At 45.3% G+C, this 72,089-nt stretch overlaps 1 protein-coding gene across 2 annotated transcripts; it reads left to right on the forward strand.

The window, feature by feature from the left end:
• Positions 1-9,954: 9,954 nt before the first annotated feature.
• DIPK2B (divergent protein kinase domain 2B) lies at positions 9,955-42,410 on the forward strand. Of its 2 annotated transcripts, XM_058658890.1 has the most exons (6): positions 10,167-10,290; positions 10,968-11,071; positions 16,061-16,325; positions 36,978-37,151; positions 39,577-39,865; positions 41,090-42,410. In XM_058658890.1, exons 2-6 carry the CDS (start codon positions 11,067-11,069, stop codon positions 41,428-41,430), a joined length of 1,074 nt encoding a protein of 357 aa, XP_058514873.1. In that variant the 5' UTR covers positions 10,167-10,290; positions 10,968-11,066; the 3' UTR covers positions 41,431-42,410. The 2 variants fall into 2 exon arrangements, with proteins under 2 accessions (XP_058514872.1, XP_058514873.1); XM_058658889.1 differs by lacking the exon at positions 10,968-11,071 and having other exon boundaries at positions 9,955-10,290.
• The last annotated feature ends 29,679 nt before the right edge of the window (positions 42,411-72,089 follow it).

A 72,089-nucleotide genomic window follows, 5' to 3' on the forward strand; every position in this document is an offset into this window, starting at 1 on the left:
TTAATAAAACAGAAAATGACTTCAATGGATGTCTAAGTGAAAAAAACAGGTACGATATAAAGGCATTGAAAATTTTAAAGTTAGTACTGAGAGCAGTTAACGTTTGCTTTCATTTTTCTTTCTGCAGCTTCCACAATTTCTCTTAAGATGGGGCATAGCTATTATTGCGGTTTTTAAAATAGTACAATTACAATTTGAGTCTTCCCTCTGTTTCCACCAGCTCAAGAAAAACATCAGGTGCCCAGCAATAAGCACACATGTGAGGGCAGAAAGGGGAGGACTCTGAAGCCAACTGAGTTTCAAAACGCCAGCTGTGGGACTGTTCAGGCCAAAGCTGTCGAAATAAGCAGTTATCTTGCTACTCAAGGGTTACGAGCAATGTGAGTGGCTCCCAGTGACTTGATGGCCATGTTTGTATTTAACACACCCACCTGGAATGCTCATGGATTCATGAGAGGTGTCAAGGGCTTCAGGAATCTTCCATAGGCTAACTGACTAAAGAGGAAGTTAAGTTTTTTGGGTGTTTGTTTGTTTGTTTGTTTGTTTTTGTGGGATGGAGAAAAAAAATGCAAAGAAGCCAGATCAGAAAGCAGAGGGAAAAAAAAAACCCACCAGCATGAGGGTGGTGGTGAGGTACACAACAGAGGGTTAGAGCCCAGAAGCCAGAGTACTAGCCACCTCTCCCAGCATGGGGCTGGACACCTGCAGTTGCGACAATACAAGGATCTTTACAATTACCTCGAGCTTGTCCAGTGGTCCCTGGCTCGGCTTGGCAGCGAGGAGAGGACACAGGCCAACTCCATGTGATTCATTCAGAAGTGTGCGTATTTTTTGGTGGGCCACCAAAACACGTGGAATACCTTGAGAGATCCCAATACCTCTTCTGTGCATCTGAGGATTCAAGTTAAGCTGGCAGAAACCTCCAGAACAATCTACAACCATCTCGAGAGGCAGTGTGGTAAAGGAGATGGTGACTGTTCGTGATTCGGAAGAACTGAGTTCAAGTCTCAGATATGGAACTCAAGTGGTTGGGCTCCTGTCACCTGTTTGGGAGACCTGAGTGCTGTTTTCAACTGCAGCCTCTCCTAGCCCAGCTCTTGTAGGCACTTGGAACCAACATTTGGGAGATTTCCCTCTGTCCCTCTGCTCACAAATAACTTGTGCAAAGTTGGTAGAAAGTGAACTTAAAAGATACGTTTATTTTGGTGGGGAAAAAATTGTTGAGAGATCTTTAAAAAAAAAAAATACATGGAGGACCTGGCATGGAAGCCTAGTGGCTGAAGTCCTCGCCTTGAATGCCCTGGGAACCCATATGGGCACCGGTTCTAATCCCGGCAGCCCTGCTTCCCATCCAGCTCCCTGCTTGTGGCCTGGGAAAGCAGTCGAGGACTGCCCAAAGCCTTGGGACCCTGCACCCATGTGGGAGACAAGAAGAGACTCCTGTCTCCTGGCTTCAGATCGGCACAGATCCTGCCGTTGCAGCCACTTGGGGAGTGAACCAGTGGAAGAAATATATTTCTATCTGTCTTTCATTTTCGTTGTAAATCTGCCTTTCCATTGAAAATAAATCTTTAAAAAAATCTGCAGAAATGCATATTATGAAAAAAAACTATGCATCTATTTCAATTTTTTCCCTCCAAAATAAACTCCTTTTTAAATGTCATTTTCTACAAATTCCTTGAAGTACTCTCATATTAGCTACAAAATTTCTGGAACACATTAAAAGAAAAAAAACAATTCAAACAACATGTTGAATGCTACAGGCTAAAGTGGGGCGGGGGAAGGGAGGCGGCGGGAAGAATAGAAGGAGTTTGGATTTGAAAAACAGAGACAGGATGTGGGGCATGCTGTGGCACAGTGGGTTAAACAACCACTTGCAACGCCCGCATTTCATATGGTCAGCAGTTTTGGTTCCTGGATGCTTCACTTGCAATTCAGCTCCCTGATAATGCTCCTGGAGAAGCAGTGAGAGAAGGGCTAAGTGTTTGGGCTCCTGAACCCACATGAGAGACCTGGGTGAAGCTCTCGTTTCCTGGCTTTGGCCTTTGTGGGCCTGGCCTTTGTGGGCTTTGGGGGAGTGAATCAGTGGATGGAAGATTTTGTGTGTGTATCTTTCTCTGTAATTCTGCCTTTCAAATCAATAAATAAAGCATTTTTAAAAGGAGAGGAATCTGAGTGTGACAGATGAATTATGACAACTGTATCATACTGCAATAAGATGTTAAAGAACAGGTAAAGTTTGGTATGGGTTATATGGTAACTCTTGTACTGCCTCGCAGATTTCATTTCATAAATTTAAAATGATTCTAAAATTAAGTTTTTTAACTTTATATCTCAATTTCCTCATCTATAAGATAATTATTATCATTATTGTCTGTGAAATCTTCTTTACAAGATTATCATAAAAATATGATAAAACAATAAATGTGCCCCAGCTGTAGGCAGCAGCCTAGGTTGCCTGGTACCTGGGCAAGTGTTACACAGCTGGGAGAAAAAGCTGCCAGTAGCTGGGGGCATTCTGAGACTGATTAATGGCAAATTTGTGTTAATTATGCCAGTGTACAGGCATAGTTGCTTATTTTTTTTTTTTTAAGATATATGGGATGGGTCTGGTAGGCCCCACCAGAAGACCACCCCAGGGCTCGTGCCTTCTCTGTGGATTGCCCAAAGAAGAGGTCTTGGGGATGTGTGAGAGTGGGGGAGCACTGAGGGAGTACTTCATGGGTGCAGAATGATTTCTGGGGTCTTCCACAGACCAGGTCACTGCACTTGCCGTAAATGAGGGGTGGTTTAGAGGAGGGAAACCAGAGGGCATGTCTGGATCAGATCAGGGCACCTGCCCACATGAAGACCTGGGGTTAGCCAGGCAGCAACATGCACTGCTTGCCAGCACACATGAAAGTTAGGGCTGGGGGGCCTGCCTGGGAGGGCTAGGCCATAGTACCTGCCTTTGAGTGGCAGGGCAGAGGATGGGCCATGCAAGGTTGAGTCATGACACCAATTGACAAGTGAGAGAACCGGGTCTGGGGGCAGATTCTACGGAGGGTATGTAGGCTCACCCATGTAGGTCTGCAATACCCACTGGTTTGCATGAGAGTTGGGGGTGGTGACAGGCTGAGCTAGACATGATCACAGGACTCAACAACACTCACAGGAACTGGAATTGGGAGTAGATTGGGTTGGCCCAGGCTGCAGTATCTACTGACACAACAGAGAATCAAGTCCAGGGGCAGGCCAGGCTATAGCACCCACCAGCATATGCAAAGGCCAGAATTGAAGGCAGCCTATGCCAAGCAGGGGCCTAGCACCTACTGGCACACATGAAATCCAGGTCTGGGACCGGGTCTTGTGGGAGATCTTGAAAAACTCCCCTACTAGGCTGCAGCTGCCACTTGGTGAGCATGAGGTCCAGGGCTGGGGGTGGGCCAAGCCAGCTAGGGCTGCATATGTGTGGATTGCGTGTTTGTGGGCTGGCTCAGGAAAGGGCTTGGCTATGCCAGACCAAGCCTTAACACTCACTGTCAGGAGCTAAGATGGGATATGGGCTACACTGGGACCACCAGTTCACATGAGATCCAAGTATGGGGGCAGGTTGGGCAGGGCTATGCCACAGCACTCACCAGTGAGAGTTGAAACTCAGGGAAGACCATACCAGGCTAAGTTGGAGCACAACCAACATATGCAAGATCTGGGCTGGGAATGGGCCTAGTGGGGGGAACTATGGGGACTTCCCTATTAGCCTCAGTTCCCACTTGTGAGCACAAGAGCCAGGACAGGGGGCAAACCTTGTTGAGCATGCCTGCAGTACTCCTTGGTATGTGTATGGGCTGAGTCTAGCAGTCAGCCGGACTGTACTAGGCCCCAGAATCTGACGACACTTGCAAGAACCAGAGGGGATACAGGATAAGCTGGGCTAATTTGCAGCACCCACCAATTCATGTGACATCCAGATCCTGGAGTGAGCCAGACAGGGCTGGAGTGGAACTGACCAGGCAACTGCAGCCACTGGTATATGCAATGGCTGGTGCAGGTTATAGACTGAAGCTGACCCTGCACTGACTGGCACACATAAGAGTCAAGTCTGAGGTCACCCCAGGCTAGGTTTCTTGGAGGACTCCCTGACTAGTGGCTGGACTCAAACCCAGGCCACCGGGAAAATCACAATCTGTGTGGTCTGACCTTGGAGTGCATATATTGGGACTGGGCCTCCTCAGTTGCTGATGTCTGTACAGTGGACAGCATGCCCTGATGTACACAAAGATCATGACAGCTAGGTTATCTAGGCCAGCAGAGAGTGTCTAGTGTTTTGTGAGAGAATGGAAAGCAGAACAGGTTGGACAACTCTATTGACCAAGCTTTGCAACATGTTCCTGGGTCTGTGGATGCATTAAAGTGGACTTGGTCAGCTAGCAGACCTTGGAAAGATTTTCTCAACCCTGGAGTAATGAAGCTGACAATATCTCAGAACTATAAAAACCACTGAAGTAATATTCTATGAACATTCTTCCTCACATAGGAATCTCTAAGATGACATCAAATGACCGTCCCCCATTCCAGGGTGCTGATGTAGTTTGGCAGCAAGAAGTTGCCTCCCTTGCCTTCTCTCTCCCCGACAGATACAAGAGAAAAAGAAAAACATTGGAAACATTTGTTCCACCCTCCTTCGGTACCTCAATCCTCCCCATCAGAATCAGCGGCCCACGTGGGCATAACATCCTTCTCAACTATGTAGACAACATTAAAAATTTTTAAAAATTAATTTTTATTAAAAAAATTAATGTGACAGTGCTCTATGAAACTATAGAAATCATCCCAATGTGAGCTATATGCCAATTCTGTTGTTGAATTGGTGGTGGTGATGCTAGTGGGAGTTAGAGTAACAGTTACAGTGCAGTATAGTTACAGTGTAACAAAAGTACAAGGCCGTGTCTCGTGTCAGTGGTTTGTGCTACAAAACATGCAGATTTGGCCTGCATGTCACATTCAGTTGGAATTGAGTTTTGTTTATTTTTTCATAATTAATTGATCCTCGGCCCTGGGACAGATTGTTCAGACACTGACGGCAGTTGTTCATGATGTATGCACGACCAGAGGAGTGGGATTTTTTTTCATTGTTTGTTTTGTCTCAAGCCTCCAGAGAAGTTTCTAATCTATACCACCTTGTGTTAAGTAAAACTTAAGGACCCACAGTTAATATACAATTGCAACGGCAATCAGATGCACTGATTCCCTCCCACATAGCACAAAATTTTCATCAACACAGCCAACAAGGCCCCTTTTACCATCTTCAGTCCTGAAGCTGACAATTTCTTTAATTAACTTAATTATAAAGTACTTCTTCATTTCAAAAATATGAGAAGAATTTTAAAATGTGTGACTCAACAACAAGAAAATGTGCAAAGCAGCCAAGAGTCAGAAACAGGTCTAGCAAGGACAACTCTTAGGTTCCCTGAAGCAGAACATGTTGGCAAGTAAGTGGTGGAGGCGGGGTGCAGGGGACACAGATGAAAGGCCCCACTGTAAAGACCTTGGCTAGCAGGCCAGAGGTGTGAAGTGGCAGGGAAGGTCAATGTGAAGGGTGGGTGGGATGGATTAACACGGGAAGAACATTTGGAAGACCACAACCCGGGGGTTGATTTGAAGGAATGGTACCCAGGGCCAGGACCATGCAATGAGAATGAAAGTGAAGGGATGAGTGTGGGATGTCAAAAGAAGCCAAATCTGCCTGACTTGGAAACCAACAAAACAAAGGAAATATGGGAGGAGTGAGAGTCCATGAAAACACAGAGCTTTTAAATAGGGATGACATGAAGAATATAGTACACTCAGCTCTCTGTATCCATGTGTTCCACATCCCTGGATTCAACCAACCATGGACCTAAAATATTTTTTCAACTGCGTCTGTATTGAATATGTACAGCTTTATATGTTTGCCATTAGTCACTAAAGAATAAAATGTAACTTTACATAGCACACACATTGTATTAAATGTAAGTAATCTAGGGATGATTTAAATCATATAGGAGGATATTGCGGGTTCTATGCACATACTACATGATTTATCCAAGGCACCTGTTGACTTTGGTATATGTGGCCATCCTAGTGCCGATCCTAGGGCATGGGTACTGAGGGGCAGCAATACAAGAACAGTGGTAAGGAAGTGGCATGACACCCCAAAAAGGTAATGGCACTTGGGTTCATCTAAAGTGAAGCAAGGCACGTGTCCAGGTCAAGCTTTAAAGGACTGGGGGCAAGTATGGTTGGACATGACATATAGAAAGAGCCCACTAGGTCTCTTTCCTGAGCACTTAGGGCCAGCTCCACCCAGTTGGGTAACGCCCACAGTATCTCCATAAAAACACAGAAGAGAAGGAGGTACCTCAAGAAAAAACCATGCTAGTCCTTGCTGTTCTGCTTCCAATCCAGCTCCCTGTTAAATGCACCTGAGAAAGCAGTGGAAAAGGGCCCGGGTTCTTGGGCCCCTGTACCCACGTTGGAGACACAGACAGAGTCCCTGGTTCCTGGCTTTGACCTGGCCCAGTCCAAACTTGTCATGGTCATTTGGGGATTGAAGCAGAAAATGAATGCTTCTCTGTCTGGTTCTCTATCTCTCTCTCTCTCTCTGTCACTCTTCCAAATAAATAAATGTTAAAAAAAAACCCACATGAGTAATATTAATATTTCACACCAATCCAGAATGGAAGACTTATAATGGAGCTTAAGTTACAAAATATAAACTCACATGTTTTACATATCTAAACTCACAGACTGATGATCTTACCTGCCATACTTGTTGTGCCATAAAATTAAAGGTGCCAAAAACCTTTAAAAAATCATTACATTATGAAAAGTAATAAGTCCCTTGGAACACCTGAGGCAAAAAGTAATTGAGGAAAATTGTGAGACTCTGAAAAACAATCCAAAATTTGGTCATGATTCAAAAACGGCCAGTAGTCTATATTAAAATGGTGGATATAAATCAATGTATGACTCTTACATGTGTACTTGATACCGTGTTTCTTGAACTCTTATCCTTAAAAAGCGTTTCTTTACACGAATAATGCTTCTGACATGGATGGCATTCTGAGTTACCTTTTAGAGCCACAAATCCACACCAGACACCAGGAAACCCTCAGAGGATTTATTGGAATAGAAGAGTTCAGCAGCCTCCTGGTAGAGGATGAAAATGATATCAAGGCAATTGAGAAAAAAACAAAGAGTTATTTCGTTTAAGTAAAAGGTTCTATTAATCAGGAAAGAGAAAGAGAGAGAGGAAGTCTGATAGACTGCTCCTTGATGGGAGACAGACTGGACCACTTCCACATGGCAGGTGGCTCACGTGAGGGAAATGGGCCGCCCAGAGTACAACACTGGACTTTCATACATGTCAGGTGTGGGGGTGGGGGAAGGCAGCAGTTCCTCAGTTCGCGCATGCTTGTGACTTGTCATCATGGTGGGTGTTGATCCACGCATTTGAAACACTTCTGGATGGGAATGTCTGCTTGACCTCAGCAAAGGTAGCATTGACACTAGGGATGCTTTCTTTTTTCTGTTGTTTGTGGCTAGAAGGAGGCAGAAGGAGAGAGAATGCAAGGATTCAGTCTGCTGCTTGGTGGTCCAAGGTTACCAGGTGTTCTGGCTTGTGACAAGTTTCCTTGCCATCTGATGTGCTCAGCTCCTGTAGGAGTCACTTCTGCTTGGCCCAGCATATTGGAAGTGAGAGAAAATGTTGCTTTTCCAGCATTTTTAAGACTTTATGCTGTCAAAATCTTACCCAGTTGTGAACAAAATGTTAAAGAATCAGGTATTTCTAAAATAAACTGTTTTAAACTACACAATAGTAAACAGTACTTGTAAATGACGGTGGGGGGAGAAATGTTTAATGGCAGTTTAGAAAACGTTAAACTCAGTTAAATATTTTCCATGCGTATTATCAATAGATTTACAACCATACGGCATGCTGATGGGCATCGCAGGCCAAAGCTTTACCTGCTAAGCCACAACACCTGCGCCTAGGCAGAGTTCTTCCATTTATTTAAAAGAAAAATCCAATTCAGAGGTCATTAGACTAGAATGACTTTGGCACTTTGCAACCCTACATGGACAAACCAAAGTCCAAATTAACCAGTGAATTAAAACTAGACACTGTTAACCATCAGAAAGTACTGACAAACCTCTAACCAGGGCCTTTCCCACCAATATAACCAATCAAAATTGTTCTTTTTGTCTTATTTCTGCAAACACTTGATGAAAGTTTACCCCCTTGATCTTCCCTGTGGTACACTAGCCCTTTGCAGTCTTGTCCTGCCCAGACTTAGGAGCTGTGGCATTTTCAAATAAACACTAGCATTCCAGCATCTAGGTTTTCCTCTTATCACACTTGACAACCAAAATCATGATCGATAACAGCAAAAATGGATCCAGTGGGCTTCATCAAATACCAAAATTTTACTCTGCACAAGAGTCTGCCAAGCAGATAAGACACTACTGGTATTGTGGCGCAGTAGCTGAAGCCATTTCAAGCCCTGGATGCTCTGCTTCCAGTCTAGCTTCCTGCTGATACACCTGGGAAAGTAACAGAACATGCCCAAGTGTAAGGGCTCCTGCCGCCCTTGTGGGAGACCAAGAGAAGAGTTTCTGGATCCAAGCTTCAACTTGGCTCATTCCTAGCTATTATGGACTTTTGGGAGTGAACCAGTAGATGGAGTCTCTCTTTCTCCAGGTCTGCCTTTCAAATAAACAAAAGTCTTTCTTTGAAAAGAAGAAAAGAAAATATTGACAAGCCACATAGCCGACAAAGGGCTGGGATATAGAACACATAAAGATCAACAACAACAACAAAATTGCCCCATATTTGGTAAAGGAAAGCATGACTAGCTAGGAAATATGTTCAGTCATCAGAAAACTGATGCATGTTGACCCCACTCTTTCCACCCATGTGTAGCCAAATTCGCCAAACTCTGAGGCTATGCCAACACCTCTCACCTCCTTTCCCCCTTTTGCCACCAGTTTCCACCTTCCTGTGCACTCTCTTACATTCTTCCACTGTGCCCAGCCCCTGGCACGAAGCCTGGCCACCCAGCTTCCCTAATTTGGTCTTTGTAGGTTCTCTCCATTCCCAAGTCAGCACTCCTATCCACTCCAGGCTGCAGCCTTCATCGCCACGGGCAACCCGAAAGCAGTGAAGGCTTTCCATGCTAGCCCAGCCACTGGGAGACAAGCCTGGGTGGTAGAGGGCAGCGGGGCCTGTGGGAGACGGGCCCAGACACAGCTGGATATAAGCAGCCGATTGTTTTAAATACTCTCCTCATCACAGCATGGGAAACATCAGGCTTTCCCCAGTGACTCTCAAATCACCAAGGGAAGGCACACAGAAAGTGAGATTTTGCGTTCCCTAGACAAAAAAGTGCCTTTTCAGTCAGTGTTCAACATGTCCCTTAATGCCAGTAAACTCACCTCTGGCTATTTCACAGCAAAATCTTGTTTGGAAAAAAAAAAAAAAGACAAGGAGGCAGGTCACTGCTAGTTAAGAAGTAGAATAAAGTATTCAGGAGGAAGAAAAACACAACTCGGGTGTGTGCATGTGTGTTCTGACTCACAGGGACAGATATGACCAGAATCAAAACAGTGGCGGGGGGCGGGGTGGGGGGCGGGTGGAGACTTTCAGAATCCTTTGAAAGTCCCAGGTGGAGGCCAGGTCGGACACACATCCTGCACAAACCCTTCCTGCCAGTAGGGATATCCTGTGTTTGTCAGAAGGACCACACAGGGAAGCCCTGACCATTGTCCTTCCCGAAATCTGCTCCCAGGCTGAGGCAGCCGCCCCAGGCAGAGGAAGAGTGGACGCTGAAAACAGCGTTATCAGCATCCTCCACGGGTTTCCTCACCTCCTCCGCAGCCTCATTAGCCCTGAGCTCTCCAGCATCCTCCACCAGAAACCTGAGAGGGGTCAGTGCCCTGAAGCCAGCCCCCTGTGACAGCTTCCTCTGTGGGCCAAGCCCTGAGTGGGGCGGCCAGGGAGGCAAGCTGCTGCAACCGCAGCTGTGGAGAGCCCGGCATGGAACCCGGGCGGGGGCCTGAGGCTGCTGCCCTCCACCTGAGCCTGCCGGCCCTGCTGCTATGCGCTTTGGCCCTGAGGTGCACCTTGTCCTCGCCAGCTTCTCCCCCGCCTTCTCTGGTGCCCCAAGTCAGAAGCAGCTACAATTTCGGAAGGGCTTTCCTCGGTCTTGATAAATGCAATGCCTGCATCGGGACATCTATTTGCAAGAAGTTCTTTAAAGAAGAAATAAGGTCAGAATCTTGATCCAATCATTCTGAGGGGCCACATTCTATTCCCTCCTGTGAAGCTGTTCAGGAGTTGGTTGAGGATGAATCAGGGAATGATTTACAGGAATGGGAGTTGCCACAAAGCTATTTTGCTTATAGCAATAAATGGCTTGGCATTTGGGTGGGTTAATAGAAGGGCACGTTGCAAAGTCAAACTCCAGCTTTGGCCCTGACTGCTAAATCTGAAAGTTCCTTTTTGCATTGAAAGCTTCAGGTTTTCTTCTGTTCTGTGAATGGGGTAGCCTGGGACCGTTGAATGTATCAAGTTCATTTGTCATAGGATGAAAGAAAATTTATAGAAAGCCTACAATTGACCAACGTTTGAAACAGTCCCAGGAGTTAGTGGTTTGCAACCATGATTGAGATGGGGAAGCCAGATTAACTGAGTTGCTCACTAATGAGTGGCAGATCTGGGGTTCAAACCAGGACATCTTGCTCCTAAGTTTCTGAGCCAGTTCTCTGCTGGGAGATGTGGCTTTGATCAGAGGAAACCAGAGTTTAGTACACTACAATGCATAATGTACTCTCACCAGACAGGAGCCACACTCTGAAATTCAAGCATACAGTGAGCTCTTATTAAAGCTCTTGGCCTAGTAGATGCTGTTATGACAACTGCTCTAACTGTGGCCATTGTCCTCCAGGACATCAAGAGAGATCTGTGTTGTAAACAACGGATGAGAGCTGTGCCCCAGCTGGAGAATGAAGGATAAGTGGAAAGATGGCAGAGGGTGGAAGGATGTATGAGGTGGGATCCTTGAATTCCATACCAACAAATGATGACCTTAGTATAGGGGGACATAACATCTTCAGTACTTGTTTCAGACTCTTGTTTGTGTACCCCTTTTCCTCTCTGACCCCCAGAACTCACTTCATGCTTACTGGTGTTGATAAAACAAAAGGCACTAATCACTGATTCATAATTCCATTATGCATTAACCAAAGATGTACTTGATTATTCCACCGAATGAACGAGCCAAACTAGCAAATCAAAGCCACCAATCAAAATTGCTCAGCTTCCTTTGTGAGAACACAGAAATTTGAGGGAGATCATGTGGACTTCTCCTACTAAGATGTTTACGGAGGCATAAAAATCAGAAGAGCTGCAACTGATAGCTCAGGTCACGGTGGGGTAGTTAAGCTGGGGAGGGGAAGGTGAGACCATGTGTTTGAAGAAGGGCTCATGGAAACCAGCAGGCAGCACAGACGGGTTCCTGGTGGGGGCTGTGAAACCCGTTATCCGGAACAAAGCAGGGTAGGAAGGATGCTAGTCAGTGCAGTTATAGTCATTTTATTGACAGACTCAGTGTGAGCAGAAATGAAGATGGAGATATTGAACATCAGTTCAAGGATTCCCAACCAGGAAAAGAGATGAGGAGCACCTTAAGACACAGGAGAAGTGGTGTTGATTCCCCAGAGAAAGGAAGCAGTGAGACTAGGGATATATTGCAAGGGCTGTTAAGAGAGAAGGAGAGATCTACGCTTCAGCTGAGGAAGAGAGTTAGGTTCAACTCCTCCTGGAGCACCCACTTGCAACAGCGTTTTCTCATCAGGCAGGTACTACAAAATTTCACGAAACATTTCGCCAAACAGGTTTGTGTTCCATTAGCGTTCAGGATTTTGCTTCACCTCCCTCAAAATTCATTTGCCATGCATGTCTGAAAAAGATAAAGGAAGGTAGGCAGACACAAGCAGGAAAACAGCAGACAGGGCAGGTTCAAGTTCACAGCATTCCAAGCCACAAGGCTCAGCCTCAGCACGAAGAGACAGAAGAGGGGCTGTGAAAGGGTCGGAGGTCGTGGAATTGATAGTCCTCAACAGTCCTTGTCTCTATGAGAGAAATCAGCTCTTTTCATAATACAGAAGTACTAGTGCTTACTTTACACTTTTTCAGGAAATACTGATTCAGGAAGGAGAAAATTAAAATCACCTACAATTTCCCCACCAAGAGATCACCATCACCCTCTAGTAAAAATGGTTTTGCATATCCTTGCCATCTCTTTTCCAAAAATTTTTCTATCAAACGTGTACTCTTATGTGTACTCTTTTGAGAACTTTTGTTTAATGATATATTGGCAACACCTGCCTACATGATTAAATAGTCTTTGCATTTTGCTCCTTAATGGCTTCATGGTGTTCAATTGCATCAATCAACCAGATTTTATTTAACTAATCCATCATTATAAGACAGCTGGAGCTTTCTTGCACATTTGTGTGGCTAGATGTTGCACTCACTGGTAATTAATTCTTTGTATGAAATGAATCCCTAGAAGTGGAATTTCTGAGTCCAAAAATTTTCATGTGTGTGTATGTGTATCTATATATATAAACACTAAATCTCAAATGGCAACTTCACTTTTTATACATTCACAAATATTTACTATTATTATTTTCACTTGTATTTTTACTCAGTTGAACCTTTTTTTTTTAGATTATTAGCCATTTGTGCTTTTTCTTTGCTGAATTGCCTTCAAGTTTACATCCTTTCCCTTTCTTTCTAGTGATGTTTTTGTGTTCCCCTTTTCTTGTTGATCTCCATACATTTCTCCACTCTTAAAGATTATCATTGTGGGAGAAAGTCCACAGACAACTCTCAGCTATTGGCCAAATTGGTCTAACCAGGCGAGGATGAACATCCCACCCCAGACCTGCACTAGGGATTAGGCCATGCTTGAATCCATTCAGCAGCAGACAACATATGCACTTCCCAGGCTGGCTGGGTACACTGAAGACGTACAATTGGTAGATGAACATCACTTCTCCGTTTTTGTCTTATCTTGTCCTTGCTGGGAATGCTAAAGAGGAATCGCATACTTTCTGAACCTCACCACTGGCCTTTGAAAATTGCAACGTTTGTTGTATCAACTTCTCATCCATTCCATGTTGATTTTTTTCCTGAAGGAAAAATGGAAGGGAAGCTAGGGAAATTAGTAAGCTTGATTGACATACCCTTTCTACTCAAAATGTAGCTACATGTGAAATCCAGAGTGGTCATACCAAACTGGCAAGGTCTGCCAGGATCTGGCTGATCGGTATTAGGTGTGTGTAAGGACTCAGGTGTGTGAAAGGGGACTCAGGAGAAGTCTCTCTGATCTGTATCATCCCTAGAGGTCCCTGGGCTCTTACAAAGGCTGATGATTTAGCTCACATTCCTTACTTTATTCCCAGGATCTTAAACAATGCTCAGACACTTCCCAATGGGCAGTTCAAAACAAGTGAATCATTAAGCTTGCTTTTGCCTTCCCCTTTCCCGTGCTTCCTGTCTGTCTTACCTCAAAAGATGATAGAAATTATGGCTTTAACTCATGCTCTCACACTAATGGAAGGCTTGGGAGCAGCATGGCTCAGGAGTTTATGGCAAATACATCCATCTACACAGTATTCTGTACAAACCCTGGTTCACACACATTCATCCACGCATCATGCTTTCATTCATTTTTCCATCCAAATGTAACTGTATGCATTCTGTGCCATTCAGGACTACATGTCTCTCTCTACTACTCAGTTAACACCCTACCCTCCCTCCCTCTATCCAACTATAAAGCATTGAGTATAAACTCATATCTAGCCCTCTACCTGACACTGGAGTTACAAAGTTGGAAGAGGTCCAAGTACTCTTGAAAGGGCTTATTAAGAAGGCAAAGAAGTAAATCAGTGGTTGAACTAGAGTGTATGGGACATGCAAAATATCTTGCTTATGAGGTCACAGGATCATGTGGGGAGGAACATACCTCAGCTGGGGGATGAGGGAATGATGAGAAGAGGAGGCACCTGTATGGGTTTTAAAGAATCTGGTAAGGATTACTAGGTAGGTAACAAGGAGGAATAATAGCCAGCATTGTGGCATAATGGGTTAATCCACTGCTTGCAATGCCAGTATCCTACATCATAGTGCTGTTTTGAGTCTGAGCTCCACCACTTCTGATCCAGCTAGAGAGAGAGAGAGAGAGAGAGAGAGATAGAAGACAATGAGCTTCTGGCATGGGACAGGAAGTCTCTCCCATGCCATCCCACCAACCAGGAGAGTGGGAGGCCTAAGATATGTTGTCCTCTACCATTCAAGGCTGTAATTTCTCAGAAAAGTCACATTCACATTCTACCTTCAATTTCCTCATCCCAAGCAAGATGGAGCAGGAGCTACAGATAAAAAAAAATCCTTAAGGACCCTGCCAACCTTAACTCCTAATAATGTCATCCATCTGTTGCCATGAGCTGATTCATCATATGGATGATAGAGGAACACAGCAGTGGCAAAAGGTGAAGACTGTAAACTGTGGCGCCTTGAATGCCACTTCCTCCAAATCCTGTAGTGCGATTTTGGCCAAACAATGCAACTGCTGTGTCTCGATTTCCTCATCTGTCCTCACATAGTTCATAACAGTATCAGCTGCATAGACTTGTTTGAAAGAATTAAATGAACACACATAAAATGCTTAGAAAGTGACTGACACATGCATTTCATATACATGTGTTACCTATAAGAACCAGTTGACAATAAGTCCTGAATTCCAGGCCCTTTGGGCTGTTGGACATCCATGAACAAGAGCTGGGAAGCCTCAAGTTCGAGAACAGTCCTCATTCCCTTGACCTCTTTGTCCTTGAACATCTTTGTGTGGCTTTCTTTGCCATCCAAACAGTAGGAAAAGCTTGTCTCTTGGAATAAAATTTTGTCATGAAAGTGAGAAGCCAAAATACTCCAGGGCTGGAGGCTAATCAAAATGTTAATCCTTAGAAAATTCGTTATCATGGGGTCGCCCCATAATGCCTCATAAGAAGCATTTAAACATTCTCATTTAAATGAAATACATAACATATCTTCTATCACCTGATTTTCATTGGCAGCATGACACTCAATTATCAATAATAGTGAAGGTAAACTTTTCCTGGGTAACTTTTCATACAAAATCAAAAGGAAATCTAACATTCTTCCCTAATGGAAATGTCAGCACACAGCTGGAGGAACAACTGTGGAGAAAAGGGTCAGTGTGGAGTCTAGGAAATCAGTAGATGATAATAGGCCACTGCCTCCCTCCCTGAGGGGGATTAAGGACCCAACAGGCCATTATGTGGAATTACAGACCCCCTGGAGCCCACACAGCTTTGAATTGGGTCACCATTTAGCAGCTGCATTTACCTGAGATTTGCTTGACTGATGACTGAAGTCTTTGAACAAACAAGCCAATTTGATGAGGTTCCCTGTTGTTCAGTATGGAGTGACAGTGGTCTCCCCAGCACAAACCCAACAGTCTCTCTCTTCAAGAACCCAGGCTGGGTCTGGGTTCCAAGGACTAGCCATTTGTCAGAGGGTAGGTGGCTTTGGGAAGCGGCAGAGTAAAGGGGGACAGATAAGGGGATTTGCTGACAAAATGCAACATTTGTACATCTGCTTGGCAATGAGTGGTCTGACCTTGGGTGAGATACCTAAGCCTCAGTTTACATACCTGAGAAGTATGGGTGGGATATTGGGAAAAGCAGAAACTGTTGTCTTTACATGGACTGTGATTTAGAAATCCCAGCTACTCTTTCCATGTCTAAAGATAATGAACTCTGTTGGACCCATACTGTCTTCCCCTTTCTTGTCATCACATACATGAGGATACCTCCTTAAATTTTAGAGTGCCCCCAATTCAAAGAGGAGAAATGGTTCACCAAGCTATTTCGCCCCCAACAGCCCCTCTTCCCTGACCCTGGGCCTCCAGCCCCCAGGCCCATCCTACAAGAGCTGTTCTTCCACCAGGTTCAACGACTCGCTGGCTTCCCCCCTCGGGCTGCCTCCCGACCACTCACCTTCTTACCCAGCCAACTACTCAGATGACTCCAAAAGCTGGCGCGCTGTGGAGATCTTCCGGCTGCTCAGCACATACCAACACGAGATTTCGGACAGCAGAATTTGTGCTTCTGCCTCAGCGTCCAAAACCTGCAGCATTGAGCGCATCCTGCGGAAAACCGGGAGGTTCCAGAAATGGTTGCAGGCCAAGCGCCTCACACCAGACCTGGTGCAGGTGAGTGTGTGGCCTGGGGAGGGCGTGGGGGTGGAGTACTGGGAAGAGGAAATACTTTTCCACCTCACATCTCAGCACGATCTATAACTCTATGATGGAACACTATCCTAAGACAGAGGCACTGTGACGAGACTGGGACCAAACAAAGAATGATCCTAAGGATCTGTCCCATTGTCATGTCCTCCTTTCTCTCTCTCCTCTCGGTGACTAGTTGAGAACCAGATCTGGCAGGATGATTTTCACCAGCCAGTCCCTCCCCCGCTCCACCCTCCACCGGAAGACAGGCCTAACTCACAACTTTCTCCTGGCAGCAACCTTCACCAACCCCCAGGCTAGGAGAGGACCCTAAGTCTTTGTCTTTCTTTTTTTTTTTTTTTTTGTGCAATTTTTTTATTATTATTAATTTCATTGCATAATGTGACACATTTGTTTTTATGCACTGGAATTCCCCCCACCCCTCCCCAAACCCTCCCCCCACCCCCACGGTGGATTACTCCACCTTGTTGCATTTCCATAGTTCAAATTCAGTTGACATTCTTTCATTGGAGGTTTTGACCAATCATAAAGTCCAGCATGTTATTGTCTTGGTAAGTTTTCTTGGTGAGACCATCTCTGGTCTGAAGGTAGAACCAACAGAGTATCATCCCAATCAAGTAAAAAACCCAACATAATATTTACAACCATTTACAACATTATGGCATTAATTGACATGGTATTGATTAACCAATGTTACTAGAGAAACGCATGTTCTCGGCCACAACCTGTGACTTCCTCATGGACATTTCAATTTTGGTTTATATTTAACCATGTTCTATATACCTTAGAATGGCTATATATTGCTATTCAGCTGTCTCTTGTCTATTTCAATGTTAGTATTTAGCATTTTATAGCATTGAAGCATGATTTTGCTGAACCTGGTTGTTTTTCGGGTAGTCTAACTCTATAACTTTAACAGGACAAATGTCAACAGTTTAGGTGAACGGTTTTGGGAGGGGTGTGCAGAGAAATCCTCAACACCCCAGAGAGGAGTAACTGATCTTTGTGTACCACCCAGTGAGTTATAAGTGCATCCCAGCTGGCCGCTTCCTGTCTGTTTCTAAACTTTCCTAGTTGTTCTCTGTCTATCTATTCTAATTTGTTTGTTCATGTTTGTTTGTTGTGAGGGGTTTCTGGAACAATCCTGATGGTCCTTACAAAAGAGGGTGGGGACCCAAAGTTGGAAGCAGGCAAGGGCCAGAGAAAGCTCCTCTCCCTAGTTCCGATGGAAGTTTACTGTTCTTCTGTTTCTGCGGACCGCTCAGGGATCCTGGTTGTCGTTCCGATGACCCTGGATCCTTCAAAGGAGGAATTGGGCTTCTTCCATCCCACATTGTAGATCCAAATGTCTGCATCCACAGGTTCTGTTTCTCTAGAGGATTCTTAAGCCACGTGGGAACTGCTTTGAAATCAGGGTTAAATCAGGTTGTTGGGTAAAATGGTCATCATCTGACATTAAGGGAAACAGCTTTTCGATGAAATCCTTTGGGCAGTCTGAATTCTGTGAATTTACTGGCATTGAGTGGGGCCAGAATAAACTAAGGGAAGTCATGGCTTCCCCGGGGCAGAACTGTGATGACAAATGCTGATTAACAGGGTATTGGGGTTGGTACAGGAGAAAGGAAGCGGGCTGCTTAGCACAAAAAGCAGAAGCAGAAGACGGAAGACAGATACCAAAACCCACGCAAGAGCCTGCTATAATTTCCAGTGCCCCTCTTTCTGCCCTGCAGCCGGACCTTCCACACAGCGATCTGAGTCTCTGCCATAGGCCTTTTGCAGGCCAGCATAGGCAATATGAAGGCATGCAAAGGACCAATAAGACACCTCGTCTACTCTGCCTCACATACATGCTCAGAACAAATAAACACCCCCAGAAAGAGCAAGGCAATGTAGACAAGGAATTAGCTGGGGACTACTTGAAGATCTCTTCATCTCTTCCTGTCCCATTCATTGTCAAGTCCCTCACCAAAGAGTACAATTTCCCCAAGTCAAGACATCTGGCATCATGTCAAATGAAGGCGCTTCCTGCTGGAAGAGATGTACTTGAAATTGTATACTAGGTGGCTAAATCTACTTTAGACTTGGAGCTAAGGAAAAACTCTCACTTTCCCATGCCTTCCATAACACTTGCATAACAACAGCGCAGTGGGTATTGTCCCAAGGGGCCTGACAAGTCCAAAGCAGCCTGCTGGCTGAATCTAAATGCTGGAGTGTAAGGAAAAGCTCTCCCTGGCTTGAAAACCGTGGGGTCCTGAATCTGTCACCAAGAAAATTGTGACAGAATGAGGACAAGGAGCAGGAAGAAGAGAGAACTTGCAGTTCCTGTTTACCCATTCCATGAGTTTCATTAACTAGACTACATCCTGAGTATTCAAGGATGAGTCAGATGCAGGCTCCGCCCCCAGGAGCGTGTGGTCCAATGGGGGAGACAGACTAGAGCACAGATCACCATAAAGCAAGGTGCTTAATGTTGTTATGACCCCTACACTAGGACAAGACAGAGACTACTGGACTCGAGTCCTTCACTCCTTGTTCAAGGGACCTTTAATGTAAGTCCAGGGGTCCCCCATTCTACTCTGGCATTCCTCCTGGAAAACTGGGGTGAGAGGGAAAGAGCTGGATGCTCTCCAAGATCCTGCCAGTACTGACACTTCTTAACCCAATATGATTTGGCTTCATTATTTTACAAATAGTGACCGGATGCTTACTCTATCTTGGGCACCTTGATTTTTCTTGTTTCTCAAGTAGCAGCGGATGCCTGATCAGTTCATCCTAATGGGTTCATAGACATAATGATGCTTTTGAAAAGGTCTGCTGCTACAGACATCAATAGCAACATTCTTTCGTAAATGGAACCCTCCCCTTAATTCATGGTGCTAAAATTTGCTAGATCAATTTGGTTAGCTTGTGTCACATGCAGCTGAGTAAGCTCTCATTCTTTCTGTGCAACTAGGATCTGTTCAGAGTACCCTGTTAAGAGGCAGCCCAAAGCATTATCATTTTCAATTTACCATGGGTTTCCCTGAAACCATCTTTGCATTTCCATCAGTTCACTCTTCCCCGTAAAAACAGGAACATATAGGCAGGCATCTTACAAATTCTAAATAAACCCCTTTCTTCTTCCAGCCACCAAATTCAAGAATTTGAGGTCATTTTTAGTGCATTTTGGTACAGTCTTCTCCCTTTCCTGCCTCCCCCTCCACCCTGAATCTGCACCCTTAGGATTCCACATCCTGCCCGAGACGATTGGCCACATCCTTGCCTACTCTGGCCTCATCTAGACAGCACCTAAGCTTCTGTTCTGTTCTTATTGCAACATTCACCTATCAGAAAGCTTTAAATGGATTTGTCTTCATCAAAAGCAATGAAGAAAAAAAAGCACTTCACTCACTGCATAAGAGAATTGAAAATACAAATTGTAATAAAAAGTCATACATGAAAACTCATAACAGCATCAGTCATACTAGCCAGAAGGTAGAAACAATCCAGTCTCCAAGCCAGTGAGTGGATAAACAAAGTGTGATCTGTCCACACCATGGACTATTATTTAGCCAGTAAGAATGAAGTACTGAGATATGCTGCAATATGCATCAAGCTTGAAAACATGTTCAGTGAAACAGACACACACAAAACACACGTACTGTGTGACTACATTTGCATGAAATGTTTGAAATAGGCAAACACCCATGAGAAGCAGGTTTGTGGTTTCCAGGAGCTGAGAGGCAAGGCGAATCGGAAGTGCCTGCTTCATGGACTTAGGGTTCCTTTTAATGATGACATGAAGTTGGAGCTAGTGGTAATGGCTACACCACCTGGTGAATGTTCTGAAAATCATGGAGTTGTATACTTTTAAATGGTTTAAATGGTGAAATGTTAGGCAGGTGAATTTTACCGCAATCATAAAAGGAAGAATATGCCATCATACAGCAGCATCCCCTATCCAGTGACTCCATTTCTCTTAGAGCCATGAGGTGGACAGCTGCTCTAATCACTCATTCCATAGAAACCCTTTAGATGCAGAGTCACTTTCCTGCCCATGACTATGTCACAGCTTCTAATAGAGTCAGCCTTCCACGTCCATGGGCTCTGCAGCCAGTCCCTCAACCAGCCATGGACTGCAAATATTTAGGAGAAAAACAATCAGATCTGCACTAAACATGAACAGACTGCTTTTTTTTAAGATTTATTTATGTTATGGCAAAGTCAGATATACAGAGAGGAGGAGAGACAGAGAGGAAGATCTTCCGTCCAATGATTCACTCCCCAAGTGAGCCACAATGGCCGTGCTGTGCCGATCTGAAGCCGGGAACCTGGAACCTCTTCCGGGTCTCCCACGCGGGTGCAGGGTCCCAATGCATTGGGCCGTCCTCGACTGCTTTCCCAGGCCACAAGCAGGGAGCTGGATGGGAAGTGGAGCTGCCAGGATTAGAACTGGCGCACATATGGGATCCCGGGGCTTTCAAGGCGAGGACTTTAGCCGCTAGGCCACTTTGCCGGGCCCCAGACTGCTTTTCCTTGTTCTCCCAACAATGCAATGCTAAGAATCATTTACATAGAATTTACATGGCATTCAGCCCTGGAACTGATGTAAACATGATTTAAGGCATCCAGGAGGATATGCACAAACTATATGCAAATACTGCACCACTTTATATCAGGGACCTGAGCATGTGTGGATCTTGGTTTCTGTGGGGGGTCCTAGAACCAGACCCTTATGGATGGTGGGCAATGGTACCTTTATGGATAGTGGGAGATGGCTGTATATGCCCAACCTCTAACCTCTTTGAACCAGCCCTGAATCCTTCTCAACAGTGGCTGTTTGTCCCCAGTGCAGCTGCATGGCTCTGCCCTGTATTTCTGATAACCCTTCAGACACTGGGTCTTAATTTGTCAGTTGGAAATCATGATCTTTTTCCTATGCACATGGGAGTTTCAGGAGTCATCCAGAGAGCCAGTAGAGGATGGGCACAAAGGAGACCTGCTTCATCTTTCAACTCACACCAAATAGCTCCATGCAACTCAGCTATCCAGGCAGCCAGCTCCGGGGATTGTCTTGGCCCGTGCCTTAAGTGGGATTTCCTTGATTTCCGCGATTTCCTCAAGACCCACTTTGTAGCAGAGATCTGGGCCAGAACCCTCACTGGTGCACATCTGTGTGGGAGCAGGCAGAGGTGGAAAGAGCTCCCCATCCCTCAAACTCACAGACTTTGTTCAAGGAACTGGCAAGGCACAGAAGGAGGCAGACAATACAAATCAAAGAATGGAAAGTGAGTTACAGGGAGGAGCAATTGAATTGCTTTTTAGTGAGGACACTGTCCCCTGAGCCAGACAGCACCTGCAACAGAGAGGGGTGGGGGAGGGTAAAAAAAGATAATCAGAAAGAGGGTGAAACAATACAGTGTGTGTGTGAGAGAGAGAGAGAAAGAGAGAGAGAGAGACCAATCCTAATACAACTGACTTGTATCCTCTGAAAGTGGCATTATTCAGATGACAGTGTCCCACTCAGCCGGTAAACAGAAGGACAACCAAGAACACCACTCAGGCCAAAAACCACAAAGCTAGCATGCCAAGCACAGAGATGTAAGCGCCCTAAGCAGCACATGGCTAATCAGTTGAACACACAGCTCCTCCATCCTGCCCCCTTCCCCTGGCAGCCCCCTCTTTACCCGCAGGCCCTCAACTATGCCCCTGAAGTGCTTGGAACATTGTTCTAAACACAGATCGCCTTTCGTGCCAAGCCTTCTCTCCCACTAGATGGTGGTATGGAGCGTTCGAGCAGCTTTGTTTAACGGTCTCTGGTGGCAATTTTACTTCCTAGGTCTCTGTTTTGTTTTGTTTTTTTTTTCTCTTTTTAAAATTATTTTTAATAGAATAATGGAAGTAAGCAAATTAACAAAATATATTTTTATTGTTGAAGCAAAATCTAAGTTTAGACGTAACTACTATGCAAATAAAATTCTCTTTTACTTAAATTTAACTCGAAAAGCTTCAGGGTTGTTTACAGGATCCGTGCTAAACGTTAGGGTTGTAGCGTTGTGGGGGCAGCTCGCGGCACTCTGGGACTCAGACCATACCTGACTCTTTGTGATGCGAGACAGGTCATGATAAAGTGTTTTAGTGACAACAACAACGGAAGCTCTGAATGACATTTACAGCTGACTTTCTGATCATAAATATTTTAGTCTTGCCAAGGGGACCTAGTTAAAGGCCCTTCAAAAAAGTCATACCCTTTAAAAGATAAAATAACATATATACACATATATATGCATATATATTTATTTACTGTGTACTGTGTTGAGGAACAGCTGGCTGATAGCTGTGTCAGTAGCACACTTACCTAAAGTCCAAGTCCAACAGATAACTTCCTCTTCCCAGTCACGTCATTGCTTTAAGTGGAAACAGCTAAGATTTTGAATCACCAAACTTGTTTAGGGTCAGAATCATTGTATTTGTCAGCTAATGGCTTGTTCAGAATAACAAACACTAACTTGTTTATTCCCAGGTCTCCAATGTATCATAGACTTATAGCAAAGGGACTAGAAGATCACCCAGTCTGTCCACTAAATGACTCCTAGCTCATTCTTGCTGGCTCTCAGGAGTGAAAAGCAGTCAGTGGAGAGGCTTCCTTGGGATTGACACGGACAAGCTAAGAGAGAAAAAGGAAGGAGGAAACGATCAAGGGGAAGAAAAGCATGAGACCCCAAATGTAACAAATCCTGAGCCATCATGAAAGCTTTATGGAGATCTCAGCCTCCCCCACACTCAGGTGTGAGCCAGCCAAAGACCTTCCGAAATCAAGCCATTCTTTGTTCTTACCATAAAGTTCTTCCTTTGATCATTCAATATTTCATCTCTAATGTACAGTTGTCTCCCCCTTTCTGCAGTTTTCCTTTCCCATGGCTTGTTGCCCACCGTCAAGCACAGTCTGATGACAGTCAATGGTGAATTCCAGAAATAAAAATGCGTAAGTTTTTAACTAACTTACATTGCAGGATGTAATTGTAATTATGCTACTTAAGGATGAATTGCTGTTCATCCCTTACTGTGTTTAATTTACAAATTAAACATTGTCAAGGAGATGTACATATGGCAAGCCCAAAGCACATACAAGGTTAGGTACAAGTAGTTTCAGGCCCCCATGGAACCTTAGAACATTCCAGAATACATTCCCTGCAGAGAAGGGGAGTGGTGGCTACCGTGTATACAGCAGGTGCTTCCACTGTAACTGTGCCTTGGTCCAGAGGCCTTCTCTCTGAATTGGCTGTGTCTCTGTGTATATTCACATAGCCTCAAGTTCGCAGAGGTTAAATTGCATTATAAATGTCTATGGCCCCTTGGAGGACTTAATGGCAGAACTAATTCCAATATTGGTTCTGGCCTAAAGGTTGTTTACTAGACCATAACCACCTATGGTAAATTTTTTAATGTATAAATTTTTTGAAAAGCTGTTTTCTCTAAACAAAAATAATAACATCAGACATGAATAATAAAAAGGGGGGAAATGCCCTACCAAACAAGGAAGTTAAAAATATCATATTTTTTTGCAGAAGAGGGCGCTTAATATATTTTTCTACTTTAATTTTTATTTATCTACAGTGAGTGGATTTCACAATGCAAACTGAGAAGCGTAGGAGCTCTTCCCTCCCTATGCCCCTTCTTCCTTTCAAACCACAGAGAAAAAAACAATTGAAATTGTACTTAGAGCAGGAAAATAACACTGATAAAACTCTGTATTTCCCCATCTGTGATTAATCACTGCTCAGAGCAAAATTGGGAATGAATTCAGTGTTTTTGTTAGGCAGCTGTTAATACAAATTTGATCATTAATGTAGGAATAATTTTTAAAAGATTATAAAAATGTTGTTGGGGCTGAAATTCAGACGCAAATGGATTAAGCTGGCATCCCATATATGATGAGCCAGTTCAAGTGCCAGCTGCTCTATAGGCAGATCCAGGTCCCTGCTAACGTACTTAGGAAAGCAGAGGAAACTCCCCAAGTCCTGGGACTCCTGCCACACACATGGGACACTCAGGTGAAGCTCCTGGCTTCAGCCTGGCTCAGCCCCGACCATTGTGGCCATTTGGAGAGTGAACCAACAGATACAAGGTACCTCTCTCCCCCAACTCTGCCTTTCAAATAAATAAATAAATAAATTACTTTTAAGTGCACAGTAATTTGGTCCTAACTCAGAGCCATACATACCAGTAATAATCTTCCAAACTATGTTAACTGTTATGAAGATTACCAAGATTTCTACAGGAGATGTGATTTACAAATCTTGAGGATTAAGTAGGAAAAAAATGTATTTGTTCCCGGTTTATATATGAGAGAAACATATAAGTGTACTGTTAAAGATCAAAATAAGATTCTCCTCCGTGAACTACACATACATAATACATTCTTGGGGTTGAAATAAGCTAGAAAACTCACCAATTCAAACTTGAAATGTCGGCGTCCTCTGTAAAGGTAAAAGAAGATTCATCCTACAGGGACAGAAAATGAATGCGCTACCGTCAAAGCAGCGTAGGACTTCTTTGGCCAGAATAGGTCCTTGGAGAGTTCATCTTAAGTATGTCTTCTTGTAGCTTTCATTCAACATAACTTCTTTTTACTCCTTGAAGTTATACATTTTCCATATGACATTTCCTGTTCCCCATCCATTTACCTTCTAAATCCTGGCTTCCCCTGTTTAAACATTGCCCAATTTGCTTTCTGATATTGAAGAGTGTTAAACGTTTCGTCAACTAAAACACTTTCTTTGACGAGATTTTACTTTGCTTCTTAAAGTTCGTTACTCTAACCTGTTAATTCTGCTACTGAGCACAACCTCATACTATCAAGTCAAGTGCATATCATCTTCAGCTTTGATGAACCTTTGTCTATGTCCTACTCACTCATGAAAATAGTAGTAAGATGCTAAACAGAACAGGGACAAAGACAAAGCCTTCTTTCTCCGTGAAGGCGTATCTCCTAATTGGCAGGTAAACCAATGACTAAGCTTCCTCATTTTCTCCGTAGCCAAAAATTTTACTTTTCCATCTCCTTCATATTATCAGGAGAGTCACTACCAGTCTTGTTGAATTCTAACCCTGCTGTATTTCTCAAAGGAGAAATCACACCACCAGGCCAAAGAAAGTGAAACTAGTTAGTCCGGAATGATTTGATTAAAAGAATCAGTGACTCGTTAGGATCGCCTCCTCCCCTTCCGGAGGTTTGCCAATCATTCGATTAGTGACCTGTTTTCCAAAAGTTCCTATGATCCAAAATCAGCTGCTGATCCCTCATGTGTGAAATCCATGCGCTTGTGAATGGGAGAAACAGATCTTCATGTCTGTTCTCTGCAGTCAGCGTGCATGACTGCAAAGTAGTGTTTGCAAAGGTCTCCGTGTTTATGAAGAAAGTCAAGGATAATGTGCTGGTTTTGTAATGTGTCAACTTGGTCAGGCTCAACTACATTTACCAGATTTCCCTTCCCTGTATGCTTCCAGTTCCAGTGGATCCTACAGAGATCATATTGGGAGTTGGGGAGAGGAGAAGCAAAACAGGCGTCCCTTGGTAACTCCCCCATTGTGACTTCTCTGGCTGGATCTCCTCGCGAATGTAAAGCAGCTGAGCCTACAGCTGCTCCACATTACCTCCAACTCCAGGGCCAGGTTTAGCTCCATACCAAAGAACTCTAGCTTCTGCAGGGTGCGGCATCATCAAGGTCAGGGCCAGTAAGAACTGACTAGGACCAGCATGATGGCTGAACTGGTTAATCCTCCACTTCCAACCACCACATCCTGTATGAGTGTCAGTTTGTGTCCTGGCTGCTCCACTTCCCATCCAGCCCCCTGCTTGGGAAAGGAGGATGGTCCAAATCCTTAGGACCTTGCACCGGCAGGGAAGACCAGCAAGAAACTCTTAACTCTGGCTTTGGATTAGATTTGCTCAGCTCTGCCCATTGCTTCCATTTGGAGAGTAAACCAGAAGACGGAAGGTCTTTCTCTGTCTCTCCTTGTCTCTATAAATCTGCCTTTGCAATAACAACATGTTTTTAAAAATGAATAAATAAGAACTAACACAGATTGTGGTGGGTCCTTACCTGCTCCAGCTTGCGTCTTCTGCACCCTCAGAAGCCTTACAGAAGCCATATAACCAGGTGCTATGGCAAGATAAGGTTAAAAATGGATAAAAAGTAAAAAATGGGATTCTGATATTCTGGTTACATCTTTACTGACACATGTGATACAGCCGCAACAGTAGGGCTAGAATGGGGCAAGAAGTGCCTCAGCCCCTTTCCTCAGGCAAGTGGTTTTGTTTGTTTGTTTTTAAATTAGAATCCTCTCTAGGTCTTCTGGACAACTGGGGCTTTGCATAGCTGAAGTCATGGAGCTCCTATGGACTGTTCTGGAAGCTTGGTTGGTCAGACAACATGTCCAAAGCATTTGATTTTTTTGTCTCTTCATGAGAAAGAAAGAAAGAGAAAGAAAGAAAAGGAAGGAAGGAAGGGAGGGAGGGAGGGAGGGAGGGAGGGAGAGAGAGAGAGAGAGAGAGAGAGAGAGAGAGAGAGAGAGAGAAAGAAAGAAAGAAAGAAAGAAAGAAAGAAAGAAAGAAAGAGAAAACCCATAGGAAGAAATGGTCCAATGAAGAATTATGACCAGCATTAGTATACCTGATTCAAAATCACAGACCATGAAATAATGTGTTTTACTTGACATCAGCGGCTCTGCCTGTCCCAACTATTAGCTGGACTACCTGCCACAATGATGATTACATCTGGCACAGCAAAAGTCCTTGAGCAGTGTCAGTGACCAGACTCCAGGTGCCCTGGAGCACTGGAAGATAGAGGACTGTGAGAGAAGAGAAGGAAGAAAGTTGCTTTTTCAAAAGATATATTTATTTTTATTAGAAAGGCAAATTTTAGAGAAAGAAGGAGAGACAGAGAGAAAGATCTTGCATCTACTGGCTCACTCCCCAAATGGCTGAACCGATCAGGAGCCAGGAACTTTTTCCAGGACTCGACACAGGTGCAGGGTCCCAAGGCTTTTGACCGTCCTAAACTGTTTGCCTAGGCCATTAGCAGGGAGCTGGATGGAAAGTGGAGGAGCCGGAACACAAGCCTGCACACATGTAGAATCTTGGCACATGCAAGGCCAGGATTTAGTGAGCCTTTGTGCCATTGCATTTACAGACAGAGTTTACAAAAAGAGGAGAAAACCACTTCCACCAGTAAGGTCACTTGTTGGTAACCCTATGGAAGAGGGAGGATAATCACCCAGGGAGCCTCTGGCTGTCTACAGTTTGGCAGGAAGAGGTACTCAGAGGCAAGGGAAAGTCGTCCTGACCAGGGTAATGCTCCATAAATGCCACACAGGGCATCATGAAGAATTCAACCAAGACAATCACTTCCTTAACCTCAGCAACGCATGTTTCCCAAAGCAACCATTTGCTTATACCTTCCTTAGGGATCTGTCATTGCAAGGATCAGAAAGCTCAGATTAACGGCCATGGAAAGAAGTGGCTATTTTTTTAAAAAAGATTTATGTACTTTTATTGCAAAGGCAGATTTAAGAGAGAGAAAAACCTTCCATCTGCTGGTTCACTCTCCAAGTGGCCACAGCAGCCAGAGATGAGGTGATCTGAAACCAGGAGCCAGGAGCTTCTTCTCGGTCTCCCATGTGAGTGCAGAGGCCCAAGGACTTGGGTCATCCTCCATTGCTCTCCCAAACTATAAGCAGGGAGCTGGATGGGGAGTGGAGTAGCCTATACATTAAGCGGCACGCATATGGGATGCTGGTGCTTGGAGGTGGAGGATTAGCCAATTGAGTCATCTTGCTAGGGCTCCGAAGGAGGGTCTGTTGTGTTGGAAGTATGTGGATCCAGGTTTCCTGAAGTCTAGGGATTTCTAAGGCACCCTGTCTGCCCATGGGCAGGTCCAGGATGTGTGATAACTGCCCTGCTACTTACTGATGATGCTCACAATTGCTGGAGAAGCAGGGATATTTGGGATCCAGTTCTTGCACTTGAGCACAGACCACTTGGAAGTACTGGAAAGCGAAGCCTGACAAGGCTTCAAATTCAACACAAGGAAGCAGGGTAGACTTAGGTTGGGCGGGGTTTGAATCCTGACTCCACCCTTCTGTATGAAGCCCTGGAAGTGGTTCTCAGCTCGTGGGCACATCGAGAAGCATGAGAATGAATGAAGTCAACATGTACAAGACACATGGCACCATTTCAGAAAGAGGGCAAGCACTAGATAAGCTTGCCTTTGGTTTTAACATCACCTGTTAAAGGTTATAACACAGCAGCATAGAGGTGTGTCACTGGAAACTCTGCCTTCTGTTGAGGCTCAGAGGATCTCACAGGCTGACAATTATCCTGATCAAATCACCACAGTCCAGAGTTGGAATTTCACTCCTGTTCCCATGGGTTGAGTAGCTCCGTACCAGGTAGGGACTTTCTACTGCCTGCTAAGGACCCAGTTGTGAACAAGACAGACAAGTCCCTGCGCTCTTTAATCTGACATTTGGAGGTCTTGCTTACCCACTGAGGAGCCAGTTCATAACTGGCCAACTCACAGAACCAGCAAGTGAAAGGACTATTTACAAAGTATCACTCTGCTGTAGAGTGACGCATACCTCTCTGTGTGCATGGTGATAGCCAGCGGGAAAACTGGAAGGTAGGAGCAGATTGAAGAGGGGAGCTGGCCTGGGTCACTCAGTGATCGTGGGGATGTCATTGTGTTTAACCCTGCGAAGACAACCTTGTTTCTTTCTCAGGGATCCAACATAATGTGACATTTTAATGGTTTTTTATGTATTCAAGAAGAGATATCAGGTGCCTGTGATGTACAGAGTCTAAGCTAGAGCATGACAGTGTTGGGAGACCCTTGACTTTCTACAATCGTCCTGGTGATTTCTCCAAAAATAATCTCTGAGGTGACTAGACATCTACAGCATGAAAAGTTAGCACACCAAAAAGTCTCCCATTGTGTCTGGGTTTCAAAGGAAAAAATAATCAGGAAGAATATTAGGAAAGAAGAGGGAATATATCTACTGGAGTAGACCACGAGATGTTTCCTTTAACAACATAAACCAAAGTAATGTTGTCATGGTTTTGAATACATTGCAGTTTGAAGAAACGTTCAATAACTTCCGGCTTAATTATCCAGAACAAGCAAGACAGTTATTGAATTGCCGTTGTTTTTATGATGACACATTGATTAACTATGATACATGGTTAACCTAAGCCCCATTTCACAAGCATATTTAACAGCTAAATCATGGAAAAGGTGTTCAGATATGGAACTGGAAAGTAACTCAACGTCTTATTAACACTGACTCTCTCCCCCTCCCCACCCAGGCTGTTAGCTTATCAAAGTGAAACAGTTGTTTAAGAGTTTCTTCCACCTTCCAAATCTAAGTGCCACAGGTGACCTTCTTACAGAGAGGAGATGACTTCCAGTGTTACAGGGGAAAGCCACTCTTGTGATCTGAGCAGCTCACGTTCTTTGCTTTCACACAATTATTCACATTGCAACAAGTACTCAAATATATTCAGTAGTGGTAAACCTTGGGCGCTGGAGAAATATTTGATTTAAGAAATTGGTTAAAGTCATCCAGAACCAAGTTGAACAATTAATATGGACCATGAACTTGAGAATAACATCAGGGGCCTTCAAAAATTAATGGAAAAGGCATATTATAGAAGAGTTATGCATGGATTTCAAAAATGTTTCTGCAGCAAAATAAGCTTGTCTTAGAAGTGCATGTTTTCAAGAATTTTTTGAAATGCCCTCATGCTGGCCAAGATGTTGACCGCATTAAAAAAAAAAAAACACACACATTGTCTTCCTTGCCATTCCCGTGAGGTAGGAGAAAAGACTCATGTACTGTCTGCCCTCCCACCTCAGTGAAGCCACATGCCTGCTTTGCCAGGATGCTTGGCTCTCTTGAGAGCAAAAGCAAAGGCTCAGTAAATCCACTCACTGGAAAAGGAGTTTTTTGGTAATGTCATCCCTGGCCAAGAACTTGGCATGGAAACTTCCAGTACCCAAGTCAGTTTTGGTATTCAGCAATCATATACCTGGTGCATTCTCCCCTCTCTCATGAGCTCCCTATCACGGAGGCATTACTGCTTTTCATGGCTTTGTCTCATCTCTTTCTCAGATGGCTTCTAACTTTAAAAGGAAATCAGAGTGACTGGCTTAACTCTTCACCAGCATTCCATCTGGCAGAGCCTTTCACACTGGGCACCGCCTTTGAACCTCAGCCTGTTCCCAAAGCAGATGACTGTGGGAGAAGTAGCTTCAATTTGAAAGCAACACGAGGCATGAGAGTATGGAAGGCACAAGTGCAGTATAACAATGATGTTGTTCATGCCCATGACCGTGATGGTGACAGTCATACCTACCATTTGCAAAGTGCACATCATGAATTTCTCACCATGCCAGTCCTTTTGCACACACATCTAGGGAGCTTGTAAGCTGAATCTGTGCTCAAATCCCAAGAAGGTAGCAAGACAGGCAGACTAAAGGATTCCACCAACGTTAATAACCTGTCGACCATGCAGAAATGGACTATTTGATAGCATGACTTCTGGCCTCTTTTCCTGGTCAAAATGACCACAGGGATCACCCAAATTTCTAACTCAATTTCTGACTCAATATAGGAAGTACAAATTGGAGGAATTGGAGATTCCAGCTCTCTTTGGCTCATGGGCAGTTCAAGTCAGTATGTAGGCCATGGACAGCCAATGCCTTCCAGTAGCAATCCTAGCATTCTTCTCTCTCCTTGAATACCTTTGGCTCTCTGGGACAAGAGTTCAAACCTTCTGAGATGGGAGAACAGGCTCTGTGATGCAACATGAGGGCTCAATAACCTCATCTTCCCTCCTGGAAATTCATTATTCATTTGGCTTAGAAGGCAAAGTGGCTTTCTGGAGCTACCTTATTATACTCTGCAACCCTGTCTTTTCAAGCATGATTTGATGGGGTTTTATCAGCAAAAACCTGGGAACAGATGACAGCTGTCGAAGACACGGGGATGCGCTCAGCAGGTGCCTTTACCATTAGGCCTGTACAATCATTTGTATTTGTGCCCCCAAATAAAGGAAGAAAGTGGCCCCAGAACTTCCTAAGATAGGAAAGCTGAAATCACACCTCAATTCCTTATCTCCTGTGTTCTCTGGATGTGCCTGATAATAAGAATGGACTGGAATACCTGCCAAAATTCAGTCTTGGGCCCTCCAACCTACCTATTGAATTTCTAGACAGACCCGTAAGAAGTTGGTATTTTTGTAATATTCTGATGGTTTCGATCTGCAGAGAAACTGGGGACAGACACACTGACCCATTCTGTATTCCTGAATTAATTTTTTTCTCTCTATCTTCATTAAATCGTTGGTAATCCCTCTAGGGATTCAAGATTGAAACAAACCTGAACACCAATAAACAGCCTGCTTTTTACCCAACCACTCCCTTTCCCTTTCCTGGGTCTTTATTCTCATCTGAAAAATGGGAGTATTTCTTTAGAATCACTTGATAACAGAGTGTGCCATTTTCACCTGCCAACGTGGGTTGTGAAAATTCATGTCACATAACTTCCACAAAGAATTGGAAGCCTTTTTTTTTCAACAAGTTATTGAATTCCCAAGAAAATCACTGCAGCAGGAGATAACTGAAAGCTCCAGATTCCTGTGCATGCAGAGATAACCTGTGGGAAGGCCTGACCCAGGACTCAACTCTTAGAACTTCCGGAGGCATCAGCCTCCTTCTCCCGGTGGTATTGTGCCAACCATGTTTCTAAATGGTAGTCACCGGGGCCGCTGACATCAGACCTCACATACAACTCCCAGATGTCACCAACATGCGCACACACACAACCATCAAAATAGGCTGCTTTTGCACAACATTTCCTGATGGCAGATGGTCAGCTCCAAAGTCCAGATTCTTCCTAGTATACTGTGGTCCCTTAGATGGGACTATACTTAGTCTGCCCCAACTCAGGTGTGGGCTCCTGCCGGGTTTTTTTTTTTTCTACTTTTGGTGGGAACCTTGTTATGGGCAGCTATTCCCTGTGGGACAAAGCATGAGAAGGAGGTAGGGCAATTTGGACAAAGATTCACAAGATTTTTTAAGTTGTGTTCAGCCCCGAAGGAAATCCTCTTCCTGCCCTCACTGACAGGCAGATGCTCTTCACTCTGGCTTCGCAAGAGAAAGAAAAAGTATAGTAGCTCTGTTACTTTTAAGAGCCTCCATCCGAGTCATGAAATTATCTGTCAAGACAACTTAACTTTTATGCTTCTATTCTGGCAAGAGCCCTTATAAATGAGGACATTGCTGATTGCTAGTGATATTTCTTGAGCAAACACACTTAGGGGTATGGATGAAAGCCAACTGAAGGTCAAATGACTTGTGGATGTAATGTCTCCTTACTCAGATGTCATTAGAAGCTTTCAAGGTAAAAGAAAATCTAGATTTCCATCTCAATTGCTGTCCATTTCCACCATGAATGAGTGTTTTTTTCTTTTCAGACAAAATTCTATCTAAAAAACAGAACCAGTAAAAGGAACTGGCCCCACAAGAGGATACAAGGCATTCATGGAGAATGGAATATGTTCAAGATCTCTGCCAGTGTGGGGACTGGCAAGTCTAACACCCTGAGATAGGGTAGCAGGTTGGAAAGCTTCAGAAAGGAGCTGCCATTGCAACCCCTGGGTGAAATCTCTTCTTCCTCGGGGAAATCTTCGATGCTGTTCATAAGGCGTTCCACTGAGTGAATCAGGCCCGCAGAGATTGTGGGGGTAATCTCCCTGACTTAAAATCAACTGATTATAGGCATTCACGGAATCCACACAGTAGTTTCACAGCAAGATCCGTGTTGGATTGCATAACCAGACACCCTAGCCTCACAGAAACATAGCCATGAAATTCTGTTGCTGTTCTCCAGATTGCTGTTAGGGATTGTGGTATAAAAGCATGTCAACCATTCTCAGGATCACCCAACAAAAGGCCCTGTTGGGTGACAACACTGCATGACAAAATGTCAGTGGCTAGTGCCTCACTACGAAGATACCAATAAGCCTACTGGTCCCCCAAAAGACAGGACCAGACAGTAGTAGGTGGAAACTTCTGGCTACAGAGGCAGAGGTGGCTCGGACCTTGTGACCAGTCAGTCTCCTATTGCTATGTAACAAATCATTCTAAAATTCAGTGGTTGAAAATAACAGCAAGTATTCATTCTCCTCATGGATATTCAATTTGGGCAGGACTTGGTGGGAAAGGCTCACTAAACTCCACATGGCATCAGACGGGGCTATTCCATAGGACATGGACGACTCATTTCCAAGATGGCTCAATCATGTGACTAACAAGTTAGGGCTGGCTTTCAGCTAAGGACCCCACCATAGGGCAAGCTGGAGGTCTGGGATTCTCCCCACATGAGGCGCTCCATGTGTGGCCTGGGCTTCCTCAGGACATGGTGACTGATACAAAAACAAGCACCCAGAGAGAGACTCAATCAGCAGCTATACACCTTTTGTGGCCTAGGTTCAAAGTCAAGCAGCATACTCCAGAAGACATGCTATTCCCCAGAATGAGTCATTGTTGAAGCCAGTCCCAGGTCTAAGGATTAGAGTTAGGCTCTGCCTTTGGCGGGAGGAGTGTCAAAGCATTCACAAATATTTTCTTAGAACCAGCTTAACAAATGATCCTTAATTTGCCCGCCCTCATGTTGGATTCTACCAATGACACCTTTTTCATCAGCCACCTGACTCATTCAGCCAGTCACCTTGACCTTGATCTCTTATTCTTTATCTCACACCTGGACTAGAACATCACCCTATATGATCCTTCTGCCTCCACTCTTTCCTCTTGTGACATTCAGGATTAGGTTCAGCTGCATGGGACAACAAATCCAAAGTAACAGTAACTTAAATAAGATCAAATTACATTCTTATCTTTTAATTCAATTCTTTAATAACTTTATAAAACTACCCTCATACTTCTCTTCTGCATGCAAGAGGCTGATACGTTAGCTATCCAGGCCTGAGACTATGACTCTATGATTGTGAGAATCCAAGCTACTTTCACTCTTCTGTAAACTCTGACCCAAGATAGTTGCCTAAGCACCAACCATCACTTCCACATTGCAGCTGTGAAGAAATGAATGAAGGATGCTGCACCCTACTTCTTGAAAGACCTTTCCCAGAATTTCTACTTAGTACTTAATCACATTAACACACCTAGCTGCAAAGGAAGCTGGAAACAAAACCTTCATTAAGCCATATGCTAAAATCCAGGGATCAGTAACTAAATCTCCACAAAGCTCTCTGAATCAGTTTGCTAAAATGTATAGCTTAGCATAAAACATGTATCTGCTTAAAGCTTTCAACGGTCCTCTCTCCCTCCTGGATTCAAATTGAGATTCCTTAAAATGACTTTAGGTTCTTCCTTTCCAAGCTCTTCCTCCCCACAAGTACCACTGATACTGTAGCTTCAGGGACTGCTAACTTACCTGTAGCTTTCAGCATGTTTTCTCTCATCTCAAGATGCCACATAGACGCATACCATTCCTGCTGAATGAAATACTCCTCCCCCACTCTGCAAGCTCACTTTAACCAGGGTTCAGGCTTCTGCCCCGACTTCAGCGTCTCCCAAGAAGTCCTTTAGGGTCCCATGAAAAATATCTTGGAATGTTTTAAAATTGGAAGGCGGAAAAAATGTACTTTTAGGCCCAAGAAAATACTTGACTACACAACAGTAACCTATTTGCCGTTGTGCCATTACAGTTGTAAAATACAGCTTTCATGTTTTTCACAGTGGGAGGAACCCACAAAGGCAAAGGCCTGTAGACCCCAGGGGAGCTGTGTTGTGGCCCCACTCCCATGCACGACCCCACTGCCCACGGAGTCACAGCTCATCCTGTGCTGCCTTACAGCTAATGGGTGCCTAATGACGTCCCCCAGCTGAGAGGTTCCCTGGAGGGCACACTACAGTTTGGTCCCCATGCTGTGTCTGCTAACACAGTCTGGTAGGCGATCTGCAAACATTGGTGGGTAAACAAAAGGAGTGAATGACTGAATTGTGTCCAGACAAATCTAACATCCACATGGCATGATGTGATCATGTCATGCCTAGTAAAGATGAGGATGTAGATTCACCTAGGGTCTGCCTCCCTCTCATTTGGTGAAGTGTCATGGTTCCGGCTAGGGATACATGACTCAGAGGAACTCAGTGTTTGTAAAATGCATTGTTGCCATCTGTAAAATGGAGCAACAACAGCTTCTGGTAAGGAATCAGTGAATAAATACACTTTTTGTAAAAGGCTTAGAGCTGTCCTCTGGTGTAGCTAACCACTCAATTATTGTTACGTATTGTTTTTGTTATGGTTAATTAGCATCCTGCCTCTCCCAGAGATAGTTTCATTTAAAAACTGGCTCTTAAAAAAAAAAGCTTATTTGTTTGAAAGGGAGAGAGAGAGAGAGAGAGAGAGAGAGAAAGAGACCTTCCATCCATTCATTCATTCCCCAGATACCTACAACAGCCAGAGCTGGGTCAAACCAAAAGCAACCAGGAACTCTCTATCTAGGTCTCCCATATGGGTGGCAGGGGCCAAGCACCTGAGCCATCATCTGCAGCATTCTCAGGAACATTAGCAGGGACCTGGGTGCCAGCAATACAGGTAGTACCTTAATCTACTAAGCCACAACATGGGTCCCTAAGAACTGGATCTTGGAATAGGAAAGAAGGAATTGCTTACTCCCCTGATCTTCAACAATCAGCTTCTGGGATGGAGTTTCAAGTTGTGTCGAATGACACTACCAGAAGCAAAGAAGTTTTCCCACAGCTTCCCTATTGAACAGGGTGAAGGGACCCTATTCCTGAGCAAAAGACATGGTGAGTAAATTCTAGACCACTGGGTTCTAGACCACTGGGTACTAGGTCTTCCTGAATTTAGCCCTTCCAACTACTGCCCTACATTGGGCAAACTTCCAGTTCTTCAGTTGTACCTGAGACGCACAACAGCACCAACCCTGCCAGGTCCTGGGGAGGAGTAACTGAGCCACCTCTTTGTTGACTGCACCTGTGGCTACAGTGACCCAAGTCAGTTGTCCAAGGTCACACAGCTGGTAGGAGGGGATGCAGGGTGGGCTCCAGGAGAAGGCCGCAGGGCCGTGTTCTGGCCAGTCTCTACTTGCTTATTGGTAGGTCCTGTTTGCATTTGATGCAAGAGGCGTGGACTAGAACGTATTGGAAAATCAGCCTTAGGTGCACATCTGTTTTATCCCAAGAAGCACAGAGCAGCCCCCACAGAGGAGCTGGCACAGCACATCATGGTTGTGAGACCAGAGAGACCTGGGGGAAGCAATGGTGACATGGCATGGCCTTCTGACTAATTCAGCCTGACGGTATGCAAAGAGGTGCAGTGAATATTGTAGATGGAGGATCGCCAAGGCCCCAGCCATTTGTTGGGAGGGTACACCTTCCAGTCCCTCCTCCCTGCGCAGCAGCCTCCCCCAGTAGTAGGACATGCTCCTGCCCCTTCCGGCTGTCCCCCTACCCCGTCCCCCAAGGGCTCAGCATTCATCCTTCCTCCCCATCCCTGGGGTCTTCCTGTACTCTATGCCCACAGGGCCTGGCCAGCCCCCTCCTGCGCTGCCCATCACAGCGACTGCTGGACCGTGTGGTGCGGCGATATGCTGAGGTGGCCGATGCTGGCAGCATCTTTATGGACCACTTCACAGAGCGCGACAAACTGCGTCTACTCTACACGCTGGCTGTCAACACGCATCCCATCCTCCTCCAGGTATGTGCCTATGCGCGGCCACCGCCCCAGCCTTCCGGATTCAGGAAAAGTGAGAGGTAGCAGCAGAAAAAATGGGAAGGGTAGAGACGGAGATGAAGAGGGAAGAAGCAGAAGGAAAAAAAGCACAGGTAGAGGAGAAAAAAGTCACAACGAAGACAACTAATGACCATTGGCCAGTGGAATGACAGCTGGGTGCCCAGACACAGCTCTCATCCCTGGAGCACCTGCTGCGTGCTGGGCATCCCTTGACAGTTCCCATCACTATGGCATTTAAAGCTTATAGCACTCCCCCAGGGGTGGTATTCTTACCCTTTTGGATATGAAGCAAGTAGGACTCCGAGAGAAGAAGTGGCTTGACCCGAGTCAGTGTCAGTGATGAACTCACATCCAGGACCCAGCAAAATGGCTCAACTGCCTAATCCTACTCCTTCAAGCGCCAGGATTACATGTGGGCACCAGTTCATGTCCTGGCTGCTACACTTCCCCTCCAGCTCCCTGCTTATGGCCTGGGAAAGCAGTAGAGCTTGGCTCAAAGCCTTGGGACCCTGTGCCTGCATAGGATACATCAAAGAGGCTCCTGGCTTCAGATTGGCTCAGCTCTGTCGGTTGTGGCCACTTAGAGTGTGAACTAGTGGGTAGAAGATCTTTCTCTCTGTCTCTGCTTCTCTCTGTGGATCTGCCTTTCCAATAAAAATAAAGAAGTCTTTAAAAAAAATGGGAACCCAAATCCAGTACTATCTGACTTTAGAGGCCAAAGTCTTTCCGCTAAAACCCGCCTAGTCACTTTGGCATTGGAAAGACCAGATGAAGATGGGGTTGCTGGGTGTGCTACGCTCATCATTCTCATCTTGGCTGATGGCCATGGTGGACCACAACTTCTCCTCCTCCTCCTGACAGACCTTGGCTGAGATCTTCCGTTTAAGGCCAGGCACCTCCCAGGAAAGGCATGGAATGAAGCCCGGAAATGGCCTGGGACTTCCCTAGGGAGAGTGGAGTCTTCCTAAAGTTGGTGGGAAATTCCTGCTAGGAAAAACATTCAGCATGGACTTATACCAAAACAAACATACCATTGAAGTCCTGCTTCCTACTACAGTTGTGAAGTTCCCTTGTCATAGGAAGGCTCCCCTCTGGACAGAGAAAATTTGAAGACCACATGGGCATGACCTCTTCACGATGTCAGGGAGCTCCCTATGTCAAAAGCCACAGAAATTCATGACATGCAGGGATGCTTTGGGATTTCTGTTTTAAGAAGTAAAATAAGGGATGGAAGGTCCTAAGTAACACCATTTTAGATCAATAAACAGTCAAGTAAAAGGCCAGCATGATCTCCTCCCCTCCTTTTTTTTTTTTAACAACTTATTATTTTCATTGGAAAGGTAGATTTACAGAAAGAGTGACAAAGGGAGAGATCTTCCACCCACTGATTCACTCTTCAAACGGCCACAAGCCAGGAGCCAGGGGTGCCTTCTGGGTCTCCCATGTGGACACAGGGTCCCAAAGCTTTGGCCCATCCTCCATTGCTTTCTCAGCCCACAAGCAGGGAGATGGATGGGAAGTACCACAGCCAGGACACGAACGGTTCCCATTTGGGTTCTGGCACTTGCAAGGGGAGGGTTACCCAATTTTGCCAGGCCCATATGGGATCCCGGGGCGTTCAAGGCGAGGACTTTAGCCGCTAGGCCATGCTGCCGGGCCCAGGCCCTCCTCTTTTTCTTTTGAATTTCTTAAATTCACAAGGTTGGAGATGTTACAGGGAGACAGAAGAGGGAGGTTGGAGCTGTGCCCTTCCCTCTGCCGGTGTTAGGCTGTCTGGGAAATTCCAGACAGTTACCCCACCAGGCACATTCCTCCAGTGCTGGCAGAAGAGACACCCAAGGCAGGGGCATAGCTGCCCCAAACTTCAGTTACTCCGCAGGGATTGCTCTAATTCAGAACCAAGTACCTGCACTGTTACTTGTGAAAAAAATTATTTTCTATAGATTAGCTTTCAGTGGACCTTCCATTGTCTCTCCCATAGCTTCCTCCTAAACATCTCAGAGACTAGTCATGTTCTCCAGCTACACAACTCTTAAACACAGGGACAGTCTGGCCCAGTCCATTGGTATCCTCGTACCCTGCCTTGAAATAACCATGTCACAGTGCAGCTCACATCAGAGAAGTGACGGCCACGTGCTGTTTGCAATCTTTCCATTAACAGTGGGATAAGAGAGTAGCAGGGGTGAGGGCAGGCGTATTGTCATGTACGAAGAAATATCAAAAGGATGGACAGACACTTGACTAAGTGTTTTGGAACGGAGGATGCCTGTGCAAGCTGATCTTTCTGTGTGCTCTTGGTGACCAAGGAAATGAGGAAGAGAGAAAGGGCTGAATCCTCCTGAGATGTTTCTCGCTGATTCTCTAATGCCTCCTTCTTCTGGCTTGGCAGATCTTCCCTGGGGCTGAGGGATGGCCGCTGCCCAAGTACCTGGGCTCCTGTGGCAGGTTCCTGGTCAGCACCAGCACCAGACCACTGCAGGAATTCTTCAGTGCACCCCCGGATCAGGCAGCCGACCTCGCCTATCAACTCCTTGGCGTCCTGGAGTCTCTGAGGAGCAATGATCTGAACTATTTCTTTTACTTCACTCGTGTTGACGCAGGCATGTTTGGCATCTTTACCAACGGGCATCTGTTCATCCGGGATGCCAGCGCACTGGGCGTCATCGACAAGCAGGAAGGTACTCAGCATGGGCCTGGCTGAGCAGCTGTCAGCAAGGAAGTGAGGCTGACAGCGACTAGGGAGGGATGGCCCGGGTTCACCCTCTTGGGCCTTTGCAGTTTCAGCCTCATGATGAGAGTAATCAAAGTTTGGCAAATGTTGGATGTTGTATCCAGCATGCTTCATCCTCACTTAAACTGGTTCCAGCTCCCTCTCTTCAAAGAGGAAATGGACATGACGTGGTTCATTAAGGGCATTGTTCCATGTGACACGGCCCTGGCTTCATGCTCCCAGGCTGGTACTTGTTGTCCAACTGGGTCTGTGTGGCTCAGGGGCCTCCTTTAACATTCCTCACACACACACACACAACTCCCCAAGCCGTCTCCTCCTCAATGCCTTTTTTTATCAGATGCTTTTAGCTTTGATCTAAAACTTGGAATATCTGGCTGAATCATTGGTATGTTTTGCAATACATTTTGGCACATTTTGTTTTTCAAAAACACAGAACCAAGTGAGGTATATGAGTGAATCTTGGTTTTGTGGGGGGTTTTTTTTATTTGTTTTGTTTTTGTTTTTGCTATATGCTGAAGGCCCACCCAGCCTTCTAGAACTCTTTGAACATTCCACTCTGCAACTTTACCAAATTTTCTGAGCCCCATAAGACGAAAGATTGTCTTTTGCAATTTCTGATTCTGTTTATACAAAAGAAAACCTACAAAGGCAGAGAAATGAAACCACACTTACTCATTTCCTGATTTACTGTTATTAAAAAGAATCAAATTTTTAGAAGTGGGACTAATCCCAGAATATTCAGGATATGTCAGTAGCTGAATGTCGCTCTCTCTCCAACGCTTTGAAGGCTTATTCTGATTTCCTCTTTTTTTCTGCTTTGTATTTTAAAAAAAGACAAAATGAAACCAGTGCTCATCGTCTCCTGAGCTCTGTAATTCAGTCCTAATAGCAGCACAGCTCTAGCCATGTGACCAACTGCCATTCTAAGCCCAGCTTTCAGAAAGAATAAGTGGGTTGTGCTTGCTTGAGCACCTTGAGCACCTTGCTTGAGCAGCAGAAAGCACCTTGCGGGTTAGTTGTCAGAAGGAACCTCTATGTCCTTGAACCCTAAATCTCCTGGGAACAAGCAAATGCTAGGAGACTTACTGTGGCCAGTCAGTCTCACGACCAATGACTGGCCCGCAAGGGGGACACCTTGCAAGGTGTGTGATGTTTTCCATTTCTCTCTCAGGGAGCTATACCACCTTCAAGACAGCAGACAATAAGGACATTTTCAGCTGCTTAGTTTCTGGTTGCCAGGCCCAGCTGCCCTCCTGCGACATGGTCCCCGAGAAGCAGAGCCTGGTGCTGGTGTGTCGGCAGCTGCTACCTCGACTTCTCCAAGGGCGATTCCACTCCCCGGTGCAAGAGGAGATAGACTCCGCTCTGGCTCAGTGTGGAGAGGACACCCGCTCAGACCCTGAAGTCCTTGAGGCTGCCAGTCGCCTGAAAGCCATGTTGAGACCTCTGAGAACCTGTGACCCCAGATTTGCCTACCGATACCCAGACTGCAAGTACAACGAGAAGTTCTGAGGGGCTTGGGCCCCTACAGCCTTGGGGAACCACGTACTTGGAGCTCTACTGCCCTGCTTGGGCTGCTGCAAGACTGAAGGCGGCAGTTCTGTTGTCAACACTGGGAGAAGTGCGCATTTCACTTCCTGCTGAGAACTGAGGAACCTGAACTACAAGCACAGAGCAATGTGACACTACCCAGTTGTCCCCCACTGGCTGTCCCCATTGCAGCAGCACCGAGGGGTGGGCATCTGAAGACCATAGTCGCTGTCTTTGAGCCTCGGTTTCTTCTATTCCCCATCAGATTCTGTGTACGTGAAAAAGACAGAGATGTGAGAAGCCTGGAACACATCTCCTTACTGCCTGGAATGTTCCAGAAATGCACATAAAAGTGGAGCCGCACAGGTCAAGAGGCTGACGTAGAGGGGGATAGCAGAGTCATATGAAGACTCCCAACTACTGGCACCTTAGTATTGGGCAAGAGGGGCCATCTTCCCATTCCACATGTGCTGTGCCATATTGCCCATGCTATCACTGAGCAGGGAGACTGCAGGCCAAGACACATATCATTACAGCTCACTTCTGAGCCACATTCTGAGGGACCTCCCATCATGGGAAGGAGCAGAGGTAAGAAAGAAGGTGGGGGAACAGCCACAACCTATGTGTGAGTTCAGGTGCTCCAGGAAGCAAGGTTAGGCTAGAATTAGCTAGAAGGGATGCCTGTGTGAATGGAGAGGAAGGGAAAACTGAGAAGGCAGGACCCTGGAGCTCTGCAACAAGTCTGACCTGGGAGATGAGCTGATTTATCTGCCTTTCTCAGGCTGCTAGGATGTCTGCAGGGTAAAGCCATCTGAGGAGCCCTGGGTCTCCCACCAGTAGATCCCTGCCCCAATAGTATCTTGGCTGCACCCAATCATTGATGGGTAGGAACCTTAGCCCTAGCCCAATGGCAAAGATGGATTTCAGAGCCAAGAGCCAGGGCACTGAAGGAAGTCCGTGAGCAGGACTTTCATTTCAACTTGACTTTCTAGGTCACTCAAGATGCCTGTTTTCAAGGGCAGCTGATAGATTATACTCATCAGTGGATTGGAGTGAGTTATGTCTATATGGTTCTCCCTCCATGTAGGTTGTCGGTCCAACCCCTCAAACATTGACAGGGGCTCTTCTGGATTTGGGCCCAGGCTGCCCGACCACCCTCTCCCTTAGGGACTTCTCACCGTTCTACCTCTGAATCATCACCTTGAAGGTCAGAACCTCTGACTTAATAAGCCTCACCATGCACATGGGGGAAGCTGAGACTCCAGGCCAGGATGGTTCCAGATCTCTGGCTCCCCATCCACACTCCTCTTGCTTTCTTCCTTCCTATTTGGCCTCTGATGTGTGCCTTGTACTCCTCAGTTCTGGTCCCTTCGCTCACATTTTTAAAATAGGCTAATCCCTCCCTCTGGAAGTTCTTATTTTGTGGCATGTTAATTAGTTGTCTTGGGGGTTGTGACCTGACCACCATGACACCACCCCAGGGCAACCAAGACAGTGAGAGGGACAGTGGAAGGGCAGGCTTGGACTGCCTTCTGCCTCACTCCAGAAGGTGAAGCATGAGCCCACTCCCATCCCAGCAGCACCCAGCAGAGTCCTGGTCCCTCCGCAGCCGGTGCCTGAGCAGAGCCATGGAAGAGACCACTAGACCCAGTAGAGTGCCACTGATACTCAGCAGTGGCACCAGCCAGGCCCCAGTCCAGCACTCTGGAGTCGCAGGTTTTTTCCTTCTATCAAAGGCTTCCAGTTCCGTAGGGGGTGAGGGGGGAGAAGTTCACAGGAGGGATACCTTTGAATGAGGCTCCCCGTGACCCCTGTGTAGGGCCAGCATGGGGGATCTGAGGTAACTTTCCCTGAGTTGTCTCTCACCTGGCTGCCCCCTGCGTAAGTGCCAGGTGGGCACCTGCCTCCTTCTCCCTTCCAGAATCCCATCACCTGAGACACCAAGGAATGTGCCTTGCAGTTCATCCTGTCACTTTTGGAACGTGCTGAGCACTGGCAGAAAGCCTGATCCCAGGAACTTCCAGAATCAAGAGAAAGAAATCTGGTTCCCCTCCTCCCAAAACAAAGAACAGAAGCACTCAGGTGTAGCCTCAGGGGCTGCTGGGAGATTTGGTTGGGGTACATGTATGACAAACTGTGTGGGAAGACAGGTTAGACTGGTCCTATATATGCATTAGAAAGATCTAGAGATGACACCCCATCCAAAGGCTTTCGGGGGACTCAGGAAGTTGCTGTGTCCCTTTGTTCACACACTTTGACCACAAGAAAGGTATAGGGTTCTGGCTAGCACATCCGGAGTTACAGGCCCCACCCAGGCACTGCCGTCGGAGTCCCCGCTCTGCCTCTTCATCCCAGCAGTGCACACAGAGCTCAGCCACACGGCTTCCTCCCCAGCAGGCAGCCCCAGCTGTCAGCCCCTGTGGGCTTAACTTCAGCTGCACAGAGCAGTTCCACACAAGGTCACATCATCTGCCATCAGGGGCTGGGCCTGGCCAGAAAGCCCCTCCAGGCTTCTGGTCCCCTGAGCAACAATTCTGCAGGCAATTCTCCAGCTGGAGTTCCCTAGGCAACTGGTCAACATGGTCTTGGGCCTGCATCACCTGTCAATACCCCTGTGCCTATCCTGCTTCCTTCACATTCTTTTTACCCCGGTAGATAGCTATGAACTGTACCGCACCTTTAAGGAGCCGAATGGTAGGCCCCAGAAAGATACACATATGTCCTAATGCCCCAGAACCTGTGATTCTTACCTTAAAATGTGGTAAGAGTGTGATTGCATTAAAATTTGGGACAGGAGGTGACCGCGCTGGATTGTCATGGTAACATGAAAATGGAGACTGAGTTGGGGTGATGCTGCCACAAGCTAAGCACCTCTGTCAGTCCCCGGAGGCTCCAGAGGAAGTACCACCCTCACTGACACCTTGAGCTCAGCCCAAGGAAACCAACTTCAGACTTCCAGCCTTGAAAACTGTGAGAGAATAAAATTCTGTCATTTTAAGCCATCTACTTTGTAGTCATTTGCTCTAGCACCCACAGAAAACTGTCATACACTCCAACATCCTCCTAGACCAGTAAGTACAACCACGCCCAACCCGTCTTGTGACACATTCAAAAGCAAAACCTCATCCTAGGGCACGTGGGATGCATCCATATCCAGAGCTGAACAATACCTTTCTTCAGACATAAAGGTGCCCATATGTGAATACTTCAAATAGTGTGTGGAAAAATGGAATTCCAAGAGAAGTTTATGTTGCCACAAAAACATTTTGAAACCCATGCTTAGTTTTTTCTTCATTATATGCATTATCTGAAGGTCCCCTCTTATGCAAAATTTCTCAACTTCTTGCACCAAAATAAGCTTTTTCTTTAATTCCATTCCTGCAAACTTTTTGGAGAACCCTTGTAAATCTTTGAACACCTGCCTGAGTTCTACAACCCTGCTCCTAAACCCTCTCACAAATTCAGCACCATGAATCTGTGCCCCGTTTGAGGCTAATCTCAAGAGTACCCCAGAAGGATCTGTGCCCCGCCTTCCCATCCAGCTGGAAGCTGCCTGGGGATGATGGTGACAGCGTGTACTCTGTGTTTACCATAGCAACCAGCTGGGCACAGAGCAGATGCTAGGAAATGTTGACAATAATGATTGCATCCTTCGAGCCTTTTCACTTGAGCTGTGCATACACCATACTGCCCACATGGATGATGAACTTGAAGTTCATGGAAAAGGGCCAATATTGTGGTCCAGAGAACTAAATTGCCACTTGTGATGCTTGTATCCCATATTGGAGTTCTAGTTCAAGTCCCAACTGCTCTTCTTCTGATCCACTTCCTTCCTAATGTACCTGTGTAAAGTGACAGGCAATAGCTCAAGTCCTTGAACCCTGCCACGCAGGTGGGAGATCCAGATGGATCACACTGTGGCAGTCCTTTGGGACAGATGAACCAATGCATAGAAGATTTCTCTCTCTCCTTCTCTCCCTGTCTCTATCGCTCTGCCTCTCCAATAAGAAAACACATATTTTTTTTTAAAAAAAACTGAAAGGTTTGTAGAAAATAAAATGAAAAGTCTTGAAATGTCTTGACAGAAAAAAAGTTTGGAATCCATGTGTCCGCCAAGACTTCAAACGCTGCACGGCACTTACGTACTGGGAAAAATTTCTGCCTAGATTTCAAAGTGTTTTTGCACTACAATAAACTCATGCTTTAGCTCCACTTCACAAATTTTCTGAAGCACTCTTGCATAGAACATGACCCCTTCCCTAGGAGCAGAGTCTCCCTCAGTGGCCAGGAGACAACAACGTTGACGCTCACGTGACTTAGCCACATTCAAGTTAGCAGCGGAAACTCTCAGCCCCTGGAATTTCCCAGTCATAAGTCAGCCCCTGCCCTTTGGCCTGCAAGACTGGCTACATGATTTGCAAGACCTACAGCAAAATGAAAACATGGGGTTCCCTGTTTTTAAAAATTAGTAATCATCATGAGACAAGAAGGGGGGTTATCTGGTCCAAGGGGACTCTCACGTCCCACATCAAAATGTCTGGGTTTCCTTGTTTCATTCCTGTCTCTGGCTCCTGACTTCAAGTTCTCACCAATGCAGACCCTGGGAAGCAATGATGATGATGATGGCTCAGAGAATCAAGTTCCTGCCACCCATATGGGACACCTGGATGGAATTTCCAGCTCCTCGTTTCAGCCTGCCCTGTAATTGAATGCAGGCCTTCCATTGCAGGGGGCAGAAAGCCAAGCACTTGAATTACCGTCTGCTGCCTCCCAAGGAGTGCACTGGCTGCTAAAATTGGAAGCAGATGCAGGACTTGAACCCAGGCCTTCTCACCTGTGGTGTCCCATTGCTCCAAATGCCTACCCCAAGCCCTCATTTTCAAACAAGCAAATTTTGGTGATTTTCTCCAAAGTGAGAATGTTTAGGACTTCTCGCTTTCCCAGTCCACCCCTACAGCGTCTAACTTCTGCACACAGCGACCCCACGAGCCTAAACAATTCCTCCAAGATTGTTTTTCCTTTTATGTTTTCTTTTTTTAATTTTTTTTTATTTTAGATGATGCTTACATAGTTGATTGGGGTGGGAAGGATCAAGGGTTAAGCAAAAGTAGATGTGATCATTGTTTCCAAATTTTTTATTTCTTCTTCCTGTTTCTGGGAAAGGAGGGAGAGATAAGGGAAGAATCCATTCCCAGCCTTCCAACTGTCCCAGTACCCAGGGATGGGGAACAGCCACCCAATACCAACACAGGGTCCTGATGTGGCATACGCGCTGAGGGCTCTGCCCAGGTGGTTTCAATAGTTCTGATATGCTGTTGATCTCACCAATCCAAAAATGAGGAAAGCCTTCCAATGTGCATTGGCTGACATAATCAACCTTAGAGTCTCCATTTACCTAGATTTTTGCTGTCATCGTTTGGCTGGGGTAGTTGTCCCATTTGTTCTGTCATCCTTCCTCTGCTATGGTACCAGATGTCCTCTGCAGGCCCCAATGGGCTGCCATGTCCTCTGTGTGCATCAGGGTCTACCTCCATCTTTTCCAGTGAGGAGGACGAGATCTTACAGGTGGGCCCAAAGACCCGGGCCAGGCAAACCAGGCCCCACTGGATGCCCCTCTCCCACGGCTTATGGACCTGGCACCCACTGTCCCCAGACTGGCATGGCCCCCTCACCTCAGCATCCACCAGCAGCAAGTGCTGCAGCCTGGCTCGGTTCAGTCTGCTCCCAGTTCCAGCTCCTGCTGCTGGGTGCTGCAGCATCGAACGACCCATCCAGCTCCCAGCTCCAGCCCTGGTGTGAACTCACTAGTGTTGCAGCCTGGCTCAGCCCATCCTGCACCCCATCCTGGTTCTCAGATCTTCCAGTGAGTGTTATGAACTGGCCCAGCCTGACCAGTCTGTAGACCTGACCCACATGTGTGCCGGCAGGTACTGCAACCTGGCCTGGTCTGGGCTGTTCTCAGCCTTGGTTCTTGTGCTCACCTGCAGGGATTACATCCTGACAATGGGGTTCCCCAAGCTTCTCTATCAGGTCACCCTCTCACTGGTAGATCTTGAGCACACTAGTGGGTCGTTAACCCAGGTTGACTTTGTCTGCCTCTTGTCCTGGCAGAACAGTGTCCTTCCCCAACTAGCCCACACCTACTCTAGTTCTTACTGTTGGATGCTACAGCCCAGACACACCTGGTCCATGCCTCAACACAACTCTCACATGACTCAGCAGGAGCCGAGACCTAGCCCAGCCCATTCTACACCCACCTTGGCTCTCATGAGTACCAGTGGTACTGGATTTTAGTCCAGTCTGTCCCTCCACAGACCCAGTCCACACTCATGCCAAGGGAGACTGCAGCCATGTCCAGCCCAGCCCATTGCCTCATTCTGACTCTTGTATTCAGCAGTGGGAACCCAACCCAGCTGGGGCATCCCCTTAGCTCTCCAACCAGGCCTGTTCCCAGCCATAGATCTCGAACATGCCAATGGAGATTGCTGTTCCACAGAGGTGAACCCATATACCCTCCAACAAATTCTGACCCCAGACCTGACTCTCTGGTTAGTGTCATGGCCCAGCTTAACATTACCCATCCGCTGTTTCAACTCTGGTGGGTACTGTGATCTAGCCTTGCCAGAAAGGCCTACAGTCCTAGCTTTAGTGTATGCTGGTATTCAGTGATGGCAATGTTAACTACCCCAGCTCAGGTCTCCCACGTGTGCTAATACTTAGGTAAAGGTCTTCCCATTCCCCCCTCCAAACCACTCGGTCTCAGCTCCCTCACTTACCTGTAAGTACAGTATCCTTGTCTATGAAAATCCCTCAGTAGTCATTCTTACCTGCACATGACCCCTCGGGTCCCTGCCATTCCCCAGACTCCTGTAAGCCCACACCCCTGATTCCCCAGAGCGTGCCACTGGGCAGCCCAAGGGCTTCACCAGGCGCCATTAACACCCAGGGCCTCCCAACCTGAGTCCTGCCAGGTCTGCCAGGGCTGGCCAGCCTGGCTGTCTGCATGTCTTGTCAAAAGACCTAAGCCGGGGGCTTCCTCCACGATTTAAAAAAAAAAAAACCTTGGCTGGATTTCTGTTCTTTTAGAACACTGCCAGACAGACCTGCTAGCCAATCATGACTGTCGCTTACTATGCACCATTGAGCAGGTCACTCGACGGTTTTGAGTCTCCGCCTCCTCATCCATAACATGGGGAGAGAAAGATTCCCTTTTACAGGTTGGGGCCCATCTAACCTGATGCCTCTTCAATGCCTTTCAGGACACATGGAGGTTCTGGGTGTAAAGGACAACACAGGGAGGAGGGGAGGGTCAGCGAAGGGCTCCAAGGGCAGCCGAGGCAAGCACAGCAGCCTTCTGGAACAGGCCCTCATCCCTGCCCCAAGGCTCTGCTCCAGTCCAGAAGAATTAGTAGGAAGCCTTGGGAAACTGGGGAGTCGGACCGGCATTTCTCTTGTCACACCTTTCACCTAAGAAGGGCTGCTGCTGAAGGCCAGCTGGGTGGCCAGCAGGCACACCTCCCCCACTTGGCCCTCTGCCCACGCAGGAGAGTCCTCACCACGCAGGAAAGGCTGCGGACCTGAGGGCCAGCTCTGCTCAGTCCGTGAAGAGAAACGAGGGAGCACATGTGGGCCTAGAGAAGGTTTGAGCCTGTTGTTCACCTGTTTGGGCCCAACTGGGCTCCCATGAACACAAGGATGCCCTCTAGTCTGTCTGCAACCGATTTTTAAAAAAGATTTATGTATTTATTGGAAAGGCAGATGTACAGAGAGGAGGAGAGACAGAGAGGAAGATCTTCCGTCCGATGGTTCACTCCCCAAGTGACCACAACAGCTGGAGCTGAGCCAATCCAAAGCAGGAGCCAGGAGCCTCTTCCAGGTCTCCCACACGGGTGCAGGGTCCCAAGGCTTTTGGCCATCCTCGACTGCTTTCCCAGGCCACAAGCAAGGAGCTGGATGGGAAGTGGAGCTGCCGGGATTAGAACGGGTGCCCATATGGGATCCTGGCGCGTGCAAGGCAAAGACTTTAACCACTACGCTATCGTACCGGGCCCAATATCTGCTGACTTGTAATGCTCTGAGCTGGGTGTGTTAGGGCTTGGAGGCAGGGGCTGACATTCAGTATGGTGGTTTGAACACCGCTTGGAGTGCTTGCTTTCCATCTCAAAGTGCCAAGATTTGTGTCCCAGTTCTGCTTCCAATTCCAGTTTCCTATTAATGTCCTCTTTGAGATGACAGCAAGTGATGGCTCAAGTCGTTGGGTTCCTGCCACTCATGTAGGAGACCCAGATTAATTGAGTTCTGTCCTTCTGGCTTCGGCCTGTGCCAGCCTCAGCTATTGTAGGCATTCAATGAAGTGAACCAGTGGACAGGAGATCTCTGTCTGTCTTTCTGACCTTTGAATAAATAAAGAGGTGATTTTATATCTCAGTAAACCTAATCTATAAAGGGGATGGAACGAAGCGTGGCTAAAGCTGTAACTAGGCAAGTAGCACTAATTGCTTCGTTCTCAGACAGGGGACTGGTTGGTCATTTGGGTCCAAACAATGTACATGTTGTTTGTGTTCAAGATCTGAGGACAGAACAGCCTTGTTTTGTCTCAATCCATCATGGTTACAGAGTGGCCTTGTTTGATGTTGGCATGCTGAAGAATTGTTTAAGTTCAACACGAACACAAATGCTGAGCTGTGAGAGCCAAGCCAGCCCTGGGCAACCCTGAGAAGCAGGCAGTCCAGATAATGCCAAGCCAGTTTCCAGCTGTCATAGGGTGAAGTACTTTTCTCTTTCTCGGGGGACATTCTCAGTGATGAGATTCAAACAAGATCTACAGATTAGTAAACAGCCTTTTATCCATGTCAGCCTCTTCTTTTCCCAAGACATTAACAAGAGGGGAAGTTGTGTGAAGAATCTAAAGGAATTGTGAATACCATTTGGGAATTTTTGGTAAGTCCTAAATGATTCTGAAATATGAAGGTGAAAGGAGACCAATGCATGGAGCTAAGATTAGCATGGCACCACACGAAGAGACTGACGTCCACGTCAGGGCTGTCTTGTGGAAAATAAAATGTTAATCTCCAATCACGAAAGCACTACCTTGTGTGGCAAGATGGTCTCAACTATGAGAAACACATGGCAATTGAATTAGACCAAAAGGAAGATTCTCGAAATCCACTGTGGGAGTCCATTAGAGTGGTGCTCACTGAGTGAAAATATCACTGCACCATTTTCGTTGGTCTTTGTTTTTCTCGCAATCGCTTTATTTAATTCAGCCACCCGGATGTGTCCATATTGGAACCTACGCTTGTCTCTACCCCACTCTAAGGCAGCAGGGACCAAGGACTTCCGTACATTCACTTCGTGTTCCTTCCCTCCTACAAATGGACCACAATACCTCTTGTAGATATGGTGCATGCGTGGAAATCCTCCATACTCCCACCTCTACCTCCCACCATCCCGTGGAATTCGATACCTGTCCATACCTGAACTTCTCTCAGAAAATCATTCCATAAGGGAAATTGGGTCAAAGTGAGTTAGCATTCCCCTAGCCAAAATAACAAACATTCTAAAATATTTTTTTTCAAGTGATCCCACCCAAGGCAGGCAAAAATTCAGAAAAGCGGACAATTCACGGGAACTTGGTAAGAATATAATCCTATTGAAAAGCAATTTGGCAAAGTTTATCAAGAGCCTCAGAAAGGATGGCACTCTCTACCCAGTAATTCCACTTCTGGGCTGCTATCCAGAGGAAGTCATCAAGAATGCAGAGAGATTGCTGCATAGACTGGCTGTTCAAAATCATGGATTGAACACTTGTAACCCCCGATGCATTAAACCATGAGGAATTTTTAATAGGCATAAACTACAAGACAGGGGAGCATGAGAGAGGAGAAAAACAGAAACACAATTTTGAAAGCTAGAAAGCAGAGAACTTAGCAGGACCAAAAGGAATGAAGCCTAAGCTGGTAGCAAAAACGCTGAGAGCCAACTTAATTCATACCACAAAAATCCCTGAAAAGGTTGAGAAACGGGTGGCGTTGGAGCCCTCCGGAAGTGAAGGGTAACAGGAAGGTGAGATAAGGATGAGGCTTAAAGGACCGCTGTAGGAGGCAGTTGGATCCTGAGTTCCCCTTCTTTTCACGGTCAGGCAAAGGTTCTCTAAGAGCAACAGAAGGTTGGAGGCTCCTTCCCCAGAGACTCAGAGAAGCTTCAGGAACAGTGAGCCTACACAGAAGCAGCAGATCACGCTGAAAAAGACCAAGGGCATGTGGACACGGCAGCTGTTCCAGTCCTTCCTGCACTAGCAGCCTGGCCTTCACCTCTAGGAAGGAGAAGGGAAGAGTGACCCCCTCCAGGAAAAACACAGCCCCTCCCATGCAGCCCCCTAGCCAGGCTGTCCGCCACAGTGAAGGGTGCCAGAAGCAAACCCGCTGGCCATCTAGAGCACCTGCTGATCTGCTAAGTTCCCCATTTTTTTTCTTTTCTGGGTTGTTTGTAAAGATGTATTTATTTTTATTGGAAATGCAGATCTACAAAGAGAAGGAGAGACACAGAGAGAGAGGTCTTTCATCCACTGGTTTACACCCCATATGACTGCAATGGCCAGAGCTGAGCTGATCCAAAGCCAGGAGACTCTGCTGCCTCTCTCGTGTGAAATCCGGGTCCCGGGAACTTGAGCCAGCCTCCGCTGCTTTCCCAAACCACAAACAGGGAGATGAATCAGGAGTGGAGCAGACAGGACACAAACCAATACCTATATGGGATGCTGGCCCTTGCAGGTAGAGAATTAGCCTTTTCTGTTTTGTTTTTTAACCTAACGATATTTTGGAATAATTTCTAGCCTTCAAAAAAGTTCAGAGGAAAGCACAAATAACTCCCACATATCTTGCAGCCTCATTTCCAAGGAATGACTTTTCCGGGTTTGCTTTTCCTTTTTTTCCTCCGCCCATCTCTCTGCCCTTCCTGTATCTCTCCATCTGGTGCTTTTCCCCCTTCGCTGCAACCATTTTTTCCTGGATCATTTTAAAGAGGTTCCAGATGTGCCCACAAATACTTCAAAGTACACACCCTAAAAACAAAACACGGCTTTACATAAACCACAGCATGATGATCACACACGTGAAACGAACATCAGTACAACACTATTCTCTGACTAGAGCCCTTATTTTAATTCTTACCAACTTCCCCAATATCCTGCATAGAAATTTTTTGTTGTTGACATAGGGTCCAACCCAGGACCACATATTGAATTTAGTTGTCAAGTTTCTCTAGTGCTTTTTCTTCCAGAATAGCTTCTCAGCTTGTGTGTGTGTGTGTGGTGTGGGTTTCACCATTTTAACATTTTACCAGATGGAAATGCCAGGGAGTCCATAAACGATCCCATGTTTTGCTTTTGTGTGATGTTTCCTCTGGTCATTCAGTTTTGGCTGTGTCCTCCTCACTGTGCTCTCTTCATCACATCCAATCATATGAGGCCAGTTGACCCCATTACTGATGGTGTTTACCTGATTAAGGTGAGGTGTATTAGGTACCTCTACTGTAAAGTTAACCCTTATCCAAAAAAGGAAAAACTTGAGACTGTGGAAATATCCTGTATTTCTCAAGCTTCTACCTATTGATTTTAGCATCTATCAGTGGCTATTACCTGAGTTGATGATTGCAATGGTGGTTGTCAAATGGCAACTAAAAGCCAAGAGGGGAGAAAACTACTGCACAATTGGTCGTGGGTTCAATCACAAAATGTAGTCATAAAAAAAGAGTATACATGCACACTGACAATACACATACGCACAAAATTATAGAGCCCACTTATGAAGAATCTTCAAGAAGTTCATGTATACTATGAGAAAAACATGGGTTTTGATTTTTAAAAACTTTTACTTGCTTATTTGAGCGGCAGAGACATAAAGACAGAAAGCTCCCATCCCTTCGTTTACTCATAAAATGTGTGCAATGCCAGGATTTGCATCATAGGCAGCAGTCCAACACAGTGCACCAAAACATGGGCCCCCAAGTGAAAAACAACATATTTAAATGTTTGTACCACAATAAATTCACACAGACTTATAACATGTCTGAACAAGATTTCGTTTCAAACAGTTAAAAAGCATCAGGCATCAGTTTGAGAAGAACCCTTGGGGCTGATGCTATGACAAGGCTGCTAAAGCCAACACCTGTGACATTGGCATCCCATATGAATGCCAGTTCCAGTCTGGGCAGCTCCACTCTGATCCAGTTGCGTGCTAACACACCTGGGAAACTAGTGGAGCATGACTCAGGTACTTGGGTACCTGCTACCCATGAGGGAGACCCAGAAGAAGCTCCTGGATCTTAGCTTCAGTGTTGCTTAACTCCGGCTACTGTGGTCATTTGGAAACTGAACCAGCAGATGGAAGATATTCTCTCTCTCTCTCTCTCTCTCTCTCTCTCTAACTCTCGCTCTCTCTTGCTTTCTTTCTGTCTTCTTTGCTCTCTATAACTCTGACTTTCAAATAAATAATCTTTTTAAAAAGAGACCCCTTCAGAGCAGCATAAATCCTGCTAGAATTAAAGCAAGAATAAGCATGAAGTTGATGCTGAAGCATGAGTGAAAGAATGGTGAAAACATTGATGCCTTATGAGAGGTTGATGCAGTGTCCGTAAGAAATCGTGGGTATATCCGAGCACCGGAACAGTGTGGGTCAAGCCAGATTCGGTCGCGACAAAAACCAGTGCACAATACGGAATGCCAAGGTGAGGTTACCTGTACTGGATGTGACCGCAGCGCCCAACCAGCACACGTGAGAACCAGGAAGGGAGGGGGCGGAGCCGGCAGGGGGAATATGGGGAGGGTGTTTCCCTTGCTGGACAGCTACTCCCACTGGAGAGCGTGAGCTGGGATGGGGGCAGACTAGACCAGGCAGGGCTACAACACCTGTGCGCCGCATGTGGACTAGATCAGGGAAAAGCCAGGCTGGGCTGATTATTCCTACTGGTGCAATCTACAATTAGAGTGGGTGAGGGTTGTTTCGGTTTAGCTGCAGCATCAACTGACAGAAGCTGGCACTGGGGGCCAATTCTGTCAAGTCAAACCACAGAACCACCTGGAGAGTGCATAATCCGGGAGTGGGAGAGACCTGGGAGAGAAATAATGGGCTCCTCCCTCTTGGGTTACCACTCCCACGGGAGGGCACAAAAACTAGGACAGGGGCTGGGGTGGCTAGACAGAGAGGCACTCAACAACAACCGTGCGGGTTGGATAGTTGGGCTGGTTAGATGGAACTAAGCTTTAATATCCATTGACATGTACAAGAGCCAAATGGGATGGGGGACAGACTGGACTAGTCTGCTACACATACTGGCAAACCAGGGTAGGGGGCGGGCCTGGTGGGGGTTATTGTGGGTCGCTCCGACTAGGCTGCAGTTCCGACTGGTTTATGTGAGGGCCGAGTATGTGCTGGGCAGAACCAGGCTGGACTACAACACCCATTGGTTCCAGTGGAAGTTGGGGCTGAAAACAGACCCAACTTAGCAATTGCAACCACCAGCTGATCAGGGAGGCGGACTGTGCTGGACCCTGTACTTGCTAGTACATACAAGAATCTGGTTTGAGAACACCTCAGACAAAGTTTCTTTGGGGATCTCCCCAATCGAACTGCCGGACTCAGAACCCTAACCATGAAAAGACAGAAGACAGAACAAGTCAATCAACCACCTCAGCTATGTTGGCAGAGAAATACTGGGCAAATGGAGACTCTATGATGGACTATGTCAATCAGTGGATTCTTCAACGACCTCATCGTGCTTGGAGTGGCAAGAATGGCAGCAATTCATAACTGGTGAACTATCAAAACCACTTGAGCAAGACCCTCGGAGCATACCCCACATCTGGGACCTGGGGTGGGTGGGAGACTGGGTGAGGCTTCTCCCTTAATATCCCCCTTTACCTCAGACACATGAAGGAAACAATATGGAAATAATAGTCTTACCCACTTTCCTATAGCCCTTGAGCCTTTTTACCCTAATTAACTATGTAAAGATTGTCAAAATATAATTAAAAATGGAAAAAGTTAAAAAAAAAAAAAAAGAAATCATGGGTATACAAGCAGACAGCTTGTTTTAAGAAAAGCAGAGACAATGGTGAAGATACCACCTGCAGCACACCATCCACATCAATTTGCAAGGGAGAAAGTCCTAGCGTTCATGCCCTGATTAAAGAGGACTAATGATGAACATGAACAATAGACCAATTTGCGTGGACAGCTGCATGGCTTCAGCTTACACAATTCTGACTGGAAAATGAAAGCAAATCCAACTTTCTGCTCCCTGGGTGCCTGACTATGACACTTATATCAGTTATAGAGAAAAACAGAGCTTTCAATGGAAATCCTGAAACCACGGAATCAAGATTGTGAAGCATTTCTTGAAAGAACTGTAGCAAGAGATAGTTTTGTCAGTGTGACCTCAAAGATGAAACACAGTCAAAGCAATGGTGACCAAAAGATGCAAGGGGCTCAGTCAACACGGAAATGGACCAGTCCAGAGCATCGGTCATGGCAGCAGTTTTGTGTTGTGTTGTTTCAGATACTCAACACATTTTGCTTGCTGATTTTCTGGAGGTCCAAGTGTAAGATGACATATATTTGTTTGGGTAGTATGGACATTTTATGATGTCAATTTTTCCAATCCATGAATATGAGAATTTTTTTCCACTGTTTGTGTCTTCGCATATTTCTTTCCTTAAGCTTTGTAATTTTCATTGTAGAGATCCTTCATATCCTTGATTAAGCTTGGTACTGGCACAAGAATAAACATGTTGACCAATGGAACAGACTAGAAAACCCAGAAATAGATGCGTGCATCTACAACCAACTAATCTGTGACGAAGAAACTAAAATCACTCCCTGGAGAAAGGCATATCTCTTCACCAAATGGTGTTGGAAAAATTCTGCATGCAGGAGTATGAAATAAAGCACTGACCTTATACCCTATATGAAAAAAAAAACTCACAATGGGATCAAGAATCTAAATATAAGACCTAAACCCATCAGATTGTTAGAAGAAAAATAGGGTAATCATTGCACAACATTGGCATACGCACACTTCTTGGAAAATACCCCAGAAACACAAGCAATAAAGGCAAAAATAGACAAATGAGATCACATCAAGCTGAGACGCTCCTGCGCTACAGAAGAAATAATCAACAAAGTGAAAAGGCAGCCAATGGAATGAAAATATTGTGAAATGGTCCAACTTTTAGAGGAATGATATCCAGGATCTACAAAGAGCTCAAGAAACTCAACAACAAAAAACAATACGGTTAAGAAATGGGAAAAGGACATGAGCAGGCACTTTTCAAGTGATGAAATAGAAACAACCAGCAGACGCATGAAAAGATGCTCAGGACCACTAGCCATCAGGAAAAGGCAAATGAAAATCCAATGAGGTTTCACCTCACCCCAGTTAGAACAGCTGTCATCCAAAAATTTAAAAATAGCACATGTTGATCAGGATGTGGGAAAAAGGATGCCCTAATATAATGTTGGTGGGAATGCAAACTAGTGCACCCATTGTGAGCCCTCGGAACAAATTCTCAAGAAGAGCAGCTAAGATGATGTACCTAGCCCACGTCAGAAAGCCTGGGTTCAAATCTCAGCACTGACTCCCAATTCCTGCTAATGCAATCCCTGGGGAAGCAGTAGTGATAGCTCCAAGCCAGCATCACCTTAAAACCAAAGCAAGATAGAGACACAACAGAGAAGGAAAACTACAAACCAATAACACTGATGAACAGAGGCACAAAAATTTTCAATAAAACTAGCCAACAGAATCCAACAATACATCAGACAAATCATTCACCCGGATCAGGTGAGATTTATCCCTGGACCTCTATGATGAGAATAATACGACATTTAAAAATAAATAGAAGAAGACATTAAAAGATGAAGAAATTTGCCATGTTCCTAGACTGGTAGAATTAGCATCACCAAAATGTCCATATTACCAACAGTAACATACAGATTCAATGCAATTCCAATCAAAATCCCAACAAAATTCTTCTCAGAGCTGAAAAAATGATACAAAAATTCATCTGGAAATACAAGTGGCCATGAATAGCCAAAGCTATCCTGAAGAATAAAAATCAAGCAGGAGGAATCACAATTCCAGACCTTAATGCATACTACAGGACAGTGAAATCAAAACGGCTGATACTGAGACAGAAACAAAGCAGCTCAATGAAACAGAATGGTAACCCAAGAAATGAACCCACACATGCATAGTCAACTAATCTTCGACAAGAGAATTGAAAATAACCCAAATGCTACAGAAGTAAGAAGCAAGACCCCTGCCTGCCACCTTATACAAAAATCAGCTTTAAATGAATCAAAGACCTAAATCTGCACCCAGAAATAATCAAATTATTAGAGGAAAACACAGGAAACACTCGTCAAAATACAGCAATTCGTAAAGACTTCTTTAAAAAGTTACTAAGAGGACAGGCAGTCAAAGCCAAAATAAACAAATGGGACTATATCAAAGTAAGAATCTTCTGTACAGCAAAGGAAATGATCAGTAAAATGAAGAGGCAAACAAAAGAATGGGGGGAAATCTTGGCATACCATGCAACAGATTGGGCACTAATACCCAGAATTTACAAATAGCTTCAGAAACTCAATAATAGCAAAACAAACAACCCTGTGAAGAATTGGGTGAAGGAAATGAGTGGGCGTTTTTCAAAGTAACACATTCAAATGGCCAACAGACACATGAGAAATGCTCAGGATCCTTAGATATTAGGGAAATACAAATAAAAACCACATTGAGATTCTGCCTAACTCCAGTGAGATTGGCCTACATTCAGAAATCTACTAATAAGACCTGCTGCAATTGATGTGGGGAGAAAGGTACCTTCCTTCACTGTTGGTAGGAATGTAGACTAGTGTAGCAACGGTAGAAATCATGGAGAGTGCTAACACAACTGAAAATTGACCTGCTATATGACCCAGCTGTCCCATTCCTGGGAGTATATCCAAAGGAAGTGAAATTTGCATATGAGAAAGTGACCTACAACCCTATACATATAGTAGCACAATCCACAATAGCGAATGCGTGGGAACAACAAAGATGTCTGTTGAAGGAGAACTGGATAATGACATTGGTATGTTTACTCCAGGGAATACTACTCAGCCTACCATTTGCACTAAAACGGTTCCAACTGAAGACCATTACGCTCAGTAAATCAACCAGTCCAAAAGGACAAATATTATATATTCTCCTTGATGTAAGGCAGCATTCATGAAAAACACAAACTAAATTGATATATAGGTAAACATGTGGATGCATATGTTCTCATAGATGAACGGTATAGTAGAGACTAGCAGACAAGGAAGTGAAGATAGGTTGCAGAGTGCATCTCTACTCTCAAATAAAAAGGACTGCCAAAGAAACTGTTAAATACGCCTTGACAGTATGATGCCAGATTTTCCACCATTGCCTGTAGCTACAATGCCATGATACACTATGTAACAGAATACTGGGCTTGTGACTCTTGCCGAAGGACTACACTACTGTAACAATATGGGGGAAACTGGTGGGAGGGGGGAGGGAGAATGGAGAAGGAGGAAAGGGAGGTGGGAATCCCTATACCTACAAAACTGTAACATGGAGAGCAGTAATCATAATAGGAAATACGAGAAAGTATAATGGAATGTGAGGGATGGCTTAGAAATCTTACAGCTCAAAAATGGAAGATTGTAGTCCTTACATCTAGGGTCCCTCGGTGTGCTTTGCCCCATATATTTTATCTCAAAAAATAGTCTGGATACCTTAGCTGGAACATAAGGTTGCCCACTACACCCAAGTCCCTCACCACACTTATTATATTCATTGCTGTTTCATAAATTCCCTTCTTGGTTCCTCATATAAGTTTTAAACTTTTTTTAGGGCCTGGCAAAGTGGCCTAGAGGCTAAAGTCCTCACCTTGAACGCACCGAGATCCCACATGGGTGCCGGTTCTAATCCCGGCAGCCCCACTTCCCATCCAGCTCCCTGCTTGTGGCCTGGGAAAGCAATCAAGGACGGCCCAAAGCTTCTGGATCCTGCACCCGCGTGGGAGACATGGAAGAAGTTCCTGGTTCCCGGCTTCGGATCTTCCTCTCTGTCTCTCCTCCTCTGTGTATATCTGACTTTGTAAAAAAATAAATAAATCTTAAAAAAAAAAAACTCTTTAAATAAAAAAATTCGAAATGATTTTGACATTGATTTTCAAATAAGGTCCCAGAAACAGCAATAACAACAACAATCAACACAAAGATACAGGAGAAACTGAGGAACTAATAAGGAGAATTGTGAAAAAGTATGTTCACATTTATCAATCCTTTTGTTTTTGCTTGAGTCCTAAACTTGGAGCCTGCTTTTGCTGGGTACCCATTGTCAAGTGTGCTGTTGTTTGCAATCACAACTTCTCTAGGGAACCATGGTTTGTATTTTGTCCTTATTCTCACAGAAAAGGGTGGAAGAGGTCTGACTAATAGCACACATGAATAATTTTAGGTTGCACAGTCATAATTGTTGGTTAGTGATGTATTAAGAGTTATTATCCCCACCCAGATGTTCAAAATAGAGGTTTTAGTAGAGAAATGTATGAAAAGGAGATGTTGAGGGGCTGGCATGGTGGTATAGCACATCAAGCCTCTGCCTGCAGTGCCCGCTTCCCATGTGGATGTCAGTTCTAAACCTAGCTGCTCCATTTCCCATCCAGATCCCTGCTCATGTTCCTGGGAAAGCAGTGGAGGATGGTTCAAGTCCTAGGGCCCCTTCCTCCAGGAGACCTGGAGGAAGTTCCTTACTCCTGGCTTCACACGGACTTAGCTCCGGCCATTGTGCCCCTTTTGGGAGTGAAACAACGGATGGAAGATCCCTTTCTGAAGTGCTGTCTTTCAAATAAAGAATTTATAAATGACATAGTGAGGGCCAGGCACTTGGCCCAGCAATGAAGATGTTCCCTGGGACCACCACATCCTGTATCAGAGTTCAGGCCCCTCTGCTCCTGATCCAGCTTCCTGCTAGTACATTCCCTGGGACAGGTGGCAGCTCAGGTACTTGAGTATGTGTTAGCAATGTCAGACCTGCGTTGAATTCTGGGCTCCCATCTTCAGCCTGGCCTAGTGACTGGAAGCTCTCTCACTTTCTCGCTCGCTCTTTCACTCCTTCCCTCCTGCCCTCTTTCAAATAAAATGAAAACGAATAAACAAAAATTTTTAGGAAAGAAAAATTTATGTGGAACACAGGAAATGAGAAGGCGGTAAAGACAGGATGATAAGGAGACAGAAGCCCGACTTGGTGCCACCCTGCTGCAAGCAACAAGAGCAATCACACCAAAGCCGGGAAAGCTCCAGGTGGGGAACAAGGGACAATCTTGCTCTGGTTCCTGAAAACGCAGCTTCAAGCCGCCGAGACAATGGGGTGACTCGAAGGAGTGGGTAGGAGGTAGCAACGTGGGCGGGGGGAGGGGACCAAGGAGAGGAGAGGAGAGGAAGCGGGACTACTCAGTTCTTCGTCCAATCTTTCCCAAATCAGACAGTGGGAGGATGCAGTACGCTACACAGACCTCGGCTAGGGGACACTCTGACCCTTCGTTAAAGCAGTCTTGGCTATTTTTCTTTCCTGCCTGGCAGCACATCTGAGGGCTTCGCCTCCGCAGCTGTGCTCTGGCCAGGGCTTCAGCCGCCTCCGCGTCGCTCCTGCAGCGAGCTCGCCAAGAAGTTCACAGATGCTGAAACGGGCCTGGCAGCAGCAGCTCCTGTCGTTGGTGCAGAACGACCTGTCTCCCCGCCAAGGCTTCCTGATAACTGCTTCGTGAAGACGGGGAGCCCGTGGCCTGCCAGAGCCCATGCCTACCCCGAGATCAAGTCAAGTGTGGCCAGACTCCTCTCACTCGTGGGCTAGACCCTAGCCGGAAGCAGCCAAGCAAGAGTCCCTAGGACCAGAACACTGGCTGCAGTCACACTGCTGATGCTAGCTGGCCACCTCCCCCTGCGGAGGACACGCCCACACCGCACGGTGGATCCTGCTAGACTTGCTCCGTGTGTGCCCCGCGGGGTTCACGGATGGCTTCACTTCCTGCTCCCCCATCCTATTTCTTTTCTTCTTCATCTTGTTTTCATTGAGCTATCACTGAGACACCACAAAAGGCCCGCATCTCCAGCTTCTTTCGGTTACAATGTTTTTGAGATTGAGCCGTGGGGTGTGTCAGCCTTTCATCCCTCTGTATCACGAAGCGGAATGCTACCGCCGGGAGATAGCTCATACAGTGCGGCCCTTCGTCTCTTGACCGACATCCACATTGCTGACACCCTGCAGTTAACTCTGAACAAAGCTGTGGGGAGCCTTCTTGGTTGGCAATGCGACACATGCACACTCCTGCTGCTCTGAGGAACCCACTTTTCCTGGGGCAGATGAAAGTCTCTAAGTCTGGACAGGTGTCCCACGTCAGCATCAACAGGGCCCAGGGCCTTGGGGAGTGACGCCATCGTTAAAAGGCCAACTCACAGACAGTTTTAGAATGCCAAAGAAGCTGCCTCGGTTTCTCAAGGAAGTTGTCCAATGCCTCTAACGTTACTAAGGCAGCTAGGAGCGACAAAACATGGTGACCATGGAAGCTGTGATGGAGTTCAAGGTGTTTCGTTCGTAATGAATATTTATTTTCATATACTGGAAAGGCGGAGTGGCAGGGTGTGGATACACATCCAGATGGGAGAAAAATCAGGGTTCAAATAAGCAGCCTAACAGTATGTCTCAAAAATCTAGAAAAAAAATAAACTATACAGATGTCTTAAAGAGTTCATGCTATGTTTTCTTCTAGTAGCACACAATTTGGAGTGTTCCATTTAAGCCTTTGATTCATTTCGAGTTGGTTTTTGGATAGCATGAGAGATAGTTGCCAAGTTTAAATTTCCTGCATATGGATAAACAGCTTTACCAGTACTATTCATTGAAGAGACTCTTTTCTCAAGTGCATGTTTTTGGTGCCTTTATAAGAATAAGAGTCGGTTGGCTGGAGATGCATTCATTTACTTCTGGGATTGCTGTACTCTCCCACTGGCCTACATGTCTATTCTATGTCAGTACGTTGTTGGTTTGATAGCAGGTTTTGTGATGCCCCTGGATTTGCTCTTTTTGTTCGCAATTGCTTTGGCAATTTCTATGTGTTTCCATATGAATTTTAGAACTGATTTTTCTAGTTCCATGGGTACCGCTTTGAATCTGTAAATTATTTTTGATATTTTGGACATTTTAATAATACCAGTTCTTCCAAGTCATGAATCATAATTTCAAGTGCTTTCTTCTTGTATATGTTCTTCAACTTATTTCATTCATCAAGTGTTTGGCGTTTTCACTGTAGAGGTCTTTGGAGTCCTTGATTGCATATTACCAAGTCGTTTTGGTAGCCATTGTGAATGAGATTTCATCATTTCCTTCTCAGAAAGTTCATTATTTGTGTATAAAAATTCCACTGAATCTTATAGGCTGATTTTGTGTTCCACAATTTTACTACATTTGTTTATGAGTTCCACTGGTCTTGGTGGAGTCTTCACGTTTTTCTATAGATCTACAAGTAAATACCTTCTCCTTCTTCTCCTTGCTTCCTGTTTGGGGGCCTTTTATTTTTTTTTTCTCCTGCCAGATTGCTCTGGCTGGGTCTTCCAGGATTATACTAAATACATAATGCAAGCGTGAAAATCATCTTGTTTCGGATTTTAGAATAAACGCTTCCACCTTTCCCCAATCAGTATGATGTTGGCTAGGAGTTTGTGATACATACCCTGTATTGGGTTGAGGTATGTTCCTTCTATACATTATTTGCTCAAGGTTTTTTTTTTAATCACAAAGCAATGTTGAATTTTATGAAAAGCATTTAATGACATGATGGCAAGGTTGTTATCCATCTGTCGGCTGATATGATGTATTACATTGATTGATTCCCATGGACTGCCACCATCCTTCTCTTCCCTGGGATGAAGCCACTTGGTCATCATGACTGAGCTTTTGGATGTGCTCTTAGATTCAGTTTTCTGGGATTTTGTTGAGAATTTTTGCAGCTGTGCTACTCAGGTAGATGAGTCTCTAATTTGCCTTTTTCTGCTATTTCCTTGTCAGATCAAAACAAGAAGAATCAATAATGTCAGCCTTGTTTAATGAGTTTCAAAGAGCTCCCTCCCTTTCAATTATTTTGAATAATTGAAGAAAATTGATGCTCGCTCTTGCTTAAAAGTTTTGCTTAAAATTTTGGTAAAATTCAACAATGAGTAAATTCATCACTCCTGGGATTTTCCTTTGTAAGGAGACTTTTTATTGTTGATTCAATCTCAACTCTTGTTTTTGATCTATTCAGATTTTTCAATTTTATGAGGCTATACATATTTAGCAATCTGTTCATTTCTTTTAGGTTTTCCAATATGTTAGCATTATCATTTGTATTTCTGTGGTATCAGGTTTAATGTCTCATTTTTCATCTATGGTTTTGTATCTTCTCTTTTCTTGGTTAATCTAGCTAAAATGTTGTCACTTCTGCTTATTTTTTTTCAAAAAAAAAAAACTTTTTGTTTCATCGATCTTTTGTCTTGTTTAAGTCTCTGTTTCCGTCCTGATCTTTGTTCATTTCTTTCCCTCCATAAATTTGCATTAGTTTTGTTGATACTTTTCTAGGTTTTTGAGACATCCTGTTAGGTTGTTCACTTGAACCCTGATTTTTCTTCCATGTGGATGCTTGTCATTACAAGCATCTCTTACCTCTGCTTCAGCTGCACCCAGGAAGTTGTGGTACATCGTGTTTCCACTTTGATTTGTTTCAAGAATTTTTTAACTTTCTTCTTTTTATTCAGTGACTCACTGCTTGTTCAATAGCATATTGTTCAGCCTTCATGTATTTGTGTGATTTCTTTTATACTTTAATAGCGTTAAAATTATTTTATTAACAGTAATTATACCTAATTATGGGGTTCAGTGTAACTTTTCTTTTCTTTGTATCTTGAAAGCAGTTATCAAAATTAAGATTTAACAGTCTTTAACATATTAATTTCATGCATAGATATTACACTATATATGTACACTGATAATGTAGGGTTCATCATAACCATCATAATGTTAGGAAAGAAGGGTATTTTGTCATTTTATAATTGCTGAAGTTTCTCTTGTTGATTTCTAGTTTTATTCTATTGTGGACAGAAAATATGAATAATTTCATTTTAACTTACTGAGACTTGCTTTGTGGCTTAATAATACACACTCTGTTCTCGAAATTATCCTACATGTTGCATTCTGGGGCAGGTGTGAGATGGTGGGTAAAATCAGCTCCTATAATGCTGACATTTCGTATGGGTATTGGTTCAAGTCCCAGCTGCTCTACTTTGAATGCAGCACCCTGCCAATGTACCTGGCAAAGCAGCAGAAGACGGCCCTAGTGCCTAGAACCCTGCCCCCAGATCAGAGACCCTGATGAAGCTCCTGACTGGATTTTGATGGACCCAGCTGCAGTCATGCAGCCATTTGGGGAGTGATCTAGCAGATGGAAGATCTGTTCTCTGAAATTCTGCCTTTTGAGTGAATAAATAATTTTTTTTTCTTTTTAAAGAAGAATGTCTATTCTGCAGCTACTGGGTGAATTGTTCTGTGAATGTCCATCAGATCTGTTTGATCTATAGTATAATGTAGCTCAGATGTCTCTTGGTTAAATGTTTTCATCTGTATGACCTAATGATCCATCTATTAATGAAAGTGGGACAATTGAAGTCCCTCATGATCACTGTGTCAGGTCCCCTTTCTCTGCTTAGATCTAGCTATGTTTTATTTATAAAGTTAGATGCTACAGCATTCTGTGTCTGTACAGTTAGAATTGTTGCTTCCTCTTGTTGAGTTGATTACTTGATCCTTGTACAGTGATCTTCCTTGCCTCTTTTTAATTTTTGTCTTAGAATCTATTTTGTCTAAGTATGAATATTCCTGCTCGTTTTGGGTTTCTATTTGCAAGGAATTTCTTGTTCCAATCCTTCAGTCTCAGTCTGTGCATCTTTATGGGTGCAAATCAGTTTCTTCTAGCCATCATATGATGTCAGTAAAGTTTAATTGAGGAATTAGACTGTTTACATTTAAAGGTGCTATTTTTAAAGATATATTTATCTTATGTGAAATTAAGAATTTGAGAGAGAGGGAAACAGAGAGAGAAAAATATATTTTATTCACTGGTTCACCCACAAATGGCCAGAGTTGCTGGTCCAAAGCCAGGAGCCAGGAGCATCACCTGGGTCTCCCACATGGGTACAGAGTCCCAAGGCTTTGGACCATTCTCCACTGCTTTCCAAGGCCACAAACAGGGAGCTGGATGGGAAGTGGAGCAGCTGGATCTAGAATCAGCACCTATGTGGAATGCCAGTGCTACAGGTAGAAGACTATTTCGCTATGCTGCCATGCCAACCTCTAAAGTTATTTTGATAATTATGGACTCACTCTTATCATTTTTGTGAAATTTTTTATTTGTTTTGACTATTATTCATCCTGTTCTTTCTCTCTTATTCATCTTTGTGGTTTTCTGGTTAACTATATTGATAAGGTTTGATTATTTTCTATTTTTCATTCAAATGTCCTTCTAGTAGGGTTTCAGCTTTCATGTGTTTTCAGTGAAGGTGTTACTTTTCTTATGATTTTGGTTGTAGGATTTCCCAAAGCAGCTTTTTAGGTAGGTCAAATCATGGTGAACTCCCTCCTCTAGAACCTGTCTTTATTTCTGGAGGAGAGCTCTGTGGTGCATAATATTCTTGGTGGGTGGTTCTTTTTCTTCCAGAACTTTGAATATGCCATTCCGTTCCTTCTTGGCCTATACGTTTTCTGCCTGGAAAATATGCTATTAAGGTCGTGGAAGCCATCTCGAATGTGACATGATTCTTTTCTCTTGCATATGTGAGCCCTCTCGGTATTATGCTTCTGATGCTTAAACAGGAGCAGACTGTGCTAAGAATATTTTCTAGTGGGACTGGTGCCATGATGCAGCAAGCCAATCTTCCACCGACAGTGTCGGTATCCCACATGGATACCAGTTTGTATGCCAGCTGTTCCACTTCTGATCCAGCTCCCTGCTAATGGCCTGGAAAAGCCGCAGAGGATGGCTTATGTCTTTGAACCCATGTGGGAGACCTGAAGAAGCTCCCGGTTCCTGGCTTCGGATCAGCCCAGTTCTAGCCATTGTGGTTATTTGGGGAGTGAGCCAGCAGATGGAAGATACCTCTCAATCTCTCTCTGCAATTGTACCTTTCAATTAAAAACAAATGAATCTTAAAAAAAAATAGTGCAGGCTATGGGTTAGCTGCTGGTGGCATCAGGGCTGTGAATCTTGCTGTCTGCTGGCCGTGGCTGCAGGGAACAAGTAGATTGGAACATAGTTCCTTAAGCTTAGTGGCAGCTCGGGCCAGGGTGGGTCAGCTGCAAAGCAGTGGTGAGGGGCGCGCCCTCGGGCCCAGCAGTGCCAGTCCAGCTGCAGCTGTGGCTTGGGCCTTCCTTTGGCTGCAGCAGCGGTGCAGTGCATGACAGGCTGGCAGCGTGGCTGACTCCTCACTATGCTGTGATGCTGCAGCAGCTTGGGCTCTGGCTACTGGGAGACTGCGAAGTAAACACTGGAAGCAAAGTCGAGACACAATCTCTAGGTGGCTCCCCTAATGTGTCTGCAAAGCCATGACGTCCACGGACCTCTTCTGTCACCAGGGTTGTCAGCATCTTCCCTTTTTCTGTGTAACAGGGAGGACTCCCGACTTGGGTGCTGGGGTTGTGGGTGCCGCTGCCCTATTCTCCATCCCCTGTGCCACTTGCTCAGTTCTGCGTGTCCCGCAGGGTCTCTGACTCGCTCTCTCTTGGGGGTTCCGTCGTTGCCCACCTCAACATGCAGCTCTCCGTCGGTTGAACTGATTTTCTTTGTGCAGGAGGAAGCAAGCGCTAGGCACGTTTTTTCATCTATCTTGCCAATCCAGGGCGTGTTCTTAATGTTGAGAGAGTTCTTCCCCACCTGACCCTGCAAGTATGGTTTCCCCCTTAGGATTTGCCAGAAAGAAGGCTTATAATCCCAATCATTTGCCACTCAAACAAGTGGCTGGTAATACGAAGAAAAGCCCAGCTGAGCGTTTGAGCGTCTGCCTGGGTTTCCTGGGTTTCCTGGGTTCACCTCTCTTCTGTTCCTTCTGGGAGGTGTAGGAAGCTTCTCACTTGGTCTCTTGAAAGCGTCCAGAAAGAGAAAATGCATCCTTCTGTTCTGCTGTAACCCAGCAGACTCCGGTCTCAATAGGTGCCTTAGGTCAGGCCTACGGTTTCCGCACACTCAGAAGCGAGTTCTTCAAAACGGCCCTGGCTGGCTTGGATTGGATGAAGGGAAAATTTTAAGATTTACCTGCCATGTGTGGTACTAAAATGGTGCCTTCATGACTTTACCCACACAGAGTAAACTCGGCTTTATGTGCTCTTGAACAAAAAAAAAAAAAAAAAAAAAACCAAGTCGGCATGGGGCCCAGCACAGTGACTCAATTGGCTAATCCTCTACCCGCAAGTGCTGGTATCCCATTTGGGCACTGGTTCATGTCTTGGCTGCTCCACTTTTCTTTTTTTTACTTTTTTTTTATTAATTATTATGCATTATGTGACAGTTTCATATGCTCTGGGAATCCCCCCACCCCCCACGCCCCTCCCCCCTGGTGGATTCCTCCACCTTGGTGCAGTATTACAGTTCAAATTCAATCAAGATTCTTTCCTTGCAAACATATACCAAACATAGAGTCCAGCTACTTATTGTCCAGATGGGTTGAACAGTTTCTTGGGGAGACCATTTCTGGTCCAAAGTTAGAGCTGGTAGAATATCATCCCAGTCAATTAAGAGTCCCAATATAACATTAACAGCAATTTGTAACATTATGGAATTGACATGGTTTTGCATAACCAGTATGTTAAAAAAAAAAACAAAAAACAAGTTCTTAACCACAACCTATGATTTGCTCATTGACATTTCAATTTTAGTTTGTATACAGGACCGGCTGCTATATACCTTAAAATGGCTATAAGGTACCATTCAGCTGTCTCGTGTCTATTTCATTTTAGTATTTAGCCATTTGTTGTGTTGAAGTATAATTTTACTGATCTTGGCAGATTTTAGGATAATCTAGACTGGCTTGTAACTCTAACAAGACATTTGTCAACAATTAAGGTGCAGAACATTTTTTTTGGGGGGGGGTGTGCAGGAAAGTCCCCAACACCACGGTGAAGAGTGACTAATCTTCGTGTCCCACCCAGCGAGGCATGAGCAAATCCATGCCAGCTCTTTCCTGTCAGATTCCAAGCTCTACTTTTTGTTGTTTGTCTATTTATTTTAGGTTTTTTTTAGTTTGTATGATTGTTTGTTTGCTATGAGGGGTTTTCGGAGCGATCCTGATGGTCATTGCAAGGGAGGGTAGGGGTCCAGAGGTGGAGCCAGGTTCAGACCAGAGAAAGCTCTCCTCCCTGGTCCCGAAGGACATTTATTGTTCTTCTGTTTCTGCAGACCGCTCAGGGCTTCTGGTTGTCTTTCCGATGATGTTGGTTTCTGCACGGTAGTGTTTGGACTTCTTCCATCCCCAGCGGAAGCTCCGGTTGGGGGTGGGTGACCTCAGAGTACTCGGCCTCCGAGGGCATCCAATTCCCTGTGGCCTCCTTGGCAGTTGGGATATAGTCCTTGTTGCTCGTATTAATAGTTTGTGTTGAAGATCTGGGAGTCTTCGTGGTTGGGATCCAAGCTTCCTCCTTACCACCTGCTCCACTCTGGAGTGCCCCCCTGCTCCACGCACATGACCTCCTGTTAAGAGGTTGTCAGGATCACACCCGATTCCCCCCTCATGCATTGGTATAGTAGTTTTACTGGCTGCTCCACTTTTGACCAAGCTCTCTGCTTGTGGTCTGGGAAAGCACTGGAAGATGTCCATAAGCTTGGGACCCTACACCCACATGGGAGACCGGGAAGAAGCTCCTGGCTCTTGGCTTCGGATCAGCTCAGCCACTTGCGGAGTGAACCAAAGGATAGAAGATCTCTCTCCCTGTCTCTCCTTCTCTTTCTTGTAAATCTGCCTTTCATAAATAAATTAATTAACTTTAAAAAAGTCAGCAAATTGGGCCTGGCAGAGTGGCCTAGCGGCTAAAGTCCTCACCTTGAACACCCCGGGATCCCATATGGGCGCCCGTTCTAATCCTGGCAGCTCCACTTCCCATCCAGCTCCCTGCTTGTGGCCTGGGAAAGCAATCGAGGATGGCCCAGAGCACTGGGACCCTGCACCCGCGTGGGAGACCCGGAAGAGGTTCCAGGTTCCTGGCTTTGGATCGACACAGCACCAGCCATTGCGCTCACTTGGGGAGTGAATCATTGGACGGAAGATCTTCCTCTCTGTCTCTTCTCCTCTCTGTATATCTGACTTTGTAATAAAATAAAAATAAATCTTAAAAAAAACAGTCAGCAAATGTGTCAGGGGCCCAGAAAGGAAGGCACATGATTTTTCATTGAGGTATTTCAAGACTAAGACACAAAGATCCATATATCAATATTGTACTGTAGTTTGGAAAAACATTGTTTTTTTGCAAGGAGCTATAGGAAAGCAATTCTGAAACTGCTTTACATGTGTTCCAGGGCTGACTGAGTAAGTAAACGAATGATAGATAATAAGAGTCATGGTGTCAGAGTAAGTGGTCACAAAGCAAAGGAGGAGCCAAAAGGCTGCCAGGAACTCCGGCGCTGGATGCAAGATCGAGGTACCAGTATGAAGTCCTGTTTGTTTCATTCTTTTCCTAAGCAGTGCTGTCACACTCACACTTTGTTTTTATTCATGATTTTTAACTTTTATGCCAATGTCCTTATATATTTTAGATGTCAATGAGACTATGCTTATTTGAATATGCATACTTACGGAAACATAATTAATTACAGGAATGCATGCATGTGCTAGCTACACATACATGTTTTCCCTAGTCCTGGTTTTAGAGTGTCTAAAAGTTGTTTTATCCAGCAACAATATGTGCCCCTCACCCCACTATCCAGACCTTCATTGCTGAACCCATTCTATCAGAGGAACCAGGGATCCCTCATGAAATGACTAAGTCTTGGCCCGAGGCAGAGAAAACCCAAGATGAGCATCTTAGAGCATCTTGTCCTTGCAGTAAGTTAGGAAGTGCTAAAACAAGAATGGGGGCCTGTCAGAAGCACACAGGAGTCAGTGTGAAGGCGATCTCATCGGCCAACGTTGCGACAATTTGAGCGATAAATAGCAAAGAACTGGATTATATCCCCTCAAATCAACATTTCTCCACACTGGCACATGCGACTGATTAAACAAGGAAGGACAAGTATACTTCATAGAATTCCAAGGACCATGCACATAGATCTTATCGTTTCTGTAGATAGAGTCCAACTCTCCTCTGGAGTGTGGTTAGACTCAGTGACTTTCCCAGGAAGAAAAGAGTTTCGAAAGGGGGGTGGATGGTCACTTTCGAAGCATAAAAAATGATAAATATCATCCTAGCCTAGTGACCAAGGTCAAAATCACCAGTCATGAAAGTCAGGCTATATCCCATGACTTGGAACCTCATAGGAAGAGAAGGAAACCTGATTTCAGCAGTGTCTTTTCCCAAAACACACAACTCAAGCCTTATTTAGTCATGTGAAAACATCACAAAAACCCGCACAGGGAGACATTCTACAACATCTTGATCTTTTCAAGAAATAAGCAGTGTGATGGTTCATTTTATGCGGCGATTTAGTTTGAGCCACAGTGGCCAGACATTTGGCCCAACCAAATTGTGAATGTTCCTATGAGGGTGTTTTGGATGAGACTGACACTTTTATGGCTGGATATTCAGCTACTAAATAGATGGGCTCCTGTGCTGCAGCTGGGCCTCCTCCAATGCGATCGAACAAAAACCGAGACCCTAAGCGGGAAGGAGTTTCGCCAGCAGAGCACTTTTGGCCATGGGCAGCCACTCTCTTCCCTGAGGCTCCAGTCCACAGATGCTTCTAACTTCCAGTGAGATTACCTCTTGTCAAGTCCTTTGGGAGCTGATAATATGGTAACTGAAAATGCATTTAATGTGTCCAACCGACTAAACATCATAGCTTAGCAACACAGCACGGTGTAGAACACTGGATACTTCCTTTGGGGCTGGGATTCCAGTGTCATACCTTATATCATGGGACTAGGAAAAGATTAAAATGCCAAGGATGATTGTCACTGAGTGATGATGCTATGAATATTTGTTTAATACCAAATGATTTAAGAAAGCAAAATGAACAGAGAGAGATGGGAGGGAGGAGGAGAGAGAGAAAGCAAACCGAAAAAAGGATTAAGCAAATGTGGCAAATTGTAAACAATTGATGAATATGAGTAAAGATCCTTGGGACCCGTGTGATCTTCCACCCTATGTCAAGTTCGTTCCCTGGCAGCTCCACTTCCCATCCAGCTCCCTGCTTGTGGCCTGGGAAAGCAGTCGAGGACGGCCCAAAGCCTTGGGACCCTGCACCTGCGTGGGAGACTAGGAAGATGCTCCTGGCTCCTAGCTTCAGATTGGCTCAGTTGTAGCTGTTGTGGCCACTTTGGCAGTGAACTAGCACATGGAAGATCTTT

Source organism: Ochotona princeps, chromosome X (assembly GCF_030435755.1).
Source record: "Ochotona princeps isolate mOchPri1 chromosome X, mOchPri1.hap1, whole genome shotgun sequence".
Lineage (NCBI taxonomy): Eukaryota > Metazoa > Chordata > Mammalia > Lagomorpha > Ochotonidae > Ochotona > Ochotona princeps.

What these genes read in the sequence shown, in the direction of transcription:
- DIPK2B (XM_058658889.1), top strand. Translation starts at nt 10,058, where the DNA reads ATGGAACCCGGGCGGGGGCCTGAGGCTGCTGCCCTCCACCTGAGCCTG. An exon ending in TCACACCAGACCTGGTGCAG is followed by an intron (nt 16,326 to 36,977) that starts GTGAGTGTGTGG and finishes CTATGCCCACAG; the next exon opens with GGCCTGGCCAGCCCCCTCCT. An exon ending in CGTCATCGACAAGCAGGAAG is followed by an intron (nt 39,866 to 41,089) that starts GTACTCAGCATG and finishes TTTCTCTCTCAG; the next exon opens with GGAGCTATACCACCTTCAAG.